The sequence below is a fragment of the Phoenix dactylifera genome, chromosome 15 (assembly GCF_051530095.1).
Source record: "Phoenix dactylifera cultivar Ajwa chromosome 15, Ajwa_hap1_PhDact_Kaust_v1.1, whole genome shotgun sequence".
NCBI lineage: Eukaryota > Viridiplantae > Streptophyta > Magnoliopsida > Arecales > Arecaceae > Phoenix > Phoenix dactylifera.
In genome coordinates, this window is record NC_143204.1 from 22170171 (window position 1) to 22226685 (window position 56515).

Genomic DNA, 56515 nt, shown 5'->3' on the forward strand with positions numbered 1-56515 from the left:
GCAGGAGCCACCCAGTTACCCGGCCATCAGACAGCGTACCGGGATACATGGAGTGGTATCTCCGTATCACGCACGTTGCAGTTCAGCCTCCTCATCTGCGCTCGAGTACTCATTCTGGAGCTAGGGGAGGTCATGATGATGCTGACATGCACCGGCGGCGTAATGCAGCTGCACTCGGTATCAGTACCGACATTGTACGGATGGGTCCCTCAGAGGCTACGTCACTAGGTGCCGGGCACCTATATGATGCTATTTCTCAGATGCATCAGGTACTTCTGGGTGATGAGCCTGGCCCGAGTACAGCACCCTCTCATTTGGATCCAGGACCCTCTCATTCGGACGTACAGCAGTACACGCGTCGACGATGGCGTCATAGGGATTGATGATGGAGCCTTTGTAATCTTTGTAAAGCCTTTGATATTAATGAAAAATATATATTTTTGGTACATTTACGTGTAATCTTTGTAAAGCCTGGCCCGTTCTATTTTACATAAATATAACAGTGCACATAACAATCAATCTAACAATGCGAAGACAGATATTTTTTGATTTATATTGATGATGGAGTTTCAAAAATTGTACATATATAAACAATCAATCTAACTCTACTGTCTTGCCTCCACCTCCCCCTGAGGAGATGGAGTCCCGTGGGGGGTTTGACCCTGAATCTGATACGACTGATGTTCTGCCTCCACCTCCCCCTGAGGTACCTCCAAATGTTGTTCCAATCAAAGCTGACCCTGGACAAAGTTCCCCTCCAAAAAAGGCAGCAAAGCCTAAGAGGGTGCCAGTGGCAAGACCTGGCCTTGCAAGGAGAGGGCAGCCGATTAACCTCTTAACCAAGAACATCACAGAGCCCTCTTTTCCAACAAATGTGTTAATCATCTGCTCAAGCTTGTCACCGTTAAGTTCTTGTACATCAGAAAGGTCTATTAGTTCCCCTGTTTGATTTGTTTGCTCCCACCAGCTCTTAAGTATGTTTCTGTTTACATCTGAAATCTCAACGGAAACAACAGTCGTCATATGTATTCCCAGCTGATGATGGAGTTTCACAGTACATGACTCTAAGAGCCCCAAAAAATTTACAACTTTCAAAAATTGTACATATATAAATAATCAATCTAACTCTACTGTCTCGCTAATTATAACATTAGGTGAGATGCTCTCTTTGAACTGTTGAATCCGTGCTTCATATGAATTTTCCCATCCGGTAGCACAAGGAAGATGATATTTTCGCCAGTTGGTCGCTACTGGCGGAACGGGATGTCCCGGCAACAAGAACACCTTCAAAATTAGAAATAAGAAAATATTAATAGCTACAAAATTATAAATAAGCAAAATTAAATAAGCAAAATTAAATATTCGCAAGTGTTGTGAACGTAGTACCTCAACAAAATGATTTCCATTTACGAATCCGATAGCGATATCTTTGCGGGATAGAAGAGGTACTGGCACAGAACGGAGAGGTAGGAAGGTCAGACATTGTTGCAACGAGAGATGGTATAGGACAACATTATAGCAGGATGCTATAAGATGACCCATGTCCGGCATAGTCATCCATCTGTCATATGGTGGACAATCATCATAATATGATAATGCATGAGTGATCTCAGCAATCGTCCCTTCCACACCATATAATGTGCGATAGTGGTCCGAATGACATTGCAACTCTTGCAATAAATCCTTCCTAACACGCACCCAGTCATCTTCTCCAAATCCCAGTAAGTCAGCTATTGCCCTAAATCCGCAATTCCCATCAGCTTTTACATCCTTGATATGCTGGATGTATGGTCTCAAGGCAGAAGGAATAGCATCAATATAGATAATGGGCGTATGTGACTGGGCTCTAGTACGAAAAATCTGCAAATAATATCAAATGATAGAAAATATGTAACAATGGCAGAACATGTCCCGTATCAGCACATCTCGGCACGGCACATCCCGTATCGGCACATCTCGGCACGGCACATCCCGTATCGGCACATCTCGGCACGGCACGTCCCGACATGTCCCGTATCGGCACATCTCGGCACGGCACGTCCCGACATGTCCCGTATCGGCACATGACATACCGGCACGGCACGGACCGTCCTGTAGACGTTGTGATACCTATTGTAAGGAAATAAATATTTGGTACTTACCTTTTGCTTGGGCCGTCTCTTTTGAATCTGAGTAGATGGATTGCGGATGGTAACTTTCTCAACACCAGGTGAATAACTATCCTGTCCAGATAGAACCAACTCAAACGCAGACGGGTCACGTCGAGTAGACGTATCAACCTTCAGTGAAGCGCGCCCACGTGAACCGGTCTTCCGTTTTGCAGGCTCTAAAAGAGGTGTACTATCTGGACTTGCAATCTCTCGTAACTTCTTGATCATCTGCAATTGAGAAGCCCCATCTAACTTCTTGAATCGTAGCGCAATCAAATCTAACTCTGCATCACAACTCAACTGAATTGGCTGCACGGGGGGGGGGGTAGGCAGAATATCAAGTTTCCTCCAATGAGGATCTATGCAGTCGAGAGGAATGGGCCGACCTTCCACCCTGTACCGCGCAATCTGGTGAGCACATGGTATACCATGTGTGCGTCGAATAGCGCACCCACAATTTGAATCATCAAACCCAACTGAATTGGCTCGTTTCGATTGGGCGAGGACATGATTTAACGCACTTATAGATATGAAACCTCGCAACTCTTTGAATTCAGCTGGCTTGAAGTTGTGCTGCACTACCAATAAACTCTTCTCCAATGAGGCTTTAACAGAGCTGTGCTGTAACTCAATCAATCCATGTATTCTAGTCCAAGATGACTCGAAACTTCCTTGGCTTGATCCAAGCTGCTTTTTGAGCTTTGCATGTGCACTCTCGACCCTAGTAAACAAATGAAAGTTAGATATAAGAATTGAGGCAAATTAAATTTAAATGAGTCTTTATTTGTGATACCTATTTGTCGTCACATTTCCGTAGTGCCTGCATGTATCAGTCCACGCCGCAACAAATCTTTCCTTGTATTTGCTCAGCCAAGTATCTGACACATACTGTAGTGCATCTGGATAGGTACCGAACTCTCTCTGTAGTGCACTCCAGCGATCATTATACTCGTCTTCCGTGGAGGACAGCACTAGTACATTCCAACTCATAATAAATTTATCCCATTTCTCCTTCAATTCGAAAATTTTTTTGCACTTGGCCAAAACATTCCTACTAATATGCCATCTACATAATAAATGTCTAGCAGTAGGAAATACTCTATGAATTGCATTCATCAAAGCCAAGTCTCTATCTGTAACAATCAACTCAGGCAAAACATCATCAGCTATGACACTGCGCAATCTCTCTAATGCCCAAGTATAGCTTTCTTCCCCCTCAGAATTTAAGTATACAAAAGCAACTGAAAATGTCATGTCAGTAGATGTCACCCCCACAATCTCTAAGAGCGGAAGACGATACCTATTCGTCTTGTACGTGCAATCCATTATCAACACACGGGGAAATGCACGGAACAAATCAATGCTGCCAGGGTGTGCCCAAAATAAGTCATGCACAACATCCGTATTAGTACAATTCCTATGCCACTCAATATATTTAGCCTCTGATAATTTACCTAATAGATGTTGCATTTCAGACCTCCCGGCTTTCTCTGCAACCTTAAACCGTTGACGTACATTGTAAATAGTCTTGATAGTCGTAACATTGAGGGCATCTCTTTCCTTCAATGTGGATAATATGTCCTTTGGACGAACCAAACTCTTCGACATATCCACTAACAATTCCGTCTCCTGCTCAGATAATCTCCCTGCATATGAGTGCCCCTCCAGATTCTCTGCAGCGGGATGATTGTGCACTCCACATACGACCAGTAATATCCAATCATCCGCAGTATCCAATTTCTTTCCTCTTAATGCAAAAGGGCATCCACACTTCTTTGTCCCACAGGCAGTCTTTATTCGCTTTTCTTTTGTGGTTCGGTACGTCCCACCCCTCTCACAACCTAACGTAATTCTGGGTTTCTTAGAAATGGTACCTGCATCGGATGATTTGATTACAACAACAAAACCATTTCGCCTCCCAGCTTCACGACACCAATTACACAAGTCCTCTCTACTCTTGAAGATCTATACATTAAACAATTTATGTAAGTACACAGTTGTAAAAATAGCTCGCTAAACTAATACAAAATTGCACAATATATTATAATACCTCGTAAGTTGTAAATTCGCTTGTGTAATCCAGTACAAATTCTGATCCAATTATACTAGATTCGGTTGTAGCATAGCCCTACATATAAAATAATTTATCATCAAGAATTAATGAATCAGAGGATCTGTTCGGCACAAAATTCAGCACGGCACGCGATTTGGCACGAGAAGGCTTCTGTTCGGCTGCAGAGTGCCGAACAGAAGCCTTCTGTTCGGCTGCAGTGTGCCGGACAGAAGCCTTATGTTCGGCACTGTGCAGCCGAACAGAAGCCTTCTGTTCGGTAGAGCGTTGCCGAACAGAAGGCTTCTGTTCGGCACTATGCAGCCGAACAGAAGCATTTTGTTCGGCGATCCAGTGCCGAACGGAGCACGAACCGTGAAAAAAAAAAACTTTCGAAACAAGGTGGAACACGTACCTTTGCGGCCGATTCTTCGTCCCAAATCACTAGTTGCTTGTCCATGCTTCGAATGGGGCTTAAATCTCCTTCAAAGATCGCCTAAACGATGTAAATGGATCGAGGGGTTTAAGGGGGGTTTGAGGGGTGGTTTTTTTTTTCCTTTTCAAAACGAAACGGAGGAGGAGATGGAGGAGGAGGAAGGGGGGTGTACTGAGAAAATTTCAAGGGCAATATGGTAATTACACTAAAGGTTAGTTTGGGTATTTTTTTTTTGGTTTTTGGGGGGTGTCCTGAGCAATCGGGGGGGTGTATTTAGAACTACCCCTGGATGAGGGGTGGTTCTATATACACCCCCCCTATTGCTAAGGACACCCCCAAAAACCAAAAAGAAAATACCCAAACTAACCTTTAGTGTAATTACCATATTGCCCTTAAAATTTTCTCAGTACACCCCCCCTCCCTCCTCCTCCGTTTCGTTTTGAAAAGAAAAAAAAAAAACACCCCTCAAACCCCCCTTAAACCCCTCGATCCATTTACATCGTTTAGGCGATCTTTGAAGGAGATTTAAGCCCCATTCGAAGCATGGACAAGCAACTAGTGATTTGGGACGAAGAATCGGCCGCAAAGGTACGTGTTCCACCTTGTTTCGAATTTTTTTTTTTCACGGTTCGTGCTCCGTTCGGCACTGAATCGCCGAACAAAAGGCTTCTGTTCGGCTGAACAGTGCCGAACAGAAGGCTTCTGTCCGACACTGTGCAGCCGAACAGAAGGGTTCTGTCCGGCTCTGTGCAGCCGAACAGAAGCCTTCTGTTCGGCACTGTGCAGCCGAACAGAAGGCTTCTGGTGCCAATTGCAGCGGGTCGGCCCCATGGGGCCGAACCGAAGGCACTGGTTCAAAGAACCAGTGCCGAACGATTTGGGGAGGCGAGGGGGGGGGGAGCTACCTCGAGGTGGTCGTGGAGGCGCCGGCGAGGTGCTCGTTGCTCGGGAGATGGCCGGGGAGGTGGTTCCGGGAGAAGCCGGCGAGGTGGTCGGAGATCGGGAGAATGCCGGCGACGAGAGGGAGAAGGGGGAACGGGGGGGTTTTGGGCGTTGGCGAGGTGCTTTGGGCGGAACAGTTCAAAGGGAGACGGAGGGGGTTTGGCCGCCGGCGAGGTGCTTGAGGCGAGGTTTTTTGGGCGGAAGGGAGAAGCCGGCGGGTGTTTTGGAGGGGAAGAGCGGGGTGGGGGGGGGTTTGGGGGGTGTAGAGAGCAATTTAGGTGAGGGGGTGGGGAGGGTGGGGGGTAATTTAGGAATTTTTAATTTTTAGGGGTGTCCTTAGCAAATGGGGGGGTGTAGAGAGTATTTAATTTTTTTTTAATTTTTGGGGGGTGTCCTGAGCAATAGGGGGGGTGTATATAGAACCACCCCTGGATGAGCATATTTGCAAGTTTTATTCCCTGCAGTTCGTGCGGGAGGAAATTGTGGAGGATTATTATTACATGGGAGAAATTTGATGACTACGATCTCTTAAACAAAAGTGCCCAAATTTTAAATTAATCTATAATAATGTCACCCGGTTAAGTTGGTGAAGTCATGTATAAATATAAGAAAGCAAATTTAAATTAAATTTTACTTGATTTTTGCTAGAAATCCATCGTTCGTTTTATTTGAGAAAATTGAGCAATAATTGAAAAAATATAATATACATTTAGTAAAATAAGAATGAGCTTTGGCACAACAGTAAGATTGCTCCATTATAACTATTCAAAATATGAAAATCAGAGGATAAGGTTATGTATATGTAACCTTTCCCTAGCCTTAAAATGGTGGGAGTAGGGTTAGAAGTGGGCCTAGGCTAGCCTCTTGAACTGTTCACACTTTGGAATGGGCTATAGACTAGGCCTGAGGTGATTCAAATTAGGTTGGACTTAAAATAAAATCACGATGAAACTTCAGATTGGACTCATATCAATACTTAACTCGGCTCAAACCCACCCTGAAGCCTAGGCCTGGATCAAGCTCAAAAATCAAGACTGGAATTAGACCTAGAACTAAGCCCAAACCTAGCTCAAGGCCCGACCTTACCATATATCTAATTAGGCTATTTGTCTCTCCCACCCCAAACTTAGGACTCATTGGTTCACGGGAAAGGAAGGGGGAAAATGGAGTCAATGAAAAAAATGAAGAGATGCATCGTGCTTGGTAAAGGAGAAACATGGGAAAGTAGTTTTCCTATGGAAACAAGATATTCATATTTTATGAAAAAAATCTATGTGGGACATGAAAAGATTCAATTCCTACTGGAAATTAGGATAACTTTTTTTTTCAAAAATATCCTTAAGCTTTTAGATAAAATAGGATAAGATCTTTTTCTTTATTAAAGGCATAACAACTATTTTATATAACTTTTTTAGGAAAGTAGATGCTCAAATAAATATAAGTCATTCTAAAATGTGTCACTTTTTTATAGTGAACCAAATATGCAAAAACCACTTTTTCAAGCGTCATGTATCCATGACATCAGCTTTCAGTGAGAAAAATGTTTTAGTGAGAAAAAATTCTTTCCTCAAACTAAATGAGTTGTTAATTTTTAATTAGTTGCATTCATAGGTTGAGCAAGGGTAAACTAACCCTAATCTAAGCTTGAGTCAAGTCTCCTCAATTAATCGAATTGTTTATATTTTGGATGTGAGAATAAAGATTGAGAAGGCCAAACTTGCAGTTGAGGGGAATCCTAAGTTGGGGCTTGGCTTCGCTAGCTGACCTTGCGTCCAGTCTAGGCCAGACATTTGTGACTTACTAGCAAGTTGGATGGCAAGTTTAAAATTAGAGTTGATCACGAGGCGAGCCTTAGGCCTAAACTCTATTATTTTTAATCGAGATTCAGATCGAGCCTTATTTAAAATTTGATCTCTTCTATGCCCAAGCCCAACTTATGGTGAACACTATTTAAAATGTATAAAGACTTAAATACAACAACTTGATCTATTATGGCCATACAGAAGTCCAAAATCAAACAAATCCTTAAGATATATACATTTTCTACTAATTTGATAAAACTAGACACATGGAACATCTTGGAGCAGGGGTGGTGATCAAATTGGGTAAGGCCGTAAGGGCAGATACGGGTCGGGTTGGATGCGGATCGAGTCAAAAATTCAACAAACCATCTTGGAGGGACTAAAAGCAGTGATATTATTTTCACCCGGTCGGAGTAGGACAACTCATTTTGTGAATCTCTTGTAGGCGTTTGGCGCCCTAGAATTGTTTGAATCCTTGCTCTCTCTCCCCCTCCATCTCCTCCCCCTTCTTCGCTCTGTCCGTAGCCATGGCGGCGCAGCAGCAGAGACGCCAGAAAATGGTGGAGGAACAGCAAGAGATCGAAGACATGCAGCACGGCCCCTTCCCTATCGAGCAGCTCCAGGTTCCTCTCTCTCAAGAACCCACCCGCACTTTCTCTAAAACCCTGTTTTTCCACAACAAAACCCTAGATTTCTATTCCACTGCCACCGGATCCCATCAAGGTTGCGCCTTTCCTGGATCTTGATATCCAGCAGTGCTTGCAAGCAAACGGGGATTGCCTAATTTCTCTTTAGACAAGGGTTTTACTCCCCTCTTGGGCATGTTTACGAAGTCAAGATTTAATCTTTATATCTGTACTTCCCACCAGCATCGCATGCTAATGGGTATCATCTGTTTTGGTCTCTGGGTTGGGTTTTCCCCTCTCTTTTGAAGGCAAAATCGTATCTTGTGAGAAGGATGTCTTCAGGTTTCGGTCTACATTAGCTGCAAGCATCTTGATTGCATGCGTACGTCTTCTCTTCTTTTATCATATGCCAGGGATAGGTTTCAGCTCACTATATTGGCGATCTTTTATGCTGAGTTCACTATAGAATATGATTCAGAAACCTAGGGATCTTGACTGGTTTCATCCGATTCTTCGTGGCTGCGTTATGTTTCCTTTTACATATTTCAATAGTGTTTTTCCCCCATTTTCTTGAACGCATTTCTTATTCGTGTGACCATGATATTCTTTCTTAATTTGATGAACACATAAAATTCTTGCACCAGTTATGGCTATTTCTTTTCTTTTACGTCCTTGCATATTTCACCTGGCTTGTTTAATTCTTTGAATGAATGGGTTTGCCCAATTTCTTGCATGTGGAATGGCTTTTTAATCTGTCCAAGAGAGAATCAGTTACCTTGAAATGAGTTGTCAAAAATTCTTGTTAGTTGCATGGGCTATGGCTACTAAACTTGAAATAGGGTTTTCTTAATCCAAGTTTTTATTTATCCACCATTATGGTTTGGACAAGTTTAACCAGTTGAGCAAATTATGGTCAACTGTATAATCACAAACTTCTTTGAGTTGTTGAACCATCTCCAGTTATTCTTGAATTTTAAGCAGTAACTGTATAACTATGTTCACATTTTGTTGAATTCTTTATATAAAGAAGCCTTCTATATTTGCTTGTAATTGCAATATCCTTGTATGTTTAGTCATCCACCAAACCACTACCCCCCCCCCCCCCCCCTCCCCAACAAAAAAAAAAAGGTGCCTCCTCATTGTTTGTCAAACTCTGATGTTTTCTGGACCTCGTCTTGAATTTTTGCCAAATTTGAAGATTTCACTTTCTGCATGTTAATCCCAAACTTCACTTGATTATAAGTGTAATAGCAGATATGGGTTGATCCTGAGTTTTAAATTTGCCCTGAGCAGAATAACTTGGACATGTGCCCATTGTTCAAGTTCTTCCGACTGTTTGGCATGCCAACCTCTGAATATTCTAAAATATGGTATGCATGAACACAGGGTTATATAAATTTTTAAGAAAAAACATGTAATACAATATCTATGCATTTAGGGCCTCTTCGTTTGCAAGGATTTTTTGTAGCAGGGATAGTTGCCTTGGGTACCACAACTGAAGTTTTCTGCTGTGTTGTGCTTGTAGCTGGTATTGTACATCAAGGTATAGCATTTTGAAAATTGCAACAGACTTATAAGGACACGTAAATCATGCAACTCCAGCATTGTTATTTTAGCTTCAATCTACAACTTGTCCTACGGTCATTTTGGTTGTAGGACAAGTCCTGCAATGATAGGGTCTTCAGTAAGTTCAGTTACATGGTTACATAGCTCAACTTTTGTAACTGGTGCTAGTGAGGGGCTACGTATAATCAAAGACAATATATATCTATGAAAATTGCTATCATCAAATAGTTTCAAATTTTGAATAACCATCATAGAAGTAACATCTTCAGTAAGTCCGTTAACAAGTCATTCGGTAAGCATACCAAATATTTCAGCTAACACAAATATTATCTGTTATTATGCAATTAAATATACTATTTTGCGGCCATCAAAAAATGTTATAATCTGGGTAGCATTAACAAATATTGTACAATGTATCAGAGATGATACTAACTTAAATATGAAAGCCCAAGTTCATACAAAGATGCCATTTCAATTTCTATTTTGTGCTGGATACATTGTGTTAGATTTCGTCTATGGCAGTGTAAATTGTATTACAATTTTATACTGGAAGAAAAGGATAATCCCCACTGCTGTCCTACTGCATGTATGATTGATGAGTCTATCTTTTACCCATTTGAGTAGTCTTCTTATGATTCCTATGTTCTGGAAACAATAGGAGAAACCTGCCTCGCCACAGATAGAACATTATATAATAGGTTCTAGGTAGAACATAGCCATAGGTCATCTGATTCTGCCTCCTTATACAGATTTAGGATCTGCAATGGAAGAGATAAGCTTTAAGCTTCATTTGTTTATCATGTGAATTGTGGTGTATGCATTCTCACTTATTCCAAATGTTAATGCCACATAAAATTATACCTGTTCATCAAAACATTTGGTCATAGTTCAGTATTTTTATCTCTCCATTAGCGGTTATATTTATTCGTCCTATCATTATGTATTACCTAGGCATCTGGGATAGCAGCCCTTGATGTAAAAAAGCTGAAGGATGCTGGCCTCTGTACTGTGGAATCTGTTGCATTTTCACCAAGAAAAGATCTCTTGCAAATTAAAGGGTTAAGCGAGGCAAAAGTTGACAAGATCATTGAAGCAGGTATACCATCTTTCTGGTCCATGTTATTGTTTTGTAATTGCACAATTTTGTCTTACAAATGAGTTACATCATCAACAAAAAATAACAGAAATAATTATGGATCGTTTTTTGACAGCTTCGAAGCTGGTTCCCTTGGGCTTTACTAGTGCTAGCCAGCTTCATGCGCAAAGGCTTGAAATCATTCAAATCACATCTGGATCGAGCGATCTTGATAAGATTTTGGAGGGTACTTTTCTTATTGATAGATTTTAGAGTTTTTCTATGGGAAAGAGTAACTCAGGATGGCTAAATTGTTAGAAATACTTCTTGTGTTTCTTTAACTTACCGTGGTCAGCTGGGAACAGGTGGAATCGAAACAGGGTCCATTACTGAAATATATGGTGAGTTTCGCTCTGGAAAGACCCAGTTGTGCCACACTCTTTGTGTCACTTGTCAGGTAAGCAGTCTTTCGTTGCTAACTGTGGTTTCTGTGATATGTGCTCTTGACATTTTTCTTGATTATTCATTAATTTTCCATACCAATTTTGATTTATTTTGGCATTGATATTTGTGCTTGTGTCCAAGTCAGACGTGTAATGTTGGACTTGGTAACCTAATCAAAGTGTGCTAATATTTAAAAGTTCATATGTATGAGCCTTGGTTGAAAACAAAGATGGGAGATAAAACTTGCACCCATGTATCTCACACTCTGTAGGTTTTTAAAGTACTTGTTTTTTTCCTTTTGTTCTTTAGCTGCTATTTCTTGAGAGTAATGTTCTACTTTGTGTGTGTGCGTGTGTATGTGAGTGAGTGTGTGTGAGAGAGAGAATGGATGACCTAATCATTGGCAATTTTATTTGCAGCTCCCATTGGATCAAGGTGGTGGTGAAGGGAAGGCAATGTATATTGATGCAGAGGGCACGTTCAGGCCACAAAGACTCTTGCAGATTGCAGATAGGTATTATGGATGTCATTGTAGCAATATAAAGCATTCAGTTATTGACACTGGATTTTTGACAAGTATATGTTCAACATTCACAGGTTTGGATTGAATGGTGCTGATGTTCTGGAGAATGTAGCTTATGCAAGAGCATATAATACTGACCATCAATCAAGGCTCTTGCTGGAAGCAGCTTCAATGATGGTGGAAACCAGGCATGTTCCTTCTCTTGTGGACTGCTCTATTTTTCTGTCTACTCTATTGTTCTGTGACGTACTTATATGTGACCTTCACACATGCATTCCTATATATTGCGTTAAGATATAGCTTCAGTAATTAGGATTCAGACACTCAATATTAAGTTGTAGAACTATCTAATCTGATATGCTTGCTTCCTTTGTTGATGTGTAATCCTCTTTTCAATCATTAGATGCCATTTGCACATTTCCCCCCTTTTTTCCATTCAATAATTGTTTAGAGAAGAAATAGCTCAATATGTTACTATGTACCAAATTATTATTGAATATGTTATCTAGTAGTTAAAAACCATTACATGTTGTCTTGAAGGGAGTGCATAGCTAAACAACTATTATAGAAAATATAAGGGTAAAGACTGGTCCTGAAATATTTATTTGAATATATTCATTATGTGCTGACTCTGCATCTAAAATGAGTAGTTTACATGGTTAGATAGTTCAGTTGTGAGATAGTAATTACATTCCAAAATGCTTGGCTTCAAGCCACTGATTTCACAGGAGGATTTTGAAAAGTGCAGTGGTTGTGCAGACAGAAATCACTAGATGTCATGATAGGTGGATAGAGATAAAGATTGCGGAGGCAATATGCAAGGTCCTACTTGTACTCAGATTATGGCAATGCTTTAGATGACTTCTAACACCATCACAATAACCATAAGGGAATGATAATTTCTAGCTGGCATATGATATCATGGACTTTTTAATTATTATCACATATAAATGTATGTTGTTCATCAGTTGGATTGTAAATTCTGAAATGAAGGAAAATATTCATCTTCAAGTTATTTGTATTGGAGAAAATTCAGGCCTGTTTGTTATTGCTTTTGTTGCCTACTTTGGTTTTCAAAAACCCAAGATGAAAATTGAACTAAACTGACCAAGTATGCATGATGAAGCCTTTTTGTTTTTTAAACTATTTGTAAAACCTTTAGAACTTTTGGCAGCAAAGATTTGTATATTAGAAAAAAGTGAAAATTATAGCAAGGACTGGCAGAAGTGCCATGCAAATGCTATCTCCGACATCAGTCTCTTTAGGATTTCACCTACTTGTACGGAAGCAAAAATACAAAAACAAGAATAATACCAAGCAGACCCTTAATTTTCATGCCTTATGATTATTTTTTTAATTAACTCCATATTAACTACTGGTTTAGCAATTTATCCTATCATTTTGGCCTTCTCAATAATTTGAAGATTCTTACACTTCACATATCATTTCAGCTTTGAAAAGTCATTCCATTATGTGTGGTCAAAATATAACATCTAAAATATTCTCAGATATTGCTGATTTGGAGCTTATACTTTGTAGGTTTGCTCTTATGATAGTGGACAGTGCCACAGCTCTTTACAGAACAGATTTTTCTGGAAGGGGAGAACTGTCGGCAAGGCAAATGCATCTGGCAAAGTTCCTGAGGAGCCTTCAGAAGTTGGCAGATGAGGTAATAGTCATCAATTTATTTTTTCTTATTTTATTTCATTTTATTTTGTCAGAAGGTTGGGGGGGGGGATCATTTTTTTCAGTTCAATGCTGAAGCAAACTCAGTGTTGTCTAGTTTGATCCAAATCCCTTCAGTATCCCAATTCTACTATATGATGGTGGTAGGTAGAGCTTCGCATAACCAATTCTGAAGGCAGAATATATCATCAACCTTATTACATTAGATGGACCTACTTGCAGGAGCACCTTCTTTTACTTCTGCATGCTCATTTCCTTTAATGCTATATCTGAATGTAGTTTGGGGTTGCGGTAGTTATCACCAATCAAGTTGTTGCTCAAGTAGATGGGTCTGCGATATTTGCCGGGCCACAAATCAAACCTATTGGTGGGAACATCATGGCGCATGCCTCTACAACAAGGTCCTTCACTGAGATGAATTCATGATCTTTCTCCCTTTTGTGCCTTTATCTTCATGCGTTCCTTGAATTTTTTGTTTTGTCATACAAACCAGGCTTGCTCTTCGCAAGGGAAGGGGAGAGGAGCGCATTTGTAAAGTAATAAGCTCTCCATGTTTGGCAGAAGCTGAAGCACGGTTCCAGATATCTTCAGAAGGTGTTACAGATGTAAAGGATTGATCAGTGCAGCAGTCATCTTATCCATACTTTATCGAACCCATTGAATCCAAAATGTGCTGATACACATGCCTATTTTGGGTCAGCTGCTTAGTTAGGCAACTAGCAGCAGCTTAGTTTTGTTCAAATCTGTACCAAATTTGGAAAGATTGTAAATGTAAGTGTGGGGTGAGTCCTTCATGGGTTGATTTGAATATCTATGACTTTTTGAATGTAATTTTTGTATGCTTCTCTGTACTCAATATCTTCAATGTCTTCTGCCATTTTCTAGTGTAAAATGTACTTGCCTTTCTACTTCAATGTTCATATCGATGTTCAGTTCATTTGGTTATGAGAAGGTTAATCCTCAATAAGTTTGTCATTGCTGCTTGATGCTACATGGGTGTCGATGCAGAAATTTGGCTTAAGACTTTGAGTTGGATCTGATGAATGATGAATTTTGGAGATTGATTCAATAATATTCATATTCTAAACAAATACTATTGCTGGTTTAAGACGTCGCTGCACATCACGCAACACAACTAAGAACTCTTATCAAACACTCTTCCTGTCTTTTACTTCCAATGTCTCTTTCATTTGAACCCTGTAGGGCTTTTCAAAAGCCGGTGTCAATATCTTAGATTGTCCCCACCCTGTAGGCATCAGAGCTCATGACTATGAGCTAAAGTGTTGTTTTGTATGCATTTGGCAACACAGCTTACCCCTCGTCGGTAGCAATCATTGATTTAGGTAGCAAGGAGAGTGCGAAATTGCTGTCTTTTATTTTTCCCAGCTAGGAAACCGCAGTCCATCACAACCGTTCATACAGGATGATTGACACCGGATTATAAAATAAGTTAAGGATCATACTTGAGGGTCATGTTGTGTTACTGGCCATGATTGTGACTTCCAATTATCTCATTATTGTTGCTGGGAAAAGTTCCATAATGAGGCAGCTCAGTTTGATATTTAAAATTGCTATATTGGTCTCTTATAATTATTTTTTTTTGGTGGTTAAAACGAAAATTATAGCTTAATTAAATATATTTAAAATTATTTTTTATTAAAATATTTTTTTAAAAAATTAATATTTAAATATAATATTTGGTTGATCATAGAAAAATTCATATTGATTATATTTAGTTGAACATCTATTTTTTACAAAAATTTATATAAAATACATATTTTACTTTTAATAAAAAACAAGCTCATTCCATTTTATTTAAAAACTTAAGAATATTTTTAAAAAAATATTTTTAATTTCTAGCTGATGGAAAGTAATTTTTTTTCATGTTTCATATTTTTTTAAAAAAATATAAAAATATTATTTCTATAAAAAAAACTTTTTTTCTCAGAAACTCCTACTAAATATTTTTTTTTTTTTTGGTTGAACATATCTTTCCTCCTTCCCTTCCCGGGAACTATACGGTTCATTAAATACGGAAAGGACATTATTTCATTTTTTCGGGTACAAAAAGGACATTATGTTTCCGGGAGGTGTCACCCCCTGGTTAAAAGGGTAAATTCAGCAGCCAGTCCAGTCATGGCGATCTTGAGCCTCGAAACGCATCGGACATCTCGCTCGTGGACTTTGAGGATTTAGTAGATAAAATAAAGTTGCCTCCTTAGATAAACATTGGAAACCGCTTTGTTTTCTTGTCCATATACAGGGCAAACTCAAACAGCTCACTCAAAGGACTGGCTTACAGGATTCTTGTTTGTTAGAATTCACACCATTAATTTTCTCTGTCTGTGCATGGTGATATCGATCACTACCCTTCTCTCATCACTTTAAGTTGGGCCCTGGTTATATTATACATCGTTAGCGTAGAAGCAATGATACTAGCTGTCTTCAAGGAGGCAAAGGGAGGAAGGAAGTTTTAATAAATTAAAGAAAGGCTGGTTCTTATAAGCCTCTGGACCACATTTGAGGGCCAAACAAGAAGCTTCCCCAAAGACTTCAAACTATCCTTCTTACGGTATATCACCTCCCAAAGCTTCCTTCTTTTAATATTAGCTCTTGTTCACCTCGCTTCTCTTCTTGTGCTATAGTTCTATCAACTCCATAGAGCCATCCATTTCCACATACCTTCAAAGGTGCTTTGGCAGTGCTTTCTACAAAAGGAATGCTACTGTTGTGACTGACTGTCGGGGAAAAGCCACTAGGGTCACAATTAAGAAGCAGCTGTTCTGTTCTCATCTGCTAAAGCCTGGCAATTTTCCAGGGGGAGAAAGAGAGGGAGGGAAATAAAGAAGATAAACTAAGCTTTCACTTGAAAACATGATTCAACTCAGGAAGGCAAGTGAAGAGACCAGAGATTCCTCCAGCCCCAAATCAGTAATCACCTCCAGCCTCTCCGCCATGGACCTAAAGACCCCAGCATACCTGCAAGCTTCATCTGTTTTCCCATCTACCAGGAGGGTAAAGATCTCACTCTCTTCAACTTGTTCTCAAGGCATCAGCTAATTGATTCTTCTGAATTTTCTTTGCCTCAGGATTCTCTTCAAGGTGACTCGAGCTTTTACTGCATCACCAAGGAGAATCCCTTTGTAGACACCTTCTCTGATCCTCTCTGCAAGCTCAACCTTAAGGAGACTTCAGAATTTGTGAAGGCTTTCCCAATGACCACCAAGAGCAGCAGTGATAGCAGAGGCTTCCTTGAGGTCTCATCTCAGAGGAGAAGACAGGGGTTGAGCTCACTGGGGCAGAGAAGATTGGAGGCTCCCTCCACTCCTGGCAGGTTTGTCTTCAGCTCCAGTCCTGGTCACCTCTCCGGGAAAAGCATTCCTTCCAAGTGGGATGATGCAGAGAAGTGGTTGATCAGTAGCTCCTGTCATGAATCACCAGCCCATGGAACAAAACCATCAGAACCATCAAAGGTTTCCAGGCAAAACGATGTCTTCCCCCAGAAAGGTGATGCCTTTGCAGAGAAGGCGAGGCTCAGCGAGGAGAAGGCCCCATGTGCCCCTGTCCCAAGCTTTCATGGAACGGTGATGCCTCTAGACGCAAATGTAGCTTTTCATGGAGCCTCATCAGAAGTGCTTCTGAAAGGTTGATACCAATAAACTTTGCTTTTTTCGTTTATTCCCCAAACCAAAAATATACATCTCTCGTGAAATGCTAGGAAAAAGAAACCTTTTTCCATTTTGGATAATGGGAGTTCTCAGCTGTGTTTTAATTCCAATGAGTTCTTAGAAAGATTAGAATACTGCTTCTTCATTTAGCTCACTTTGCTTACTCTTTTTTCTGCTAATGGAGTTAATTTCAATGTAAATGCTGTGAACTTTGTGTAACTTTGTCATCTCACCTCTATTAGTACTCTTTGCACTCTCTCTTCCCAATGAGTTGTAGGACAAAATGTTGAAAGCTTTTATTGCTGTCTCAAGCTGTTTGAACCTTGTTTTTCTTCTTCCCTCCCTCTACTTACCTCTCTCTCTCCCACCTTTTACCCAATGAATATGTCATTAGTTTGAGGTTTCTTATTTTTCTTAATTGATCCCTGATCCTCAAAATTGTAAACTTCTTTGCAAAATTTCGCTGCAGATAAGTTTACGGACAATGTAGAACCAATCTTCCAAAATTTTCGCCATTCGGAGCCCACCAAAGAAAGCTTTCTGTTCAGAAGCTCATTCTGCGAACCCATGAAAGATGCGGCGACCGAAGTAGCTGCCGAGGTTCTTCGCAGAGATGTTGGAACGGAGATGACTCCTCTAGGTAGCTCGACCACGTCGAGATGCCATACTCCTATTAAGAGCGCTTCACCAGCAAGACACAACACTCCAGCTAGCAGGTCTGGCCTTTTGGTGCCTTGTAACACCGGCATTGATATCTCCGAACTCAAGGACTGCCACTTTGCCAAGCTTGAGCTCAGTGCTCAATACGATTCTTTGGTTTCAAATTGGAGCTCAAGGGAAGAGGAGGAAGAGGAGGTGTCAAAGAGTTTAAGGCATTTTGAGACAAGTGGTGGGAGGAAGAGCATTGCTGAATCCAGAGCTTCGGCATGGGAAGAGGAGGAGAAGAACAAGCGCTGCATCAGGTGAATTGCTTAAATAAAATTCAGAATGAGCTTCTTTTGGAATGCAGCATCTTGCATTGTTGTTGTTTTAAGATCCAATGTCTCAGTGTCATGTTATGTTCTTTTCTTTATCTGTTTTCCAGATATCAAAGAGAAGAAGCAAAAATTCAAGCCTGGGTAAACCTTCAGAGTGCTAAAGCAGAAGCACAGTCTAGAAAGTTGGAGGTAGTATGATGGAAATTTGTCTGCTTTTTTTTAAAAAAATTTTAAATGGCTCTGTAGTTTTAACTTATTTTAAAGATTCCCTCCTTAGGGACTATTTTGTGACTTAAAGTAATTATTAATGCATGCAGATATTTTTTTTTCTTCTGAAATGAACACAGAAAAATTTTATCAACTTGGAGGAACGTTTTATGTCATTCCCATAGTGGTCAAGATTTTGCAAAATGAGATTGTATATATACTTTACAAAAATAATTTGCCTATGAATTTGTAATTACTACGGATTCTGCCTTGTTATTATGGTGAAAAAATATGAACACCTGAGATCTTTAGAATGCTTAGCAACTTGCTGTAATTTTTTAACAAACCTAGGAGGAATTCTTCACAGTTTCAAGAATTTCCTGAGCAAAATTTTTGACACAGATAGTTATCTATAGAATATCTCGAGAACTATGTACACTGGTCGCTAAATTCCAACCTTGTTCTCTGCGACTCTGGCAATCTACATTGACGTTCCCATGTCAACAACGTCATCTCCATCCTTCCTTTATTCTATTATATATATGCCTTTGCTTTGCGGTGGTGAGTGTGAATACAGAGTGGTGCCTTCAAAAAGATCCAATTTTTTTTGGTCCAAATATACTAATTCTCCCAACCCTCCTGGACTACTGGTTTCTCTGCATTTGATCACGGACCTCTTCTACCAGGATGACCTTTTGTTTTGAGAAAACCACCAGGATGAAATTTGATGAAAGATGGGGTAGTGTTCTGTCTTTTCCATAATGACACAAATCTCCATGTCCTTCTATTTAAATAGTTTAAGTACAGGATGGACCTCAGTGTCTTTTTGCTGGATACCTGACCATAGCTTTGAATTATTTTGAAGAGCTGGAAAGCATGCTGATTTCTGGTTGTTTCGATTCCTCGAGCCCCTACCTCTCTCTATGCTGTCTTTCCTTTTCCCGCGTGTCTGCATTTGCCTCCACTTCCCTCCAACTCATATGCAGTATTAAACTCTCTTCAGTTTCCTTTAGACTAATACTAAAGTTTGGATTGATGTTCTTCAGAGTCAATAGGATTTTTGGAGCAACTCGGCCATGTGAAGGGTCTCGGTATGAGAGTATCCTCGTGCTTTTTTGGGATGACTCAATCTATTGTTTCCTTCTGCTTGAAGATGGAGTAATTTATGCTGTTCTTAAAGAAAGGACGACACCTATTTTTCAGAATTTTCCCCCTATCTACTGAAGTCATGCATATCTTTGTGGGGTCTCTTTGAAATGTAGTATATTCAACTACTAGCAACTCAATGTGCTTTCCTTCCTGCATGGTGTAGCTCAGTGTAGTGTATGAATCTAGCGGATAATAGCAAAAAATGTGATGTTCTTAATGTTCATTGGTAGAATGATAAACAACTATCGATTGTTGACCTTCTTGCACTGATTGTTTTTTCTTTTGTTTTGGGGTGTTTCTACAGAGACCAAAATTTTCTCATCGGTGCACAGTACTCAGTACTCATGAATTCTATGTATCTTATAGTACTGATTGGTCATTTATGTCTGCAGGTGAAGATACAGAAGATGAGATCTAATTTGGAAGAGAAGCTGATGAAAAGAATGGCAATTGTTCATAGGAGAGCTGAGGAATGGAGAGCAGCAGCCCAGCTGCAGCATTCGAAGCAGGTACAAAGAGCCTCAGAGCAAGCACAGAAGATGAAGGCACAGCGCAGCTCTCAATTCTCTGGCCCCACATCATGTGGCTGTTTTCCTTGTAACACCCCCCTTTAAAACAAACATAGCGAAGACTGTTTCCTTTCCGTCCCAAAACCCGGAAGAAGAGCCCTTCTTCTCGCTAAATGTTTCCAGAGCCTAAGAAGGTAGCGGAAGGGTCCACTCATGACTGGATCTGGTCAGTTTCTTGCTTGTTTTATTCAAAGGAAGAAAGCTGGCCTGATGGGCTCTAAATTTATATTTTTTTAAGCTTTGTGAGGAAGAGAGGATTGATGATTTTTAGTAATCACAGGCAAAGATGCTGCTATTTTCGTTGGCAATGGCATTTCTTGGACAAAGAAAGTGACGAGGGGAAATATTGTTGGGGGAAATCTTATTATTTTTAATGAGCTAAATCCCTTTCATTGTGACTGAAGTCATTAGGCCAGGCAACAATGTGCAAGTTAGGCAACTCATCTAACCCCTTCCTTTAGATGGATTAGATCCACTTTGCTAGTTTGTACATTGTGATAAAAACAATGCAGGCTCTTTGACCAGGCATCAACGTTTCTTCTTGTCATCAAAGGAACAGGGCTCTAAGCTTTTATGTTTCTCTAATGAAATTAAATTTGCACACATTGGCTTTATTATGCTTGTAAGATCTGTCAACTTTAGGCCAATGGGTTGTCTCAGCAAGATAAGAGTTTGCATTGCTTTATCAAATGCCAGCTCTTAGGTTTCTAGCCATCTAAATCAATATGTCTCGAGTTATTAGCTCAAAGTATGTAATTTTTAATCTTTCTTTGGTCATCTTATATATTTTTTAACCACTGTTGCTGGAAATTGGACCCGGGGGCCGCCGTGAAGCCAGGGAAGGAGGAGCTCCGCTGCTGCAGGGGGCGGACGGCGGTGCGCCGGCTGGCTGCGTCCTCCGCCGGGGGGCGTGGGAGCGTCCGAAGAGGGGTGGTGCGTCCAGTCCTGTCCTGTCCTGCAAAAAAGCCGGTGGCCGGGCTCCCCGGCGCCGGCCCTCCGATGCCTAAGTCAGAGGGGGCAAGTATGTGGAGAGAGCAGGGAAGAGAGTATGTGGAGAAGACAGAATCTTGTGTTCAATTGTGTCTGTGCTGTTTTCTTCCTTTTTCCCCCGGTCTAGGAAGGTTCTCTCCAGCTCCGGATTTTTTCTCTTGCTTTTTTGTCCCCCTTTCCTCTTCCCCCCAGGTTCCCTTTTATAAGAGGATTCGGTTACCTGGGAGGTGACATGAGGTTTGTCCTGTTATGTGATAATTGGGCACGATTTGGCCCATTAATGGCGTGGTGGAAAATAAGGCCGAATCAGACCGGAATCAGGGAGTTGTCACGGTCGATCGGACCTGTTGGAGTGGTTGAACCGCCGGCCGTAGCGGGCCTGGGGTCTGTGGATGGTAAGTGCATTTATTACCGAATGAACCGGCGGTCAGGTAGAGCCATGCGCTCTGATGGTTCAGTGATCCGGAGATCGTCTTGGGCCGTGTTCATTAAATGACTGAGTGCATCGGAGACTTGAGAGAGTCTCGTGCATTAATGGCAGGTCGTGCCGAATACCTGCGAAGATCTTATGCCTTGATGGCTTGGAGATAGTGGCAGGTCGCAAGCCGTAGGAGTTGTCAGTCCCTTGGACTTTAGGCGGAGGTTAAACATTTGGTTAAGGCATCGGCTCGGCAAGAGTGCCGAGCCGAGCTGGTCGCCCAATGGGGCGCCCTGTGGCGGGGTTGCTTCAAGTACTCCTGGTCGGCGCCCTTTAGGCGAGCACCTTCTAGCAGAGCGTCTTGGCGCTGTCTTTGGTCGGCACTTTCTAACCGAGCAGCTTTGGGTGGGGCACCTCTTGGCGCGCGCTCTGGTCGACGCCCTCTAGTCGAGTGCCTTCCTGGTCGGCATCCTTTGGCCGAGCAGCTTTCCGGTCGGCGCTCTTCGGCCGAGTGGCTTTCCAGTCGGCACTTCTTGGCCGAGCAGCTTTTCGGTCGGCGCTCTTCGGCCGAGCGCCTCTGTGAATATATGACTTAGGGTTTTTCCCCTAACAACCACTAAACATCATGATGAAGTGTTTAACAGCACGTAATCTTATTTTCCTTATAACGGTCGCTATCTCGATGCCGCAATCAGTATAAGCACAGATCTTGGGATGTTTCAGCTACGTTCTTTTCCATCATTGCATTTTGGCTGAGATAGAACATTGCTCGCCCACAGAGAGCTGAGATAATTGCCTTCAAGATGTTGCTTTAGGGTGCAGGAGCTATACAGGCGTTTAATTCAGGAGTCATTTGGGACCTTGTGTTGCAATCTAAACATTTTCTTATTAAATGGATAACTGCTATTCTATGGCAATATTATATTGTAATCTAAATTTTCTTTTAACTAATTGAACAAATTGTCTGTTCCTCCAATCGACTGTTGTTTTATGTTCAGCAACTGGTGATTAGGCAGTTCATCTCTGGTCATTGATTATAATTAAGACTGTTACAAATAACTTATTCCTTCACCACCTAGCAAGTGGTAGATTGCCATTTGCCAAGCTCTCTTGGTGTTTGTGCTTCTTTGACTGAGGTAACTTGTGGTCTCATTTTCATATAAATTTGTGGTTGTCAAGATTCGCAAGAATTGAGCTCTGTGCCTTCTTGATGAGAAAGAGAAAGAGAGAGAGAGAGAGAGAGAGAGATTTAATTGAAATTTGAAAGGGAGGGAGATTTTAGGAAAGAACGTACTGTCAGAAGAAGAGCGAAGCAAACAGTGGAGGAAGGACGGCAGCAGGATCCCATGTGAGGTTGTCCTTCTGATCTTTGGCTGCAGGCTGTGGAAGGCTCGACTGCCCTACAATGCATGTAGGGTGGGGAGAAAAAAAAGAAGAAAAGATCAGAATCCTGCAACCACACAAAGATTAAAAGCAGTCAGTATGGCAGCATCCATAGAAACTCCAGGATGACAAATCCAGTCGTGGCCTTAGATTGCCACTTTGTCCTTTCCTTTCACTGCTTCTTAAAACCTTACTTAGACCCGGTTAGTTTGCATCCATCCAGATGCCAAATTGCCAATGCACCATTCATTGAGCCAAAATGGCACGGCAAGGAGATGGGAGTCTGAAGCAGAGCTCAGGGGTCCCCTTAATTTTATTTTTTTTTGCCTCTGGCATGGGAGATCTTCTTTCAAGCTGTCAAGCTTGAATTCTAGTATGTGTCATGTACTTGAATTAAGCTAAATGCCATTGTATATGCTTTAGGATATTGCATTTTGCCTGAGCACGTGCATGGGTATCTGTGAATGCTTGCATGAGCATGCGTGCATGCATGTGCGTGTCTATGTCCATGCGTAGTATAAATATATAGTGTCCTATTGTGTGAATCGTTTGTTAAGGGTAAAAACGAGTTTAATTTAAATGTACACTCTCTTAGCGTCGCTTGTTATGATGGATGCACATATTTAGCTTTGTTGGATCTTTGGAGGATATGTTATGCAAAACAACATCGAAATCCCAACTTGAAAAGAGTTATTCTGTTGGACTCCTGATAGTCTAGCAACATTTAAATTTCTTCAACTTACTCAACTTAAATCTCTCAAAAGATAACTAGAAGAAGATATAAAAATTGTAAAAGTAGGGCTTAAATTCTCTTTGCTTTTATTAATGATAAAAAGAACTAAGTACATAGCCTTTATTTATAATAGTGAGATATGCCTTACATAATTTGAATCGGATTCCTTTTTCTAATCCTAGTAGGACTCTCTTTCCTAAAATAAACATCACTAATAGAATTTTTTTACAGAAAGCTAAAATTTTTAAGAAGGTAAATCTCAACTTCTATATCAACTGTGCCTTTTGTCGCTCCACATGATCTTTTTGGATAGAGAACTACGCCCGGTCAAAGTTTTATCTGAAAAGAAAACTTTCAATTTAACTAGCCGTTTCAGGCCTCAAACGATGAAATTTGGGTTCAATCGCAAGAGGCACCGCTTCCTAAAGGATGTGGCATCATATTATAGATCTAAAAAAACTGTCCAATTTAAAAAAAAAATGTCATGTCAATCGAACGTCACTTGCCATGGCCTCCGAAAGTTTTGCCTGCGACTTGGCTTCTCGATATAACAGATCTTGCTCCTAGTTCATATCTAATTTTATTTATAGTGGCCAAAGTAGTTCACATCAATTTAGAGATTCTCTTGGATTATTCATGCAGGTTTAGCATGGTGAAAAAATTGAATTGGAAAGCTCCTATTTTAGTAATTTTTCTCTTAAGGTCTATTTGATTGCCCATAACACTCTGTTCGACGCAGGGGAGCCCACTTAGGTGCTCGGTCAGCCTTAAGTGGAGCTGAAGAGGGCCATGTCACAAGTTAGCATCAAGCTAAGAGGAGACAATGGCATTTCAGCAAAGTGGGCTCTTAGTCAGCCCACTTATACCTGCCACACAGGTCCTTAAAAGAAAGAAAGAGAGAGAGAGAGAGAGAGAGAGAGAGAGAGAGAGAGAGAGAGAGCTTCTATTTCACCCTGTCCAAAATCTTTATCTTATTTCGGAATATTAGTTTGTGACTTTTGTCGGCCTCCTCCCATCAACATACATGACAATGAGTAAGGATCCAAAAAAAAACTTGGGCATTGTGTCACTCATCTCCTTTGTATCTTGATCTCATTCAAAGTATCGACTTTTGCATTAAACTTTAGAAGTATAACTAATGTATGTACATTTGTTGAGATAATAGCACTAACATATATAAAAAAATTTAATCCAGCAACATGTTTTCGAGTTAAAACTATCTGCTTGACTTCAGGAAGGCTCCCATCATGCAAGCAAGCTACATTGGGCTAAACCCATGTTCCCCATTGTTCGTCTGTGCTCAGGCCTGCAGTTAGTGGGCCTACATTACCTCATTTTATTAGGTTAGGCTGTGCATTTGTATCCCTTGTAGGCTGTGGTAAGTCCTCTTCCCTTGGCTCTCCTAACCATCATTTCCTATATTTGGATCTTCTGCTTCCGTTTGACCCCTTCATCAAATGTCGTTTTTGGTTGATGGGATCATGATCGTCCATTGAACACATCTCTCTTGATTGGAGAACCAATATTGTGTTAAGATATATTTTCCCCATTTCCTGCTTAACTTTTAGCATCTTTGTCTCAGCTGGGAAAAGTTTCCATATATAGTCAAATCCAATTACAAACATAATGATTGACCTATGGTCTGTCTCAATGGGCCTTGTTGCAGTGTCTCTTGGCCAACGTAAGTCATGAATCGGATCTAATTTGATACTATTTATAATAATCGAGGACCTCACCAAAAAAGCTAGCCAAATCTAGCAAAAGCTACAATTGGAAGCCATTAATCAGTTTGCACTAGTTTCCACATGTTTGAGCAAAAAAAACTGTGGTGGTTTCGGTGTAATTGTTCTATATATATCCATATGCAAACACGCCTATAAATGCTTTATACACAAAGTCATGGTTCAAAATAATGATAACTACACTGGTTTCACAGAGCCCCCTTTCAATTATATATACGCATAATTGTCACTCTTAGCCGTTATTGCATTACAATGATTGTTACATAATAGAGATAGAAACTATCAACTTACCTTTTCATTATTTCACCAAAATGTTTTTTTTTTCAATTGAAATTTCCATGATTTTTCAAAAAATTATTGTTTCATTGAGACCAGCGTCTAAACAAAAAACAAAAAAAAAAAAATCGTTTTCCAACTATTTTCCATTATTTTTTATTAGTATGCAAGTGAAACTACTTGTGTGAGGCCCCCATCCATTGACCGGCCTGCATTTAATTGGGCTTGTGGGTCGGGCCGAAGAGGCCAGGCCCAAGCCCACCGTGCCTTTATGGCACGATGCAAGCAGTATTCTTCCTCCTTCGATTCCGGCAGAAACTGGAGGCTCCCAAGGCAAATCCGAATTCATCTAGAACTCGAGGACATCACCTATTCAATCCCCCTTCTCCTTTGAGTTTCACTATCGGAATCGCCAAAGATCGCCACCGATTTCAAGCTTTCTTTTTCAAGTTTCCTTCTTGATTCATTGTCGGAAAGAGCCGTCGGAAAGCCTCGCCGGACCGAGGTATGAGTTCTTCATCTTTTCCTCTTTCTTCCTTGGTGTTTTGACCTTCATTTCCTTGGATTTGAGCCGGCACAAGGGAGCCTTGTTTCGGCTCCTTTCTTCTGAGTTTGCTGTTGCTGGCCACCGAGTTTGGCCAAGCTTCGCCGCTATCTAGGACCTCAGTGATCTTGTGGGTGGGTGAGGAAAACAAATGGGGTCTCTCATATATCTTTTTTTTTTTATTTTTCTCTCTTAGGACAAATGGGGTCGATAGGAATGAAGGATGGTCCAAACTTGGAGGTCGCGTTAGCAAGTTTGGCGATTTTGTAGAAGAATTTTAGTATTTTAAATTGACTATGAATTTATAGTTAATGATTTTCTGAATATTGAAGATTTTGAGTTTGGTATTTATGTTTAGATTTAAATGCTCTAAACTAGTATTGGTTGTACTTAATGGATAGTAAAATTACATTTTTAATTATTCTATTATATTTGATATGGATTTGAAAGTTAAATGTAATGTTGTTTCATGTCATCGTGGGTCGTACTTCTCGGTAGCATGGTCATGCCATACTTTGGAGCTGAGACGTGACAACTTGAATGAGCTACGAACGACCCAAGCTTGCATCTTGACATGGGCCTCATCGAGTTCAGCTTGGGCTAAGTTTTGAGCATGCGCAGGTGCGTGCACTCACGTGCGCCCATGCAAATTTATCTTCTGTTAGGTTGTCTGAAAGTGAGAAAAAAATTGGATTTATCAGACAGTTTCTTTGTATTGAAAAGCAAATTTAATGAGAAATAGATGACCGTAAAATTTTGTTTAAAAAATAAACAGTATTTTTAATTTTCTTTTTCTCTAAATCTTTCTGTTTCCTTTGGTGAATTTCCTTTTGTTTGTTTTTTTTTTCCAACAATCAAACTAGAACCTAGCATTTTTCTCCCTAATATGACAATAAGTAAGAGATGTAATCAATCAAAGGCTACGCTGGTCCTCTTTTTAAATAGCCTATGGGCTCTGCAAAAATTGAGAGAATTTTTTTTTTATTTAAAAAAAACATATTTGTATGGAGTGCCTTTGTTTGGATGAGTTCCAATCACGAAGAAAACTAAAGTCGAATAAGTAAAGCATAGAAAACAGCATTCCATGGGTATCAAAGGATGGAAGGAAATCCATCAATATACGTTTCCCGTTAAAAGAGGAGTTTTTCTTTACAATTAATATTGATTTTAATTCACTGCTACTTCCATCCTTTTCTTTTCTTCTTTTCCAAGACGATGAGACTTTCTTTTGCCATCAAACAGGATGCAACTGCTGTCCCAATCATGCTGGCATACACAATATGCCATGCTCGCACAACTAATTAATGAATACTATACAAGTTTCAAAGATCAAATGCACAAATTTGTGAAACCCAACTCCATTATTTAGAACAAATAATTTTACAGAAAAAACAAATTCCAAAAAATCATTTATAAAAATTCTGATTATAAGTTGCACAATTTTTGAACTATTACGTTAGCATGGCAAGGATCAAGAACATTTCCATCCAGAAAAGCATCTGTCATATAAAAAAAAAAAAAAAAGAAAAAAGAGCGGCATAGAGCAGAAGCAACTTCTGGTCAAAAACCCTCAAATATTTTTTGTCCACCTAATAATTTCCGCACTGCAGGTTCTCCAGCAACCAGCACAATGCGCCTGCCATCACAATCCGCAGCCGCTTTTCAGTTTTCAGTGCCAATTGAGACATCTCTTTCTCAAGTAATTCCCGCACTGCCAGGAGGAATGACAGAGGAAATCCCCACATTGATCCTACTTACGACTTTAAACTGTACCTGCCAATGCCTTGGTGGAAAACCCTGCTGCCTTCCAAAGCAAGTGCTCCCTTTTCCTCCTTGGAAAAAAAAAGGCATTAAAGAGATTCTACTAGCACGAACACTCCCTTGGAAATGAAAGATCGATTCCTACTCAAACACAGAAACATACATACACAATGGATGATTCTTTTTTTTTTCCTTCTTTTTTTCCCTTGTACAACAACAAATGAGAGCTTGTAATAATATCTCAAACTATAACTCTAAGATGCAAACAGTCAGACAAGCTTCATGAGACACTCAGACAGACAGAAGCCTCCAACCTTGGCTCAAATGAGAAGGCAGACATGAACTCCTTGGCCTTGCCATTGACACAGCACTTGGGCAGCTCTTTCCACTCGTCGGCCACCACATTACACAAGACGTAGCTGCTGCAGTCACCGTTGATGCATATGAAGATCATATCCCCGCTGCCGATGCAGTTTATGTCGACCTTCTTGCCGTAGAATTCGTGCGACATCGATGGCGGCATTGCTGCAACCTGCCGCCAGGAGCGGTCGAACTTCCAGACTCTCAAGCTTGCGGTCTCCAGGAACTCCGACAGAACGACAACCAGCATCTCCCCGTTGCACTCGACCACGTCGATGGAGTACTCGGAAAAGATTGGCAGCAATCTTGGGTGCTCAGAGAAGGTCTTCCGAGCAAGATTGCAGGTCACAACAGTCCCTGATTGGCTAAGGAAATAGACCACCTCTTCTCCATTTTCCACAGTCAGAACTGATGAGTATTGCTTAGATGGGCTCCTCTGCATGTCGGTGGCCACGACATCTCCAGCTTTGCTGAGAAAATACACCGTCTCGTCGCCGGTCATGCTAGATTCCGAGGAATTCTCAGATTTCTGAACCAGCGGAAGTTCATGCTGCCACCTGTTTGTGGCGGAGTCGAAGACCCTGAAAGAGAGGCCTGAGAATTCGCCCGAGACGAGTACAATTCTATAGGAAGCTGGATCTTTTGGAGAGGAGTACATGGTGATAGCATGGAGGGTTTGGCTGTCGCTGGCCTGGCCCGCCGGAGGGAGCTGGCGGCAGGCACCGGTGACCGGATTGCACACAATTAGGTCGCCGGACTCGGTGCGGTAGCAGACCAAACCACCGGATGATGCAACGGGGATGGGCTTGCAACCATGTCTTTGTTGGAGGTAAGCTGGATGGTTGAGAATTTTCCAGTTAGCTTCGGCGGGGTCGAAAACAATAGACCGGTCTAGGTCCTGATCGACCATGAGAAACCATGGGTCTCTGAAGGGTATCTGGGAGCAGGCAAGCTGAAATGATGCAGAGGTTGCAACAGAGTTCCATCTTTTACACACCGAACGAAGGCGAAAGAAGCTCGAGGGAGGAAGCCAGGAAAGGACCCTCTCGAGCAGGTCTTGATTCAGCTCATCTAAGGAGAAGCCACAGCCAAAATAAGCATCATCTGGAGCCTTTCTCTTCTTGCTTTTCCCTGAAAAAGGACTCATGTTTTGCTCCATCTTTTAGAAGTTGTGGTGAAAGATCTGCAGAGGAAGAAGAGGGAGCCAGTGATCTGTTAGTCTCGAGGACAAAATTAAGATCGAGAGATCAGCAAAAAATATTAAATTGATATGATAACTAGATTTGGAACAAGAGAACATCTGTTCTGCAGTGAATTAAATCCAAATTCCAAACCAAACTGGAAAATTCAATAAAAATCCAGTAGCTGCTGCGAATTTACTATTCACAGCAGAACGCATAAATCCACAAATACCCACAAAGAAGCCAGAGTAGCATTAGGTTAAATCCCCGGGAGATAAAGTCTAAACTGTCGAGGCTAAGAAACACCACTTGGACATCCACAAAGAAGGAACATATGATGAGAGCTTTAAAATATTCCTGACCTATAGTTTCAGCAAATAGCGAAACAAATACCAGAAAAGCAGACATTTTTCCTTCAACTTCTTATGACTTTTACGGAGAAACCTCAAAGAATATCAAAGTTAATAAAAAAAAAAAACCATGCTTTTCAAACTCTAGCCTTGTCCTCTTTGCACAGAAATCTCAACATGACAATCTAAATCAGAGAAAATATCATCAAAATCCAATTTTGACATTAAGCTCCAAAAATTTTGGAGAATAAAACATAGGTCACCAAGACCATCCAAAATCACATCTTTAAGCAATAAACCTAAACATATTACCATATGCTTGACATACGAAACTGAGATAAATCATCAAACAATGCTGAAGTGCCGAACATACTTTCTTATAGAAACCTTCTCTATTGGAAAAAAGAAAAAAAAAACTATCAACATTCCAGATCCTTCAAGGAACCCATGAGACCATCCAAAAGACCTTCTCATTATAAAAACCCCAATTCCCATCAGCCAGAAACACCATTCTCACAGTGTAAGAGGAGCAAAAGTTACAGCTCTAATACCAAGTAGCAAAAGCACAACTAAAGACCCATTCTGCCAAACTCTCCCAGATCATTCTCTAAGCTTTAAAAAAAAAAAAAAAAAATCCCAGAGCCCATTACCCAAAAACAAGCACTTCTCCACTTAAAAATGCCCATGAGTAGCCGAACAAGCGTCAAAGAAAAGGATGGAGAAAAAAAAAATCCTTTTTCTAGACATATAGAAGGGAGGGTCAAAAATCACATCCTTCTCATCTCCAGCCCATTTTAACCTCCTACAAACCAAAAATCCAACCAAAAACCAAGTTCTGAACCACCACAACTCACCACCCAGAAGCCAGCAGTCACACCAAAAACACTTCTTTGGATCAAAAGAACAAGTGTTTGCACACAGCGAACAGAGGAAACGAGCAATGGAGAAGGACCCAAGTATGCACCTTGTGTGATAGGCGTCCAGAGGCACACGGGAAGCGATAAAGAGAAGCGAACTAAGCTGTCCTCCCCCTTTTGTAATGGCGAGAGAGAGAGAGAGAGAGAGAGGGAGGAAACTTCGTGAGGAGCTCTTTTTGTTTGCGTTGACAGTGAGGAATGCGGACGGGGGGGAAGAAAAGCTAAATAGAAGAGCCGAAATCCAAGGCTACTACTCAGCGGAGAGAGAAACAGTAGAGAGAGAGAGAGGGGTCGGTTCAGGCCTTAGGAGGGAGAAAAAGGTAGAGAGAGAGAGAGAGAGAGAGAGAGAGAGAGTCTGCTTAGGCCTTGGGGCCCGGGCAGAGAAGTGCATGTGACTGGCCGCTGACACTGACCAGCCATGGGAATACAAAAATAAATTAATCTTTCTCTTTCAAAAATAATAGTTTTCTATTTGTTTATTCTTTTGTTCTTTTCATAAGTTTTTTATAGTTTTAAGTTTGCAATATAATATTTTTTCTATGCTACGCTTGTCTGGTGTGGAAGCTTGGGGTTCACATATTTTTATCACATAAGAATTGGGATGGTATGTTAAACTAACAATGTTTTAATATGGTTTATTTTCTTCATAACATGATGATGCCATTGTAAAATTTATTTTGTACATTATTATCTCTCATGCTTTCACACTAATGGTATAATTTTTTTTTTATTTTTTTTGGTATAATGGCGGCTCACACACGGTGAGAATGAGTGTAGTCAACGAAATCACAAAGATAAGATAATACCTTCAGAATAGTGGGCCGCGAAAAAAGCCACCCAATTAGTTGTGCTATTCGTCTGTAAATGTATGACATTTTTTTTTTTTTTTAACACATGTTTGATTGAAGGATTTAAAAAAAATAATAATAACTCCAAAAAGTAATTCTTTGAAAGGAAAATGAACAAAGAGGAGCGTAAGCTTAAAATTCTTATGAAAACAGAATGCCCATCAGAGATATTAAACATTTCATTATATGTAATAATTATGAGCAAGGAGAGGCAAGAAACACAAAAAGAAAATAGGCACCACCACCATCAGACAATATAAGATCTCCAATTATTCCCTGAACTCTAATAAATAAACAGGTTGGTAATTGTTCAACAGGATTTTATCTGAATCATGGATTATTTAATAGTTTAGTGCCAAGATCAATTATTGAAAAATAATTGTCAAAGAAAGTATTTATTTATCATGAACATCCACCAAATTTATTTTATTTTTATAGACTTAAAACACTTGCTCTTCTCCATGCGCGCAGCACTTGTGAACACCAACTTCCTTGCAAATGCTTATGGCCACTGCACTCTTTTCCCCGCACTTTGAAATGGTTGCATCTTTGTACACAGTTGACTAGAGGCATTGTCACACTTTAAGATGCTTAAATTGTGCTTCAACTTTAATTAATCCTTCCTTAAAGCTTATGTTAATTGGAGATTGCGGGAAGAAAAAAGAATCATCAAGGCAAATCATGCAAAAACTACTGCAGATTGACCTCTATCACCAGGAATCACATCACAACTTCCTATGTGAATAACTAAACAAAAAAAAGACAAGAAAACAATTCAATTGATCGCATGTTTTAATCCTCCTTATCATTCCCTATAGTAGAAGCAGAATCTGGTTCGAAAGGATAATAGCGACGGAAAGAAAGGCTCCAACAGGCCTGTTACTCACTAACTCACATATTTAGTTAATAATTTATTTATAGTAGAGTTCCATGGGGATCTTATGAGTAGTAACATTTAAATTATTATATTAATGGAGAATGTGAGATTTTTTCTTCCTTACTATTCCATTGGTTTTCAAACTCAAACAGAAACAAAACGGTATAGATAGTCTTAAATAACAATTTAATTGCTCGTCTCATTTCTTTTTCGAACAATGCAACCAAATTCTCTTGGACTTATCCATGAAGGATCATTGCAATCAAGGTTCATTGGCTGGGAGTTATTAAGATATGGAGCACAGTCGGTCTATTTTCTTTTTACATGTATCAGTCAATTAACTTCAAAAGCAATTGGAAAAGATTGCCGTTGCATTCTTAAGTCTTCTCCACCTATGCCATTGCTGCTGGATTTCTGCATCTATAAACCATATAAGCATATTTTGCAACATCCACTAAGTTTGTACAACTCAACTGAAACATAGGGGAGAACATAAGTTATGCTTTGTTTTTATCCATTTCTTATTGGAAAATAATTTAGCCTACTTGATGTCATTCACATAGGCATCCTCATGCAATTCGACTAGGATGCATAATAGAATATTATTTAATCATCCGAAATGATCTTAGTTCCAAGACATCTCTTGCTTTCTACATACATAGGCGCATATTGGCAACTATATTTATAACTTCACAACTAAAGGTAAAAGTATTATTTTTAAAACAACAAACAAGTAAAGGTTGCATGTAAAAAAAATCAAAAGACAAGAAAACAAGCCAAGGGAGAGAGGGAGGAAGATGGAAACAGAAAAAGAAAAGGAGAGGCTGCACCATTGTCTGATGCACAAACACACGCACAGAGAGGCACGTATCGAAAGGGTGGGGAGTATGGGAGAATTGTGGCTGACCTTTGTAAAGCAAAAGCCAGCAACATGATACAAAACAAATACAATGCCCTCTTACTGTCTCTGTGTTCTCCTCGTTGGGAGAATCTCTCAGCTCTCTTTCTCTCTCTCGTGGGGGTTGTCGCATCGTAGCTTTCGCTTTAGCACAAGTCAAAATGGTTCATGGGGCAGGACAGGAGAGGGTGATAAAACCCAGGAGGAAGGGAAGAGGAAGGGGAGTGGGGACATGGGGAGAATAGAAAAATGACGATAAAAAATATTGTTGGTGGGGGGAAAAAAAAAAGCCGTTAATTCCGATGTCTTTTTTGTGGGTGTCGTTGAAACGTTGTCTCAAACACAAACCATCCCTTCCCTCGCAGAGATCTCGATGCCACATCCTCTCTGTCAGCTCCTGCCGAGCGCTTTAGTGAATTTTCAACACCTCTATCATGCTGGACTTGGGATTAAATCTCCTCCAATCAGCCTCGGAGGGCTACCTGGAGACTGACGCTGGGCCCCATTTTTTTTTTTTGTATAGTTTATAAGATTTGTACATGACAAAGTGTTCTATAGCATCATTATACCATCCATCCAATTACTCGTTTGGAGTGAAAATTGAGTTTGCATTGTCTGCATACCATGCATAACATATTTCAAGATCCAGTGATTCCATCCGTATTTAGTTCCACTGATTTGATTATTTATGTAAAGTTAAAAAATTTAAGTAATACTTTTTAACCGGTCATTTTGGATGAAGTTTTGAATTGTTACAACTGATATCAGGACGAACTCAATCCATAGTTTATGTATACTAAAAAACACTACAGCACAGATTAATAGAGGCTGATCACGAATTTATTGTAGTGCATGTGATTAGATTTAAATAGATTTGAATCCTTAGCCTGACGAAAATGTCAGGATTTAAACAGAAGAGTATGTGAAAATCCGTGCTGACGTGTGTTTAGTCCCACATCGATTATTCGCTAAGAAGATTTGGATACTTATACTGAAAAACCTAAATAATACTTTTTAGCTAGCTATTTTGGATGAAGCCCTAAATTGTTATAATAATATATTTAGATTGCATGTAATATGAATTATTTAATCCTCATGAATTATACTAATCTTTTAATGAATTGCACCAATCACCTCCTGCCATGTTGGACAGAAAGATGGTAATGCTCAATAACATTTATCCTTTATATGTTATTTTGTTTAGCCGATGAGTCCGACAGGCAATTTTAGGCTACAAAAGTGATTAAAGCCTTTTCCAAGTGCTTGCATAGCTTGTGGGCCGCCACAATAGGGTGGGCGCATGGTGATTGGTTCAATTGTTAGGAATCAAACCGTGGATACATTGAGGACCATGCATTTTTATGGATTGCCCCCATCATATGTGGTCCATCGCCACCATCACAAGGGCCGATCACCGAGAGGTCATCTAGCGGAGACCATAGAAGATTCAAGCTCCTTCCTCGACACTCAAAAACTCTCCAAATCTAACTAAGATGAGATTTTCTCGAGTTTCTAATACAACCACCATGAATCATTTCCACTAAGTTGGCCAGCCCCTTCTTTCGACATCGATTTGCAAGCATGTTTTATTACTTTTTTTCCCCTAAACTACATACCTTATCATCCCTCAACAACGCTATCCTCTGCATGTTTGCATGGTAATTCATACGATGAGTCTACGTTTGTTGCTAATGCTTCTTCCTAACTCATCTTATTGCCTGTCTTTGGTACATACTTATCCATGAGCAAGGACGAGCAGGATTTCAATGTAGGAAGCACTAGTACACTTAATGCATTACTTTTGAATCTAAATGTAGGTTTCTTCATATCTTCTTATTGGTTGTTCCCTCTGTTTATCTTTATATTATCCAGTTTAAAATCTATATTTGTTATTTCTCCTAATGTTTTATCTTATGTTAAAGGAGGGAAGGGGGTACGTAATTAAGGACTCCATTACAAAGATTTGGTAAAAGAATTAATACTGGGGTTTGTCTCTCCAATAGTTTTATGACTATATTATATTACTAAGATTAGACTTATGAATAATAAAATGTTAACCATGAGACGTTAACATCAAAGTTTGAAAATATTAGCAAGACGCATGCAAAGAACACACATAGTCAAAACATCCTAAATTATAACCAAAGTTTCTTCCAAACAATAGTTCATAAAAGTATAAACTATTATTTGTTAATCTTTCCCCGGCCGTATTGTAATATACCTCCCCTTCATCTTTTCAGTATTTTCAACATAGTCCAAACATACTCTTACTTTTTTCAAATTATAAACTCTATTTTGTTGGCTGAGATTCAGTCTTCAATCCATAAAAAAATATAAGCATTTTTAGGAAAACTGAGTTGTAACAAAGAACCATTGCATTCATACCAGAATAAAGAACAATGTAGTGTTATAATTCAAGTTATTATTCATTTGGCTTTTCTCTGTGTATGATGCACAATAATGGGCATCAATTATTGAAATAACGAGCTAAAGGTTTGAGGCAGCTGAGAAATTATTTGTGAACAATGACATTATTGAAACCATGACCCTCTGCTAAAAGTCAAGAAACAAGTTGAGTTTAGCAAAGGAGAGAGAGGTCCATACTTGATTTGTTCGCTCTACCTTGCACCCATAACCATACAGTGAGGAAGGCTGCAAACAGAGTCCAACAATGGATGAATTTACCTTAAAAAAGAATGGATTCAGTCCCTAAACAAGCAGAAGCCAAACTAGGATCAATAAGAGCATAATATATCCAATTTCCATTTTATATTTTTAAAAAATATTTAAATAGCTAGGCTATATTAATTCCACTTACAATGATAAAATCTTTATGCAGGATCACTAATGATTTATGCAGGATTAATAAGAGCATAACATGTCTGAATTATATTTATATTTTTGAAAAAAATCTTAAATAGCTAGGATAATTGTTTTCCACACAATTAGAATAATAAAATCAATATGTGGGATCAACAGCCTTTCTTCTATGATACATGTCCTAAAATTCCAGTAGATAGATGGTCATGGACTCAAGGTCCACAAAGAAAGCAGCACTAGTTTATCATGGATAGCATACAATATAGTTAGCAATATGTTCATGAGATAAGTTGAAATTAATATTGTATTAATAAATATATAAGAAAAATCTCCAAACCTCAACTTTGTGTCATGGGGCTAGAAGCTTGTGGTATCAGAAAAAGAATTGAATGCAACTAATAATTATTTTTATAGTATACAAATAGGATATACATTTCCAAGGACCATATCTTGCACTTCATTCATCAATCAATCAATCAGGGTGGAGGTATAGCAAGATATCTTTCTTTTTAAATCAAAGGTCAATAGCAACATCATTAAGATCACTCTGATATACCTAAAAAAAAACAGAAAAAAAAAAGAAAATCAAATCACTCTGGTAGACTTGAAAAGGGAGGTTGCTTGTAACACAAGCATGTATGACTCGACATAACCGCAGCTTCCTAGTCACTTTCCCAACATGCAAATAAAGACACAGGCGAAAGTGACCAAAGAGAGCCCAAGTTCAGATGCCCTAAAGCCTACTTAGCGAGAGCAGGGTTCAGCTTTATGCTGCAAAACGGGAGCACATGAACCCTTTTCCAATCTAATTCCATAGGGGTTTAGGAAGACCCCACAGTCTCGGTCGAGTATATTTTCTCGGGCCCAACGTAGCTCCTTGCGAGCAAGCAATTAGCTTTTCTTTTCCCTTCTCTGGGTTGGCGAGAGTGTGACGCTCGCAGGCAATTTTGGGCTATGGAATAGGGTAGCCCTTCCTACATCCTTTACAAAGAATATATATATATATATATAGAGAGAGAGAGAGGTATCTTAATAAGAATATTATTTTCAATCAAATTTTGAGTTTATTGTGATTATTTTTTTTGGCTTGAATTGATGTGTGATGATGAAAAGGGTCATATCGAACTCATAACCACAAAATGATTTCCATGGAGAGCGGTTCTTGCGCTCATAGGGGTGTTATTCTTTCCCACTCTTATGACATGGACCCATTTTGGTAGCAGGTAGATCTCGATAGATGTGGACAGGAGAGTCAAACACCGGGACCAAGCACCCGAGTGTAAACTAACGCTGGTGGAGGCACGAAGGATTGGTGCTCGTTTCAATGGTAGCATCATATTTCTAAACCCGAACAAAGCGGTACTAATTACAAGCTCTCTGAATATCTTAGCGCACATTTGTTTAGTCTCATATTAATTATTTATAAAAATATTTTAGATACTTATATAAAATTAAAAAATTTAAATAATATTTTCTGATTAATTTTTTTAGATGAAATTCTAAATTATTATAAATAGTATCAAAGCGAATTCGATCCATAACTTATGTGAAATAAGAGACACTGCAACACGGATTTATTAAGGCTGACCATGGGCTGATTGTGGTGCTTGTGATTTGATTTGAATTCTTAACATGACAAGAACATCAGAGCTTAAATGAAGAGTACGTGAGAATTCGTGCGGGCGTTTGTTTAGTTTCAATCGATTATGCATTAGAAAAATCTTAAGTATTTATATAGAATTAAAAAATCCAAATAATATATTTTGGCTAGCTACGCAAACAACAAGAGATCATTGGCAAGCTAAATTGCTTCTAGTAATCAGCTTGAGGTTGGAGCCATTTGTGTTAGAAAAGTGGTTTCCTTTTACCCACAGGGAATCGGCCTCAGTGAAGGCCAACTAATGAAGTCCCTTGGTTTCTTAGGCAAGTCCTTAGTCTAACTTGGACTTGGACTAAGGGAAGAAAGCAAAACAATGAGTTAACGTGGGTGTGAACTAATGAAGTCCTTTGGTTTCTTAGGCAAGTCCTTGGTCTGACTTGGACTTGGACCAAGGGAAGAAAGCAGAACAATGAATTAACGTGGGCGTCTGGCTGTGAGCACATAAAGAGAGAAAAAAAATAAAAAGAAAAACACTGAAGAAGAGAAATAGAACATAGCAAGGATAAGTAGAAGAGAGAGAGAAGGATTTTTTTTCCCCATGATTTATCACCAGTATAAACATCTCGGTGGTCGCTCGATGGTATACTTTTTTCATGAAATGTTTATGGACATGGCCTTCACTTGTACTAGTCTTTCTTGTATTAATCTCTGGACTATTATCTCTCCATGAATACTTGTAAGAAGCACTGCACTTTGAATATTATAATAGATCTCTTGCTCACCTGATGAGTGTAGTCAGGTTTGGGTACTGAAACAATGTTAAATTTTTATATTTTATGCCTGCTTGGTATTTATTATTTTTTGTTATCTTATTTAGTGGGTCTTGGGATTGTACCAACTTGTACTCATAGATCAATGTGATTAGGTTGACCGGCTAATCTAATCTTATAAGGCTATTGGTACCATTTTAGAAAGTGGCCCACCCAAAGGAGGGTTGATCGGGTCACTAGTTCCCAATCAAGTGGTTGGCTAGTAGCTACTATTAATATATGTGACCATTCCTACCAGCTAGTGCAAATTACACTCAACCTTGTCTCAACTAACTAATAGAAAAAGAATTGTTCAACCCTGCTTATAATATATATATATATATATATATATATTAGAGAGAGAGAGGTCAAGTCTAGGGTGAGCAGCATAAACTACATTTTTCTCAAGATATTTCACATCCCAACATAATATTTCAAATAATAAGGCTTTGCTAATAGTCCTTGCAAAAAAAAAAAAAGAAAAAAAAAAAGAGAAGTGGTAGATGGAAAAAAAAAAGTATAAGTAAAGAAGCAATTTTTTTTTGCACTCCATAGGATGGTCAGGTGTCCAATCACTATTTAGTTAGAAAATTACTACTCGCTACCTCTCATTGAACTTTATTTCCTCTTTTTCTATTATCTTTGGAAGTTTTTGTTAAGATCCTATCATTGGATATATTTAACTCCCAATATGTACTAAAGAATTATCCTAAGAATATTAAATATCATGCCCTCGAGAAAACTTTATGCAAATCACAACAAAGAAACAAATATATTTACATTGCACAAACTTAGCAAGTAAATTTGGATGTTCATGGGGTAAAACAACAGGGGGAAAGATAAAACGTCTTAAACACTTAACCTAAGCATATATAAAACGCCCTTGGCTCCAATTAATCATCCAAAGGAAGAAAAAGATAAAGTGCAATGAGGTAACTCGTACACGGTGTATTACACGTGAGAGGAGCAGGAGATGGCTCCTCCTTGGCTTTCACAAAGGTGCACTCTTTTTATCTTGGGGAAGGAGAAAGGTTCTCTTAGCCTAACATGTATCATGGGACACAATCACGTCCAAAGGCAAGCATTAACAATAATAATGATCATTGCACAGGCTTAATTCCCTACGTGCTGATGAGGGGGGGGGGAAGAGCTAAAGAGGTAACATTCTTCCACTTTTTAGACCTTTTTTTGGCCCCCTAAGGCTTGGGGGTCAGCTTTGCACGCGCACAGCAGACCCTCCTTTGGCAATCCAAATCTTTGGACCTCTAATAATTTAGGCTTCGTTACCATAGGATTTTCTCTTTGAGGGATGTTATTTTAATTTGTGGTCCTCCATGTTGGTTTGCTTGTGGTCCTATATATTAGGTGGCACATTGATGATGCCCTGAAATTGTCAAAAATGTCATTATTTAGGACCATGTTCTAAACTTCATGATGAAGGTTAGAAAAACTAGGGGCAAGAAAAATTACGACGCCAAGCTGCAAATTTGGACGTTCGAACAATCTAAATGAGATCGGTGCAACCATCGTGGTTTGGGTGCGTATAATCAAATCTCTATGCCCCATTGCATGTATAAAATTCTAGGTATGGATCTTGATAAGATGTTGTCGAATTTTTGAATTATTGTGCGTATGATCATGGTTGAAGTGTTGGTTATCTGTCACACTAGTTATGTAACGCCTTGAACAAAAGGTATTTGAGGCCTACTTTTTTTTTTCTGCTCTCTCTCTCTCTCTCTAAGTTGCATGTCTGGTCTTGGAACCTCCATTATTTATTTCCACTGTAGCAACATCATCTGAGGCAAACATTTTGTTTTCCAATATCTACAAGAAGATAATCGTGAAGCTCACATTATAGTAGATACTCAAAGGCTAGCACCATTTTTCAACTAAAGCAGTTCCACTACAAGCACTGGCTTTCCACTAAAGTAATTCCTATTTTTTAATTAAAAAACATCCGATAATTAAGTCGACATGTCAGTTTTTGGTCCATCCAAAATAAATAGCTTGAAAATTGTGGTAATTTTGTTTTATCGCAATTATAATCAAATTAGGTCCATCTTTGGCCATTGGTATCCCTACATTCAGCATAGCTTAACTCTTGAAAGAAGATTGGGTGTAATCATACCGGCACTAACGCACCAGATCCCATCACAACTCTTGAAAGAAAATTGATGATAAAAGCCATGCCCCCCTTTCTTGAATGGCAATGGAAATTTGAATGATGTATAAGCCGTATGACAAATTGAATGAATGGTAAAGATGATCAACTTGCAATGAGTGAATTCAGCAAGGATATGGAAGGAGCAAATGAAGGGCAGGGCACAAGGTCATTCTAGGAATGTTCACTTATCAACACATGAGCATTGCTATCTGTTGATGTAGTTTGTGCTCTTAATAATAAAATTCACGAATACGTACAACAAAATCAAACATCCAAGGCTCCAGACTTGCATTCTAGTTAATAGGAGAAGACAGGGCAATCTTGAATTCTTTATGAAGTATGTGAATTGTAATAGCCCAAAATTGTACTTGGGCTAATGGGCCGGCCCGAGAGGCCAAGGCCCAGATCAAAGCGAGCCATGTTGCACGCAATAGGGAGGAGGAAGAAAACTCCGGTCAGGACTTCCTCTATTTAACTTCCCTTCTCCTCCTTTGATTTCCACCACCAGAATCGTCAAGAATTGCTACCGATTTTGAGTTATCCCAACACCGGCTAGAACTCGAGGACTTCCTTTATTTAACTCCCCTTATCCTCCTTTGATTTCCACAACCAGAATCGCCGAGTTATCCTCCTTTGATTGTGACTTTTGTTTTTGAGTTTCTCCCTTGATTCTGCGCCGGAAACATCGCCGGACTGAGGTAGGACCGAAGCCATTCCGACTCTCTTCTTCTTCTTCCGGTCTTCTAGCAGTGATTTTCCTTTGATTTGGCCAGGCAAATCGCCGTATTACCTTCCGAAACAGGGGTGCCATATTTTGGCTTCTTCTAGGTTTCGTTGTCGCCGGCAGCCTTGCCGCAGGGCGCCGTCGCACAGCATGGGCCGCGGCCACCATGCCGGCAACCCCACCTCTTCCGCCGGCCTCCCTCTTCATCTTCCCATCTTCTTCTAGTGGACCCACACCCGAGACGAGTTTCTTTCTTTGGCCACCGTCACAGTGGCCGCATCTGCCGGCAATGACCACGACCAAGGACCTCCTGCGACGCTGCCACTAGAGCAGGCCACCTTGGTGGCCGCGCCGCCCCTTGATCCTAGAAGAAAAGGAGAGGGACGGGCTCTCCCAAGAGAGTCTTCTCTCTCTCTCTCTCTCTGACATTTCTCTCTCTACCTAGATTGTCTCTTCCTAGCATTATTGGGCTTGGTAAGGACCATCTCGGTGACTTTTGGTCAGCTTTAACGAAGAGTCACGATTCATAGTCATCCGGCGGCGTGCCTGACCTCTCCTACCATGGTACTTACTAGGCACGTTTGAATTTTATCATCACCATCATCAATTTTTATTGTGCTATCTATGTTATGATCTGGCTCTTATTTTTGAGTTGACTTGTTAGACTATCCAGATCTGAACATCTGGATGTTACTACCTGATAGGTCAGAGCGGACCGACTCGAATCATCGGACGCTGCTATCTAATCAACCTTACCTTCCACATCTGATTTTTGCTTGCAAATAATAGAAAAAAAAAAGAATACGTTTTCTAGTAAGACAGTGGTATGTCCATGCAAGCACATCTTTATACTCTTCTGCTGGTTCAAGGATTTATCCTCTCAAACCTGCGCCTATCGCCATAATAGTGGTGCTTCCTCATCGCCGGGAATAGTCCTGTCTGTCTTCGTGACTTCCTTTTTACAGGCTCATTGCCTGGCTCTTTGGTGCGAGCTTTTAATTGCCCACTATGGATTCGAAACATTGGTCACTTACTGTTAAACTGTTCATTCTCAGACTCAATTTGGAGGCTGGTCCATTCGGTTCTAGGATCTCGTTGGCAATCAAAAATGACTATAGACTGCTTTGGACTGATTGGAGACTAAAGCCTCTCTAAAGAACTGATGCAAGCCTGGGACCGATTGGTAATTGCTATATTTGGTGCATCTCGACAGAGAAGAAAAGCATGATATTTTTGACATAGAAGCCATCAATTGATGCCGATGCCCTTAATTGACAATGGGTATTAAACTTTCACTGTTCGTTCACCATATCTTGCCACTTCTATGATACTCCATTTTAATATTAAGTAGCGATATCTCTGATGGGCGCCGATGCCGTCGCCCTCAATTGATGCCAATACTAACACTTCTCCCTGAATATGCCCCTCTATCTCTCCCTCCCTCCTTCTTCCTCTTTCTCCCTTTCATCTTCTCTCTCTCCCTAATGATTCTCCTCCTTTTAGGATTAGGGTTTCTCTCCCCCCCCCTAAATCTTCTCTCAATTTTTCATCTCTAGCACATCTTGGCTCAGTATGATACATACCAATACCATGCTGAGCCGATTGTCAGTCATTACAAGCACCGGTACTGATTAGCAAACCTTGCGTATAAGTAATATTTCATCAACATGATTCATGGACTAGAAACCGCCATTTGGCCTTGACCTTGGTGTGGACTGAAACTGGGGGCAGTGTGTGATCCAGGTCCGTCCTGATCTAGCACTGTTCTTGTCACAAAATTTGCTTGTGATACAAGAATCACACAACAAGACAGGTAGGAGATGAGGTAAATTTATTGTTGGAAATCACTTAGTGTAGTGCAAGGAGGACGTAGAGAAGGACAAAATTGCATCTTTTTACGTAAGAGGGTGCAACACTGAATTCCAAGACCCAAACAAGAGCAGATACAAAAATACTTGTAGAAAGTGCTTTTCTAAAGAGCAGGGAAGCCATGAGTAAAAGGGCTTGGTTGTGCTGAAGAAGAGGGTGAGGAAGTTTAAAGAGACCACTACTTGGACAGAGGGCTTATTGCCTTTGATAGGAGAGCAAATGAAGAAGCCATTCCCTGGATGAGAGCAGCCAGAGAAGAAGCCTTCCTAGCATCCAAGTCAGTATTACTAGATAACCTTGTGGCTTTGTTGTGGTAGCTAAATCAGTGAGAGGGGACAGAAAAAATAAGTAAAGTGCATACAACAGCAACATAAAGCTCATAGATGAAGCGTAAATGAGTTCCTATATGTGTGAGTTATATAATAGTATGCTGCTATTCCCTGGCCTGTAACTAGCACTGTGCTGCATCTTCAAAAAATAATTCACAAACACTCAAAAGAATACAAATGAGGCTACTAACTGTAGGGATATAAAAAGAATAGAAGAGGAAAAAGGAGTAACATATGAAGGAAACCCCAGAAAGATTGGTCATTCCCATACTTACACCATGAAATTTACTGAAAGCATCTTATGTTTTGGCTGAACCATCCTGCCGATTATCTTGACAGGCATCGGTCTCCGGCTTGGTGGGAATGATTGTAGGAGGTGACCACTGATCTGGGACCACAAGAAAATATGCAGACATGGCTTTCCTGAAACGCTTTTTGTATTGCTTAGGTGAAATCACAGTGGGAGACACATTCTTTGGCCCACCCAAAATTCCAGAAGCTTTCACCCACGTCTCTAGGTGTTTATCCCATGTATACTGCCTCATGAAATCTATGATTCCAAGTACCAGTTCATGCTTCTCCTCATCTATCCCGACCAATAATGAGTAATCCATTACATCTACAGACTGCAACATCATTAGTGACTTATTAGACATTGATCACATTGAACTTTAACAAGGAAGAAACCAATAATTTGTAGTTGAGCATAGAGCAATAGGTTTTAGTTCAGCAGAAACGCCAGAGAAGGTCAGAAAATGGATATTTCTTGACATAATAAAATGGAGTAAAAATAAGGTGGAGTAATATTGCAACTATAGCAAATTTTGAAACCATAAAATAAACACATGAAAGAATGGCTTTATTGTTCCGAAGATATAACCAAATTGCCTATGCAGTATGCCCCATGCCAAAATGCACTTCAAACCATATAAGCCAATGAGTCATGTTGTTAAACATGTTCCAGATATGTTAAAACAAACGCATGTTGAAATTCAAGTGCTTTGCATAGTTCCTACTCATAGTTCAAAATAGATCTTGTATTTTGTGAAAAACTGATGTTTAGTGATCACTTGATGCATCAGAAACGAGACTCTAAAACATTTAAAGATTTTGTTTACAAGAATTTTGATTTTCAGAGATCATTTTGCAGGGTGAAACGATAATTCACCAAGAGGGCATAACCAGTTGGTTATGCTCTAGGAACAATGAAGTGATTCCAAACTCAAATAATTAGAGAGAATCCAGAAATTTGAAGAAAAAGACAAAACATAATTCTACTTAGAAGTTCAAATAAGATGTTTAAAATTTGAGGAAAAAAATCTAAGATATGAATCTGGTATGACTAATTTCCAGAGAGAAACAGCAACTTCTTGATCATTACTTGAAGCGAAACTCAGTGTCAAGAGGAAGCAGTCTAGCAATATTGCACTGAACTCAGAAGTATAAATGAAGATCTAGTTAACGAGAAAAGATTTTTTTAATAAAAGCCACATCCACCTTGATAATTTAACAAACATCAGGGGCAATTTCTGAACTCACCGCAAGGAATGAGGTATCGTTCCAAACAGCTCTCTCCAACAGCCGCTTAGCCTTGTTCCCCACAAAAATCGGAGAAGTTGGCATTGACTCGATTAAGTTCTGATCAAGAAGTACTTTATTATTACCACTTGAATCTGGATTGTATCGTGACCTTGAAGACCCCTTTAGGTCATACAACCTTGTCAAATTTCGCCCAAACAAGAGATTCTCCATAACCAGCACATCCATCCTCAGTTCTTTTCCACCCTTCAGGTTCCTGGATGTAACCTGTCATAAAAGGTTTGAGTAAAGCAAGCAATTACATCTCATAGAGAAATGGAGATGAAAATGTAGGTTATAAAAACAGTAAAACTAACTTATAAGAAAAGGAATTCCACCGGGATTTCAAAACCAATGATGAAAACACCTGTACATACTTTCCCAAAAACATAACCTTATTAATACCATTTTTTATTAGATTATGCAAGATTCATAGACCTCCAAGCTTTGTTAAATATTACTAAACATTGCCATGCATAGTGAAACTTTATATTATCAACATCTTTTTTATGGGTAATGCCCTTTGTTTTTATTGCTAATGAATTTATTTGTTTCTAACATAAGATATATGTACCTCCTTCAAACAATTTCTTGTTTCTTAACCATCATTCCCACTCTATCAGCTTCCTTCAACTTGATTAGTTCTTGTAACTTCATCAAACACCCTGTTCTTATTTGGGCTGATCAAGGATTTAAGTATCGCAGGCCAGTCGCATGCTGGCCAGGCAACACCATGGTACATATCATGCTATGCTGAGCAGGCAAATGCTTGGAACACCCTGGCACGGGTGCATGCCAAGTATTGGCATGCACCTAATATTGCATCAGTGCAATGTGCTGGTAAGGCACTGAGAATAGTACGTATCATGCATGCCATGCAGACCGGCTTTAGATCCATGGTGTTTATATCTCCATTCATCTCCCTATCGCATTTCGTCAAAACATTTCAATTTAATTTTCCTGAGTTGTTCATCAATCCAATTCACCCATGAACTGTAAACCCACAATCATCCACGACAAAGGAACAAAATCTCCACAGAACTTTCTACATAACCATCTCTTCTCAAACTAAACACAGAGTTGTGCCTTCCCAACCTTCAGGAGCTTTAAATGGATGAGTATGAGAAAGCATAGAATCTCTAGAATGATCACAAATTTAGAAATTTCTGCAGTAAATACAACTAATTCGCTCACATTAATAAAATTTGTAATGACTCTTATGCAATATCAAAATTGCTTCTTTAGATCCTCAAGCAACGATACTTAAGTCACTTTATGAGCACCTTGTACTGTCCTACTCCTATCTCCTATCCTATCAAAGATCTATAAGTTTAGTTCAATTGAGTGCCTAGGTATATATCCCCAATCCCCATACTCCATGTAAAAAAAAAGGAGATCAGTCAGGTTCTCTCTTTGTAATTGCAAGATGAATTACTGCAAAAATAACTAACATATTCTATAACATCTAACCACGAATAAGTTATTTAACTCCATATCCACCATATAATTTCTATTGTAGGCTAGACAATGAGTAGACAATTATTCATTTCACGAATTTTTAGATCATTTTGTTGTAGTGGTTCTAAAGCTCATCTATGATTTTGGTTTTGGAAATTTCAGCAGTTTTATTGGTTGCAACTTAAATTTCAGAAGTTTCAATTTAAAAGAAATTTTATAGAGTGTACAATATCATTTTATTGTAACAATATAGAGTTATAGACCATATGACAGTCTAAAAGTTTATAAGAATATAGTTTTCGCACGGCTAAGCTTGTCTTGGAAACTTTGCCTTGTTCTAATTATGTTGGGAATATAATGTTGCAGTACTTTCAGCTTGTCTCAAAAGAGATAAATCCAAGTTTAATCTAGATAAAACTTTTTTATCAGGAAAGCAATAAAAAAAATGACAAAAGATTGACATATATAGGCCAAATTTACAATGAACTTGGTCCTGTAAATTATTTAAGCCAACCCTGAAATCAACCTTAACTTTCAACTGGTTTGGCTGAAAACTACAACACTTTGATTTTGGAGTTTCACGTGGAAGTTAAAGCCATATTCTCTACATTTGAGTCTTCCTAAGGTGTTCCTCACCATATCTCAAATCCTTAAGAATTTATACAAAAAGAAGATGAATATGTGTTTCCACAAGCAGAATGGATTTCTGAACATATAGAAGGAATTGTATAATATGACATACTTGATCTCTAGTATGCAACCAAGATTATCAATCAAACTTATAGGGCTATAACAGGATCCAAGTCAAAAAAAAAAGTCTATATATTTGCTTCATCCCAAACTACTTTGGCTCCAAGCTCGAGGTAATCTAAAATTTGTGACAGGCCGACAGCGTAACAGATTATTCTTAAGCATGAAAAGAAATTAACAAATCAGATATTTACCAAATGAGATAACTAATAAAAAAATAAATTAAAAGAAAAATTTTAAAAAATAAACCATGAAAGTGAACAAGCTCAAAAGAGCAGACACCTGATAAATACCCAGAATCTTCGCCAAGCATGTGGGACTTCTAGTGCCTGTCGACTCTGAGAGGTACTTAAAATACCCTGGAGCAAACTTGATAAATGATTCTAGTTCTGTTTTTGTAACTTGTTTTATAATGAACCTGTCATCCAATGATTTTGCAAAAAAGACATTGCTCTTACCACCCTGCGCTCCCCATTTTTTACAACGACTGAGAGACCTTATGAAATCAAACTCAGATGGGCAGCAAGTTCTCCTTAAAGCATCAAAGCATTTCGCATAATAACATGTCACAGTATATTTCACTTTTCCAAGTGGGCCCTCATCTGCAAAAGAAACTTTGACATGCATTTCTTTTGTATAGGTAAGTGGATCCAAAACTACAGAGCCCCTGCTCCCAGACAAAGATAAAATGCTATCATCAATTGATCCAAAACTTTTGTAAGGTTCAGAAGTAGTTTCATCAAATGATCTAGATAAATGAAAATCTCCTGACTCATGGGTTGCCAACAAAAGTGAAGTTTCTACACCATCTCTTGTTCTCTCGCGCTCATCTGAAATCTGAATATGATATTCAGGGGAGACAAGTGCATAAGAAATTATAGTGGTTGGTTCATCATCATAAATTGGGATGACCGTGTCGTTAACTCCAACAGGAAGAAGAAATCTTGCCCCACCTTGACACTCTAACTCGCGGAACAAAGGAACATAGACAGGTTTGTACTCATTGAGAGAATTAAATCTGGGGGTGCTTCCCAAATTCCTGTAAAAAGGACGATAAAAGTTCAGGAAAGGCATTCTAATCCAGATTGAGAAGTCCTCAGCACTGTCTCCCAACTTGGTAAGCAATGCAGAGGCAAAGGATTGAGTTACTTCAGCTCCACTTCGTTCTTCTGAATCCTTGGAAACTGATGCTGCAGCTGCAGCTTCAAATGAATTTGATGAATCTAACAAGCTTGCATGAAAAAGGAAAGGACCATTTTCACCAGTCCACTTTGCATCAAACGTGTCTGATAGATTTACCAGAACAGGAAACTGCCCATCGGAGAGGGTTCGACGGCCAATAAGACCAGTTTCTAAAAGAACTGATTGTTTGCTTGCACTTGTGCTGGTAGAACGATGCGTTTTGATTTGTTTCCCTTGAAAAGAATCCAATTCTATACATCTTCTTTGATGACCAGAATAATGAACATGATGATCATTGATATCCTCCTGATGGTTAATTGCATATGTGCTCCCATTAAGGAATTCATTGTCTCTGAAATCTCCAGGAAATGTGTCCAACCTATTAAAGCCTTTTTGTGGCTTCAGTCCTAGATTCGTATCTGTCAGCCTCTCCTTATCTCTTGTCACAAAACTCTGAAGAACTTCATCAGGACAACTATCTGATCCAGCAGCAAATATCAACCGCTGATCCCATAAATATGAATAAAAGATCAACTGCCTCTTTAGCTTATTAACCTCAAGAATATCAATGACTGGTTGCCCCTTCCTTGCCTCCTTTTTCAGTACTCTATGCAGATAGCCCTAAAACAAATCAACAATCTCAATCAATATGAGAACAGAAATCCAATCCATCGAAAATTGAGGGGGTTGGGGCGGTTGGGGAACAGCACATCACCTCAAATTCAGCTTTCTCCTTCTGCAGAATTCCTTCAAGTTCAACAATCTGAGGTCTTATTTCTGGTGCTTTCATGCTACCGTTAATACTCTTTCTCTCTGCAATTTGGTGCAGAGCATTTAGAATTTCATTGAACAGAAGTTCTGCCCCATCAGACACCTGTTATATTGGAGTTATATATTATCTACTCCAAAATAAAATATAATGTGAAATTGTGAACAATAGCAACTACCAAAAAGAGGTGCAAAGTCTCTGCTTGTCATATGCAACAGACCTCATTTGCTTCCTTCTGTATCCACTCCTGATGCTCATAATTGAAATCAAGCTTCTGAGGAGGAAGATAAACAGAGTGAACATCAATTGATGCATACCGGAAGCATGCAACCATTTTTCCAAACCTGTCCATGTAAGAATAGAGAAGTGAGAATAGAAGGTCATAGTTGATAATTTGACTTATAAAGAAAATAGTGAAGAGTGAAGCATGATGTACCCATAAAATCGGAGGCAGTCTCTGTGAAGAGAATGGCCACAGCTAGCTACCCTACTTGCAGCAGCATGATTTGAAAAGCTAAGCTCCAAAAATTTACCAAAAGATAAACCCCAAGCAGCATCAGACATTACAACTCTACGAGTTGCTGGAGGGAATGCATTATTGCGAGGACACCGTAAGCATCTATGCCACATCCAAATCTTGCCATCCCGTTCTCCTGGCAAAGGAATTTCTGGAAGCTTTCTAACAGATATAGTCAAACTGCCCTGGTGATGCGTGTAACAATGAACATGAGCTTCTGAAGGCATATCACAAGAACGGCACCTATAACTCTGACATCCACAGAAGCCACTGTCAGTAATAGAGACATAAATTATAAGTCAAAAGAAAGATATCATAAAATCGCAAAAGGGAAGATAACCTGGTCAAAAAGATGGTCACGTAAATATCTGCCCAAAGGTTTGTCAAAGTTGCCATAGTACTTGATACGAAAGAGATGTGAACGCTCACAAATGGTTCCTTTCCACACACAGCGGGTTGATAGAGAAACCAAAATACTCTGATGATCCGAAGAAGGTGGGAGTTCTTCCTTTATCGATGTGTTTTCAGGCCTCCAGTCAATATCTTGACGTGAAGTTGCAAAACTAGATGAGCCAGGTTGCTTCTCTACCATATGGCTGCTCTTGATTTGGGCATCATTAGCCATTATACCACACCTTTCTGAGGTCTCCAAAGTATCAAGACAGCTGCCGGGGACAACAGAATCATGCTCAATTGCAGGGTCATCAGGTCTAAATGTTTCAGCCTCAAGACATTCTCCAAAGCAAACCTTATTTTTCTCCTTCATGGCATGATGTCCAGGTGAAGAATTTGAGACTACGTCTGATATGGATAAAGAAGATATGGATGCCCTACTTGTTGGTTCCACAACTTGCTCAGCCTGGTTGCTCTTCTCCACAGAAAACCTTTTAGTATCAGATAATATGCCAAATGCAGAGGCAGAATCTGCCATTTGAGAGTTGTTTCTTTCAGTGGAATATAGCGATGCTGCCTTCATGATTTTTCCAGAATTCAGTAATGCTAGAGATGGGTCCGATGTATTGGGTCTTTGAGCATCACTACCATGATGCACCTTGCCAGCAGCAGGGGATGTGAAACCAGGTATTGTGGAAATGGATCTGTCAATGCTGGAAGGTGTATCAGGCAGTGCAACAGTTATTGGAGACTTCAAGGGAAGTTCTGGTAGAGAGGCACCTTCATCCGCAAGAAAAGATGTTTCCAAAGCCAAGTGATAGGCTGCAAAAACTCCATATTGGACTACATGTTTCACTTTCTTGAGGTCATCAATATTGGCACCTTTAAGCAAAACCTATGGAGGTCAAACACACCAGCTGCATAAGATTTCTAATATGGTTTAAGCATTGCAGTTAACTATTCATGTACGTAATTTGAATCATAGTATAACTGGTTGTGACATTGCACACAAGATAATGAAATTCTACTCAATTACTCAATGCAGAGATCCTGGAAAACTACACACATAAGTACACGTCTGAGTAATACCAATCATATACATATACACAAATATATGTACTTACATAGATATGTATAGTTCCAACTATAAATTGAATTGAATACATACAAAATATGTAAATCTTTCATCCATGTTGGCCTTCGCATGCTATCAAAAAGATGGTAAACCTGCACATCTCATGCCAGATTTAGGACAAGTATTCACATAATATGATATATTTTATATTATACACGTGATTAAGAAAACAAGAAGCCTGGTCCAAAAGTCAAACCAACATATCCGGGATGTCTCATAAAAACTTTAAAAAGCTTCCCAAGGTTTGCCGTACCAACTTGTACCGTACCATATTGGTAAGGTACCAATACGTTACCAAGGTTTCGTTTGGTATATGAGTCAAACCGTTTCATAGTAGTCCAAATCGAGCAGAACAGCACCGTATTGCCCAGTACCCATCTGAAACTGGGGTGTGTACCATACCAAACTGACCTATACTATTGGGCAATATCATGGTAAAATATGAGAAGAAAGGGGCTAGAAGCTATCTCAATATAATGCCTCCCTGCTCGGAGAAAGATGTCATCCATCCCTTGGTCGTTAAGGTGGGGTGAAAACTGCAACTAATGCTCTTTCTCCGTCGTTGAATACGGGAGAGTGCATATTGTATTGTACCGACCGTACTGTATCAAACCAGTTGAATACCGATAGAGTACCTAGTACCAAGATTGCGGACCCTGAAGCTGCTTCTTTGCTAAAGCATTTCAGTAAAACATTAATGATCGGATTAAAATTTAAACAGTCTTGCTGAATGAAATGGCAGAATATTCCATTTATACCTCATGATGATTATAGCTTTATAAATGTTCTAAAACCATGACCACCTAGAAAGCATCTAAACCAGGAAATACCCAAAACTAAATTGCAGGTCCTGATAATGTTGCCATACAGATTGCAAGTAGATTAAGCGGTGATTTTATTCCCCGAGAAGAATAACTATTTCAACTTTTCTTAATTTATCCACTGATGTTTAGAAAGAGATTTTGTAACAAGTTGATAGGGCAGACAGGCAGGTTTTGTTAAAAAGCACCAGTAGCTAAGCATAACAGACATTGTTTATCTTTAGGTGCTAAAGTCTGCATCATAACCAATCCAAATTTGTCACCTTCCACTGGACCCAAAATAGGTCTGAAGCAAAAATACCTGGAATGTATAAATGACTTACAGTGCAGCCCAAGGGCTTCGGGCACCCTTCGAAAAACATCAAAGTTTTCATCATTCTCTTCCCTCCTTGCCCTGCACCACCAAGTTCTTCAACAAACTTTTCCACATGAAATAAATCGCAATGCCCCAGTTTCTGAGATGACAGATGGTCAATAGAAGGCACTATCTGAGCACCAGTGCAGCGGGCTATACGCTCCAAGAGAGGTCTCTTGATATTCAAAACAAGTGAAATGTTCCTTGCTAGAAGATAATCTTGCGCAAACCGAGATACTGATTTCTCCACCAAAAGGACATTGGGGTGGTGAGCATCTATCTTTGCAACTGCCATTTTCAAGTGATCCATTTCCTGAACAATGTGCATAGCATGAGAATAAGCAGAAAAATATGAGAAAACTCAAATGAAAAGAAATTCACAACAATCAACACACCTGCTTCAGCAAAGTATCAAAACTTGACAGCAGATTGGTCACTCGCTGGTACTCAAGAGCTCCCCCAAGAACTTGGAAATGAGGTTTTTCTATTTTGGACGCCATACGCCGATGTGCCACATTCTTCTTACAGACAACTCCTTTTATGACCATGCTACAAAAATGAGTAAAGAAGTTCAGCAAACTCATACTGCTTGACAAGATCGGATCGCCAATATCAGCAACTGAATTTTAATATATTCACGATTAAAACACCAGTCCATATCACTTAGATGTATAACACGGGCATGTCCTAACAGAAAAGGCAGAAGCCAATTAGTAGTTCACCAATCCAGATTATCCAGAAATGAAGAAGTGCCTTAACAAAAGCCAGTAAAGTTGCTATAGTGCAAAATAAGCAGCAACAGAACATATGAGGTCATGTTCCATTAAGGAATTCAATATTATCAGGAACTCACCTTTCACTGCGATGTCCACAAGCTAAGCACTTAACCTTCACATACCCACCAGGATCCATTCCTCCTCCCTTGCTAGTGTCTGGCTTAAGGAGTGTAGCTGCTTCCCATGACAAAGAGGTAATTATTTCCAACCAACTTCCTTTATCATTGTCCTCATTTACGGGAAGATTTTCAACCTGCAGTAGTTGAGCTATCAAAGCCCTGAAATGTCCATCAACCACACTTTTCATTGCCTTCTTATGCTCTTCACTCGACTGATCTCTACTCTGGTACTCATCACTTCCAAAGCAATTTGATGAGCGAAGATATCCCCCCTCTCCAGAAGCATCTTCATCGTCATCATTATATAGAATAGCCTCTCTGTGATCTTCTTCATCTTCTGGGTCAGGAGGAACCCAGAGCAGTCCATTATTCTCAAAATCCACAGGTTCTGCATTTGTATGTTTAATTCCATATATGGAAGCAGCATCACACTCATAGCTATTATCAGGTTCACATTCTTCCTCCATCTTATCAACATCTAAAGAAGCATGAAATTCTGTGTTGTCATGAAATGGAGAGCAGACATCCTTGGCATCAATATTTTCTTCAGCAGGAGGCATTTCATTTGAATGGAAATCCTGGCCAACTTCATCAAACTCGACTTGGCCATAGTAGTCATCAGAATGCTGAAAACTTTGTGCTTCCAAATTAGAGGGGCATAAACCATACACATCATAATCGTCATCACTCCTGTAATGAAAAACAAATGATGCATGAATTATAAGAAAACCTTAAAAACTAAAGGAACTGGCTAAATTCAACCTTAGCAGTCAGTATATGGACAGTTTTGAGATGGTATACTACAGTTTTATGCAAAAGTTAAGGATCATCTATAGCTACTGAGAGATAAAGCATCATTAGCTATCAGCTGGAGAAACTTAAGATGCATAAAGATCAAAAATAGAATAGATATCTTTATTTAATATTAAAATGGAGTTTCATAGAAGTGTTAAGATAAGGTGAACAACCAGTGAAGGACATAAAAGAAACACCACCAAAGTTTAATAGTCAAGAAAAGTACGAGATCAAGCATTTAAGAAAAATATGGCAGGACGAATTCATAGATTCAGCCAAGTTTAAAGAAAGTTGGTGTCAAAGAATGAAGCAGGTATTCCCTTCCTATCAAATCAGCTAACAACATTGAAGAGACACGGAATATTAACAGAAAATGTCTCCTCCACTGAGACACCAGATAAAACTATTTACAATGTGGGCTAAAGCAGCTTCGTAAATCAGATAGCTTGGACTAACAAAAGCAAATTTATGCATTATACATACTTCTAAAATTTTGAAACAATCTTTGTAACCACTTGTGCATAGAGAAGATACTTGAGCAAGACAAGAATGTTTGTATCAATCATAAAAAATTTTAAAAAAAATTGCTCTGCTTGACATGTGGGCATATCATATACATAACGTGTGTATAATATCTTAATAAACAGCAAATTACATGAAAGTATCTGTTCAAATGTATCGAGTGAGGATGTCATGAAAACCATGTGTGATCTCAAAATACCAAAGAACCATTTACACAAGCCTATGAAATTGGCTAGCTTATCAACATGCTTGCCATATGGATATCTAGCATGACATGAGTTCTTATTTTAAACCATTCGAGGAAACAAGACATAAAAATGGTGACCTAATGCACAAGGCTCCTGCCTTTACGAGGTCTAGGGAGGACCAAATGTACGCAGCCTTATCCCGCATGCAGAGAGGCTGTTTCCATGGTGTGAACTCATGACACGAGGCTACAAAAGAGCAACCTTACTGTTGCATAAGGCCTTAACCTCTGAAGGAAACAGATATGCAAGCACCAAATTACCAGCCAAATTATACCTGTTGATACGATAACTTAATTGAGTGGGTGGAGAAGGATCTCTGATGTCCATGCCCCTTCCAGATATTAGAGCATCCTGCTTATCTGCAAAGGTTTCAGGTCTCGCAGATTGGCTGGGACTAGGGCCAGAACCATCTCGAACATGCTGATAAGGACCAGTTGAGTAGGAACAGATTGTTGTGGCAATGCTGTTAACTGTCCCACTGGACTGGGTACTGACCAAACTGGTTGTTGAAAGCGAAGGGCTAACAACTGGAGCATGCGCTCTAACCCCATGATTAGCTGTTGCTACTTCCTGCTCCCACTGTTTAAAACAAAAGTTACAAACTCGGATCCGCTCCCCCTCTTCTCCGCCACTCTTTGGGCCATCAGATAAAACAGGGACAGAATTTGCAGTGCATTTTCCACAAAAAATACGCCCACAAAGACGGCAATGGTGTCTGCGGTTGAAGAATGTGAACTGTGAATCACACTCATAACAAACTCTACAGCTGTGATCGGGCATCCAAAAGTCCCTTGATACATTTGTAGGCTCAGACCGTCGAGCCATCAAGGATTTCAGGATGTCAGCCACCTCAGAGAATGCCTTGTCGGAGGTTTCCATTGACGATGGAGCCTTCCAAGGCCAGTCATTCTGAAATATTCATCTGATGCTACAAAACCGAATGGCAAAACCCCCTATTTCACCCATCCACACACCCGTCGATTACAAACAAAAAACAACAATGACGTCAACGACGACGACAACGATACAACTCAGCTTCCTCTTTGGAAAAGACCAACCAGAAGCAGTATTCTGCCTTCTTAGAACCTCTCACAAAGTATGTAGCCAATTGGATGATCAAATGCTAGCACCGATTAATCTTGCTTCTCGTATGGAATCCTGAGGAATCCAATATTGAAATTCCATGAACCAACTAATATACTGATTCTTATAAATATACAACCGGCAATGCAATCGAAATATTCAAACATAATAACCCTGAAATCTTCCTGCCAAAAGTTATCACACATCAACAAAAACTCAATTCCTACCAATTAAGAGAAGATGACAGCCTTCCTGTACAATACCAGCAAACATAATACCTCGATTCTCCCAAAGATCCTTGATACTTTTACACATTCAATCCCTAGCTCCATATGAATAGAGAACCCTGATTCCAGGAAATTCAACTGCCCTCAAGGCGGCAAATGCTGGGCCCCAGAAAAATTGCCTCTCATTCAACCACCACTACGAAATTACCCCCCAAAAGAAGAAAAACAGAATCAAAACTGGTCACTTACCAATCTCGAGCTCCAGTAACAGACAAATCAAACAAACGCTGACGCATCCAAAGAAACTAATTTTTTCCTCGGACA

At 39.6% G+C, this 56515-nt stretch overlaps 5 protein-coding genes across 7 annotated transcripts; 2 read left to right on the forward strand and 3 right to left on the reverse strand.

Annotated features, from left to right (window-relative positions):
• Window positions 1-877: 877 nt before the first annotated feature.
• LOC148702634 (protein FAR1-RELATED SEQUENCE 5-like) lies at window positions 878-4915 on the reverse strand. The gene is made up of 6 exons (XM_089927383.1): window positions 4616-4915; window positions 4201-4278; window positions 2944-4115; window positions 2142-2871; window positions 1387-1860; window positions 878-1284 (listed from the first exon to the last, which is right to left on the reverse strand). Exons 1-6 carry the CDS (start codon window positions 4658-4660, stop codon window positions 1117-1119), a joined length of 2667 nt encoding a protein of 888 aa, XP_089783509.1. The 5' UTR covers window positions 4661-4915; the 3' UTR covers window positions 878-1116.
• Window positions 4916-7749: 2834 nt separating this feature from the next.
• On the forward strand, window positions 7750-14203 carry LOC103714830 (DNA repair protein RAD51 homolog). Its single transcript, XM_008802256.6, has 9 exons — window positions 7750-8003; window positions 10524-10668; window positions 10784-10894; window positions 11013-11104; window positions 11511-11605; window positions 11689-11802; window positions 13154-13283; window positions 13580-13701; window positions 13794-14203. The coding sequence occupies exons 1-9, from the start codon at window positions 7908-7910 to the stop codon at window positions 13915-13917; spliced, it is 1029 nt and encodes a 342-aa protein (XP_008800478.1). The 5' UTR covers window positions 7750-7907; the 3' UTR covers window positions 13918-14203.
• Window positions 14204-15528: 1325 nt separating this feature from the next.
• LOC103714829 (uncharacterized) lies at window positions 15529-20484 on the forward strand. The gene is made up of 6 exons (XM_039134331.3): window positions 15529-15872; window positions 15946-16315; window positions 16390-16945; window positions 17438-17930; window positions 18053-18134; window positions 19694-20484. Exons 2-6 carry the CDS (start codon window positions 16175-16177, stop codon window positions 19913-19915), a joined length of 1494 nt encoding a protein of 497 aa, XP_038990259.2. The 5' UTR covers window positions 15529-15872; window positions 15946-16174; the 3' UTR covers window positions 19916-20484.
• A 6850-nt stretch (window positions 20485-27334) lies between these two features.
• Window positions 27335-30835, reverse strand: LOC103714860 (F-box only protein 13-like). Of its 3 annotated transcripts, none has more exons than XM_039134332.3 (2): window positions 30573-30835; window positions 27335-29260 (listed from the first exon to the last, which is right to left on the reverse strand). In XM_039134332.3, exon 2 carries the CDS (start codon window positions 29234-29236, stop codon window positions 27998-28000), a length of 1239 nt encoding a protein of 412 aa, XP_038990260.3. In that variant the 5' UTR covers window positions 29237-29260; window positions 30573-30835; the 3' UTR covers window positions 27335-27997. The 3 variants fall into 3 exon arrangements, with proteins under 3 accessions (XP_038990260.3, XP_038990261.3, XP_088567924.2); XM_039134333.3 differs by having other exon boundaries at window positions 30463-30715; XM_088711798.2 differs by lacking the exon at window positions 30573-30835 and adding an exon at window positions 29495-29600 and having other exon boundaries at window positions 27838-29260.
• Window positions 30836-43518: 12683 nt separating this feature from the next.
• LOC120113281 (1-phosphatidylinositol-3-phosphate 5-kinase FAB1B-like) lies at window positions 43519-55849 on the reverse strand. The gene is made up of 11 exons (XM_039134334.3): window positions 55156-55849; window positions 53275-54006; window positions 52817-52970; window positions 52390-52734; window positions 50058-51005; window positions 49637-49968; window positions 49421-49544; window positions 49147-49305; window positions 47532-49052; window positions 45003-45269; window positions 43519-44089 (listed from the first exon to the last, which is right to left on the reverse strand). The coding sequence occupies exons 1-11, from the start codon at window positions 55758-55760 to the stop codon at window positions 43763-43765; spliced, it is 5514 nt and encodes a 1837-aa protein (XP_038990262.3). The 5' UTR covers window positions 55761-55849; the 3' UTR covers window positions 43519-43762.
• Window positions 55850-56515: the final 666 nt, after the last annotated feature.

What these genes read in the sequence shown, in the direction of transcription:
- LOC103714860 (XM_039134332.3), bottom strand. Translation starts at nt 29,236, where the DNA reads ATGGAGCAAAACATGAGTCCTTTTTCAGGGAAAAGCAAGAAGAGAAAG.
- LOC148702634 (XM_089927383.1), bottom strand. Translation starts at nt 4,660, where the DNA reads ATGGACAAGCAACTAGTGATTTGGGACGAAGAATCGGCCGCAAAG. An exon ending in GGAAATGTGACGACAAATAG is followed by an intron (nt 2,872 to 2,943) that starts GTATCACAAATA and finishes TTTGTTTACTAG; the next exon opens with GGTCGAGAGTGCACATGCAA. An exon ending in ATGGAAATCATTTTGTTGAG is followed by an intron (nt 1,285 to 1,386) that starts GTACTACGTTCA and finishes CTAATTTTGAAG; the next exon opens with GTGTTCTTGTTGCCGGGACA.
- LOC103714830 (XM_008802256.6), top strand. Translation starts at nt 7,908, where the DNA reads ATGGCGGCGCAGCAGCAGAGACGCCAGAAAATGGTGGAGGAACAGCAA. An exon ending in CTCTTTGTGTCACTTGTCAG is followed by an intron (nt 11,105 to 11,510) that starts GTAAGCAGTCTT and finishes TTTTATTTGCAG; the next exon opens with CTCCCATTGGATCAAGGTGG. An exon ending in TCAATGATGGTGGAAACCAG is followed by an intron (nt 11,803 to 13,153) that starts GCATGTTCCTTC and finishes TATACTTTGTAG; the next exon opens with GTTTGCTCTTATGATAGTGG.
- LOC120113281 (XM_039134334.3), bottom strand. Translation starts at nt 55,760, where the DNA reads ATGGAAACCTCCGACAAGGCATTCTCTGAGGTGGCTGACATCCTGAAA. An exon ending in GTGACCATCTTTTTGACCAG is followed by an intron (nt 49,969 to 50,057) that starts GTTATCTTCCCT and finishes TGTGGATGTCAG; the next exon opens with AGTTATAGGTGCCGTTCTTG. An exon ending in ACGATACCTCATTCCTTGCG is followed by an intron (nt 44,090 to 45,002) that starts GTGAGTTCAGAA and finishes ATGATGTTGCAG; the next exon opens with TCTGTAGATGTAATGGATTA.
- LOC103714829 (XM_039134331.3), top strand. Translation starts at nt 16,175, where the DNA reads ATGATTCAACTCAGGAAGGCAAGTGAAGAGACCAGAGATTCCTCCAGC. An exon ending in ATCAGAAGTGCTTCTGAAAG is followed by an intron (nt 16,946 to 17,437) that starts GTTGATACCAAT and finishes ATTTCGCTGCAG; the next exon opens with ATAAGTTTACGGACAATGTA. An exon ending in CACAGTCTAGAAAGTTGGAG is followed by an intron (nt 18,135 to 19,693) that starts GTAGTATGATGG and finishes TTATGTCTGCAG; the next exon opens with GTGAAGATACAGAAGATGAG.